This window comes from Nothobranchius furzeri, chromosome 6, assembly GCF_043380555.1.
Source record: "Nothobranchius furzeri strain GRZ-AD chromosome 6, NfurGRZ-RIMD1, whole genome shotgun sequence".
Taxonomy (NCBI): Eukaryota; Metazoa; Chordata; class Actinopteri; order Cyprinodontiformes; family Nothobranchiidae; genus Nothobranchius; species Nothobranchius furzeri.
Window position 1 is genome coordinate 79912294 of NC_091746.1, and position 68496 is coordinate 79980789.

A 68496-nucleotide genomic window follows, 5' to 3' on the forward strand; every position below is an offset into this window, starting at 1 on the left:
TCTGTTCAAAGATGGTTGCTCACAGTGGATTTAAATGGCTTCCTTTACTCCTCTTTCAAACCATCTGTCCTCTCTGTCCAAAATGTGAATGATGGCATCCTCGAAAGAGTGACCTTTGTCCTTTAGATGCAAATGAACTGCTGAGTCCTGTCCCGTGGAGGTGGCTCTTCTATGTTGTGCCATGCGCTTGTGAAGTGGCTGTTTGGTTTCCCCGATGTAGAGGTCGACTCGATTTTCAAAACTTGACTGTCGACGTTTAAAAAAATTAAGTCATGCAACCCCTAATATGGAGTCATCACATCTTACTGGTCATAATTGATATGTTTAAATTGCTACACTACTCTTACAAGTTTGAGTCCATCAACAAATATGTCTGTTGTTAAAAAGCTCATTTGAATCAGGTTCACAAGTTGGTATTAAAAAATACTGGCAAGAAGCTCAAACAAACACATTAAGACCAGATATTTTTCCACATGTTTTATTTGAGATGGTACAGCAATCAAGAATATGTTGACTCACATATTTCTTGATTATCACATTTCATCTATCATATAGTTTTTAAGATTTGTAGATTTTCATTTAGATTTTATGCCTCCAGACTTTCAATTTTTGATTTTATGTTGTTTTAGCCACAGTAGTGGTGGTTGTTGGAGCTGTAGTTGTTGTAGTTGGAGCCACAGTTGTAGTAGCAGCTGTGGTAGTTGTAGTTGGAGCCACAGTTGTAGTAGCAGCTGTGGTAGTTGTAGTTGGAGCCACAGTTGTAGTAGCAGCTGTGGTAGTTGTAGTTGGAGCCACAGTTGTTGTAGTTGGAGCCACAGTTGTTGTAGTTGGAGCTGTAGTTGTTGTAGCTGGAGCTGTAGTTGTTGTAGTAGATGGTTGGTTCAGAGAAGGATCCTCATTGCTGTGATGGTGTTTATGGCCCTGCGACAAAACCAGGAATATTTATAATTATATAAATATAATAATATGCACAATAAATGGTTTCCTAAAAACCTTTGAGTAGCAAAATGTGATGTCACTTTAAAATAGCAAGATACCTCATGAGGGGGGCCTCGATGAGGGGGGCCTCCATTTGGGGGGCCTCGATGTGGGGGACCTCCATTTGGGGGGCCTCGATGAGGGGGGCCTCCATTTGGGGGGCCTCCATGTTGTGGGCGTTTCCCTCGTTGAGCTATCTAATCATTTTAAAAATTTGCAAAAAACTGAAAATTAAATGTGATCTTAATAAACTTCAAAACCTTCTGACAACATTACACTTACAGAATCAGCCAGGGTGAGGCACATGAGGCATCCCAGCAGTAATAATACCTTCAGCATGGTTTCACTGATCACCTGTAGAATTGGAAAATACAACATAAAGCATAAAAGTTATCATAAATTTTTAACTAAATGAACTAAAGAATATTTACGTCTCCACAATCCTTCTCCTAGCTGGTCAAGATGACTGTGATAGCGTTGCCCTGTAGAGCTTTTTATACACAGTCAAATGGGTGGGTCTAAGCTCCTCAGCATGTTGCATTATTGGGACATTGGAAATATTGGGAAATCTTTGGCCACAATGTGTCATGGATGGAAATATGAGGAAACTAGTAGGGTAATTATCGTAGAAACAAATCTGATTTTGAGACACAGAGAAGATTTACACCAGAACACGTCAACTTAAAAATAATAATAATAATTATTATTATTCAAAGCATGGGGTTTTATTTGGAGAAAGAGGGAGCACTCAAAATGTTGTCACTGTTAGGAACATTCAGAAGGTTTAAATATTCTCCATCCAGCATGAACCAAAAGCTAAAAACGTCTCTGAGCATCAGCAGCTGTCCCCAAAATGTAATAATCCATGCCCACACTATAGCATAAACCATTAAGGGGAAAAAAGTGTGTAGACTGTTGTTTTGGAACATCAGTATAGAATCTTATATCGACATTGTATGAAGTAGACACATTTATTTGTATAAATCACATGGTGCTAGTTTACGGAAGCTTATTGCATTCAGCCGCAAAAAAATAAAAAGCTCTGTTTTTCCGGAATAACGAGATAATTTTACAGAAAAAAAAATTTAAGTACAAAATAAAACATTCCCTCTGAAGTGCTAATGGTGCTCTGCGGCATTACTGATGGGCTAATAGTGCAACTCAAATATGTCTCGTTTGCTGAGTTTAATTCACTTGGGCAGGAATGATAGCTCAGCTCTGGAATATCTTTGTCCGGCCGTCTGAGAGAGGATGGGCTGTGTTTCGAAAAATTCTTCTGAACATAGCAGGACGACAGCTTGAACTTGCTATCGGCTCCACACTAGAAACAGGTGGCAGAGATTTTTCAACTTCTCTGCAGACCTCTGTAGCTTTGAGGATTGACCACACACACACACACACACACACACACACACACACACACACACACACACACACATATATATATATATATATATATATATATATATATATATATATACACATATATGTATATGTATGTATGTATATACATCAGTCTGATTGGTCTTTGAATGTTTAATCAGAAGACTTTTTTTCTTTGACTATTCAGGGAACACACACTTCATATTAATTCAGACAGAGTCAAGTATATAGTTATATAAATGACTTTAATTCTATTTTCCTAAACTAAATGATTGTACATGACAAATTACGAATGAAATGATGGTTGTACAGATAACAGATAGTGAATGAAATGATGGAATGTAAGCTAGATTCCATCTAGAAGTATCTGAGAGAGCTTGTGGCGTCTGGGTTGTAAAATCAGTTTGGCTGTATGGTTTGATAAGCTAGAGGTTTGTTTATAAAACCATCTGACGCAGTCGTGCAGAGTCTACGCACCCTTTGTGTGACGGTTGCCCATCGGCGGTCCAGACAAAAGGTAGCCAGAGTGGTGATTTACCGGACGTTGTGGCCACAGGAATCCCAAAGAGATGTAGGTCCCTTTTGAATTCAGATTTCTAGTCCAGCCATGAGGTGCAACCAGGGTCTGCAGGTTAGAACGTCTGTAATCTCTCACAAGCGTTGCAGAGAGGCTTTGACCTTGGGGTCAAAAGAGAGGATGGTCTCAAAACTCTTGTTCACCCAATTGGCCTTGTCAAGTGAACAGCAAAGACTGGCTAGACCAGGAAGTGCTCTAGCTCCAGGTCTATTATCTTCATCTGGACCCTGCTTCAGCTCCCCTCCACCTCAGGCCTGACCCACTCCCTCCTCAGCATCTACGGATCTCCTCTCGAAAGTAAGACTGTTTCAATTTGTATCAATTCCTCTCCCATTACCAGCTCCTCATCACCCTGATCAATTTCTCCTGTCAGATTCTGCCCTTTAACGTCAGAGCTTCCTCGAGAGTGACTCTCCGTTCTCATCTTTGTTTAATAAAAAAAAAATTCTCTTACCTTCGTCTCTGGCTCTGATTCTGGATGTGGGTTAGAAAACTAAACTCCGACATGACAATGTGAAGTGAAAGTTAAAACCTTAATATTAATCTTATGATGTAATGGATTAACTTGTTAAATCAACAATTACTGATCTGGTGTAGTTTAAGGTCTGAAATGAGTCATTGCAGGAAAAACATTCATCGTTGATTAATGCACACATTATTCAAACATGTTGGGATTTAACAAGAGATGATTATTTGACACTTATGCAATTCTCAAGTTTTAAAAAGTCATTTATGATTCAAGGCACATGAACTTTATTCAGAGTGAAAGTGCAAAAATAGTCTCGTCTTCCGCATGACTTGTTCCAGCCAAGATAAGGTAGCTAGGTTTATTATGGCTCCTTTATCCGGTGGCAAGGCCTTGTGAAGTGCTTTTCTTGTTTGGAGGCCAGACGGATGGGATGTTTGTGTCAGCAAATTAAAAGTTAATTTCTGGTCATTTTTGATCAATTTTGATAGCAATTATCACTTTGTCCCAGCTCATGGGAAATGCATCACCCTCATCCAGGAAGGTTGGCTTAGTGGGCGTGCCCCTGAATGGTGAAGAAGAAGAAGAAGAAGAAGAAGAAGAAGAAGAAGAAGAAAATATCATTTCTATAGCGCCTCTCAAGATTAAATTCACGAGGCGCTTCACAAAAACAAAATGTAAAAATATAAAAAAGAATTTTGAAAATTATTAAAAATATATTAAAAATGAGCAAAAAATAGACAATTGTGATTAAAAAATGTAAAGGAAGAGAGAGAGTGAATAGATAAGTGGGAAATCAGTGGATCCAGATCAGGTAACAGCAATGATACCAAAGCACAGGTTCCAGTGACATTCATAGGTAATTTGTCAGGTTGTTGTCTCCACACCACCAGCAGATGTTCCCTCTATAGCCTCCTACAGTTATGTCAGCCAGGTTAAACAAAACCGTGGCATCTGTACTGGTCCCATTGTAACAGAAATATGGATCAGGAGAATTTCCTTGCCTCTGTTCCATGCAAGGCTTTGAGAAATTAGATAACAGCGGGGTCTGTTTTTCTGTATTTGCATAATAGTAAGACACTGGGGTGTGAAATGAGTCAGTTATTCCCACAGACAGGGTAAGTAGTATCAGCAGCATCCTTAGGTGTCTGCTTGTTTTGCCACCACACGTTTACAGTGACTTAAATGAATCCAAGTTGGTCGTTCTGCTATTTTACATGCAGTGGGAGTGATCAGCAAAACCTGAAAAGGCCCTTAGGAGAATGCCAGTGTTTCCTTTTGATGCTATTTATCAGAACCCAATCTCCTGGCTCCACTAAATTGGTTCCCTCAGGAGACACAGATGAAGGTTCATCAGTTTTTTGGTTTTATTGTGTTTCAGAGTACAGAATCGAAACCAGAACATTTCTTCTTTTTTTGAAGTAAGGTAGTGGTACTTTATTTATTTATTTATTTATTTATTTATTTATTTATTTAGCCACTGGTACTTTATTACTTGACACCTTTGCTTGAATGAGTTTCATCACAATACCTGCATGCTAAAATCTATTTGTATCAAAATGTCACCAAAAAGCATTTATTTTTGTTTATGAACTTTATTAGATTTTAGAAACAATATCAAGCTTTGATCCACGGTCCATGTGGAAGGACGTCCCGTTGAAAAAGTCACGAGAATCTGAAATGAGGGGAACAATGAATGCTCATAATGTGAAAGCACATTGAATACATTAGTTACTATTTCACAAATAAAATGTTAGTTTGCACTCACTTTTTGTTTCTTTTGTCACATTTCAGCTGTAATCATTAACCTGTTATAAACTTTTGCAAAATGGCGGCAAAAAGCTGGTTCTCAAGGATTGCTTCAATATTCGTCAAAGGGTTCATCATGCCATTTCCATATCTATATCCCTTAAAAAGAAAAACAGCAAATCATGAGATCAGAATGCACTTAGAAATAAATCTGATTCCCAATGCTTTTAATTTATGGTTCAAATGTAGAAAAGGAAAATAAATGTTACCTCATTGGAGTTGGAACTGGATCGAACAAGTCGCTCTCGCTCCACCTGCAGGTTTAACATTAGACAAATTATACTTTATTACAGTAATGATATTTATAGTTTCTATGCATATGGTTATTAGTAATATATATAATTGACACTTACAGGTTGAGCCATGATAAGGCTCAGGAGGCATCCGAGAATAAGTGCAACCTTCAGCATGATAATGGTGATCTGACCTGTTGAAGCAAAAATAATTCAATCGGATAAATTAGGAAATATAAAACAAATAACATATGAGAAAAACAGAAAATACAGAAGCTAAAGATTCATGTTTGAAGTCGAGCCGTCACACCTTCAGCGGGTTCTCTCAAAGACGAGCAGAGAAGCTGTTGAGTTCCTGTCCGACAGCTCAAGTTCTCTTTTATAAAGTCGCTGGAGCAGAAAAGTTGTGCAATAATTATTTAGAAATATTAAATCATACAGTTTCACACTGTCTACGAATTATAGACAGACTTAGAGGAAACTTAAAATGAAGAAATTGCTTCCAGAATGTTTACAGTCAGGTGATTAAATGGTTGGAAGGAAAAGCGTTTCATAAGACGAGGTGTTTGTTGCTACTTGTCCAAGTCTGAAAAAGCAGCACATCATCACAGCTGTTATTTCAGCCATCGTTCTCCTAACTCCTAAAGCAGATAACTTTATCTCAAACTTACGTGACACATCTGAACACGCATGCGTTACAACGTTCTAGATGCAGCATCTGTTATTTTTCAATTCAATTTTAAAGACTAGATGAAAACTAAACATTCTCAGTTAAAATGAGAAAATTAAATAGTCATTAATTTGATGCTCATAGGCATAAAAACAATGGTGGACATTCTGCATGTAAGTTTCAATGTTCCTTCACAGACACAGCACTGCTGCTTCATGCACAAATTTACTAAACTCAGTGGAGCATGTGTGTGCAACTTTTCCTGAGATAAAAATAGACAAGGCATCACTCAGGAGTCTTCTGACTTCTTTTCATTCATTTGGTCTTGAGAATTGTATTACAATCCAGATCAGTGAAACAGGAGAATGCAGGTGGTTGTTAAAAATTGATGCAAAAGTAATACCCCTTGAACTTTTATATATTTGTACACCTTTCAACTACAATGTTAATGTTTTATTTAGATTTTCTGTGATAAACCAACACGAAGTAGCACATAAATGTGAAGTGGAAGGAAACTGAGACATAGTTTTTAAGTTTTAAACAAATAAAATAAAAAAAAGTGTGGCGTGCATTTGCATTCAGCCCCCTTGCATCAATACCTTTTAGAGCCATTTTCCACTGCAATTCCATCTTTGCACATCTGGATAATCTGTGAACAGCAACTTTCATGTCTTGCCGAAGTTGCTAACCTGAATTTTTCTCTGGACTTTGACTAAGTCATTCTAACACATGAACATTTTTTAATCTATAAACTATTGCACTGCAGCTCCTGCTGTATGTTTAGGGTCATTGTCTTGCTGGAAGCTAAATCTCCGTCCCAATCTCCAACAGGTTTTCTTCTTTTTTTTATTTTTTATTTTTTTACCGTGTCCTGTCTGGCTGTGAAGCAAGCAGAATTGATGTCTGAATGCTGGTGACAAGCCTTACAGATTTACTCTCAGGTGGAGCATCAAAGCGTTTGCTTTTAATGTCACGCCTGATACTTAAAACTTTACTGTTACTGTTGTTGAATGCTTTGTAATTCCGACCAGACACGGAGACAGAGGTTAAAAAGAAAGGAAAAGAAAAGGTGTGGGGGGGGGGGGGGGGGGGTCCACAAAAATAAACAATGAACAAGAGTCTGCTTCTAGACCTGCAGAAAAAGACAAAAAAAAAAGGGCCCCAGAACACAGGAACCCCAAGGAGACTGCAACCAGGAAGCCCCCCCCCCCCCCCCCCCCCCCCGAGAGGCACAGAGGATCGCCCCGGGGGGCCACAACCAGCAGCCGGCAGAGTCCCGGGAGATATCAGCGGCAAGCCCACAGGCCCGCCCGCAGCCTCCCACCCCCTAGCCGGCCGAGCCCGGGACCCAGCGACCCGGGACCCAGGGGCGACCACCCCCGCCGGGGACCCAGCAGAGCCCAGGGACCCAGACCCCACCAGGCAGCCACCGGGATCTATCAGGCAGATGCCTGAAACTTAAACCCCCAGACCCGGTTGCCACGAACACTCAGGCAGACCAAGGCACAACCCCTCACACCAGGTGTGGCAGGGGGAGGGGAGATAAAGATCTATATCGTCAAGAGAGGTTCCAGGAGAGGGGAGGAGTCAAAGGCCCTACCTGACATATACAGTCATACACAAAAACAGTCACACACTCCCTCCCTCATGCTCACACATGCACATACAACCCAAGACTTACAAAAATGCACGCCGGACACCCACTCATGCTCCCCATACACACCCTATTCACTCTGGTCCCGGTACTGCTGCACATGGGGTACAACCATCACCGGTAACCAGAGTTTGACTCTTTCTGCTGGGGTGCTGATGAGCAGGCTCCCCCGCCCAACGCTGAGCACAGCAACCCACCACCCCAGACCCCAACCAGACGGCCAGATCTCCCTCCTAGCCTCCAGCCCCAGGAGGCCTAGCAACAACAGAGGTGGCTAAGACCCCTAGTCTCCCTCCACCTGCTCCAATATAGTGTTGTGTGATCATGAGGTGTATCATGAGGTGCAACAGGTATTCTTCTTTGCCCTTTATTTAGCTCCATCCATCTTCCCATCAACTCTAACCAGCTTCCCTGTCCCTGCTGAAGAAAAGCATCCCCACAGTGTGATGCTATCATCTCCATGTTTCACTGTGTGTGTGTGTGTGTGTGTGTGTGTGTGTGTGTGTGTGTGTGTGTGTGTGTGTGTGTGTGTGTGTGTGTGTGTGTGTGTTCTTGGACAAACTACAAACTGAGGACCATTTTGACCATTTTCCCTACAATTTGAGGACATTTTTCAAAGTGGACATTTTTTGGGTCCTCACTTCTTTTTTAGAAGCTTACTATACCAGTTAGAGGTATAGTATGAATTAAGTTTTAGTTAAGGTCAGGGTTAGGAATAGCTCAGCATTTGTTAGGGTCAGGATTAGGGTATGGGTGAGGCACAGTGGAATCACAAAAATGAATGGAAGTCAATGGCGGGTCCTCACTATGATAGAAGGACAGACGTGTGTGTGTGTGTGTGTGTGTGTGTGTGTGTGTGTGTGTGTGTGTGTGTGTGTGTGTGTGTGTGTGTGTGTGTGTGTGTGTGTGTGTGACCAGAGCATCTTCTTCCACAAGTGTTCCGTACATGACTCCTGGCAGATTGCAATCAGGACTTTATATGTCTTTCTGTCAATAATGGCTTTCCTTTTGCCACTTTTACTTAAAGACCAGATTTGTGGAGTACACCATTTACAGTTGTCATGTGGATAGATTATCTCACCTGAGCTGAGGATTCTGCAGCTCCTCCAGAGTGACCGTGGGCCTCTGGGAAGCTTCTCTGACCAATGTTCTCCTTTTTCAGTGTGCGAATTTAGGTGGGTGGCCTTGTCTTTGTAGGTCTGCAGTTGTAGCATGCTTTATTCCATCTGTGGACGATGGATTTAAGATTTTCTGTTGAAATGTTTAAAGCTTGTGATATTTATTTCTATTTCAACTCTGCTTCAAACTTATCTGCAACTTAATCCCTGATCTGTCTGGTGAGCTCCTTGGTCGTCATGATGCTGTTCGTTTAACAATGTTCTCTACTCAACCAGAGCTCTCGCAGAACAGATGTATTTATATTTATATCAGAGTAAAAGGGTCTGAATACAAATTCATGTTACACCATCAGTCATTTTTATTCCACTTCACAATTATGTGCTATTGCATTGGTCTATCACGGAAAATCTAAAAAAAAAAGTGTTATCATCCAAACTGCATCTTATTTCAGTGACAGTCACAGCGTGTAACACATGCATTTAGCCATACATATTCACCATATGAGGCATCAGGAGAGTTACTGAACAAGCACTACATTCAGCATATTACAGTTACCTCTTAAGAAGTAATTACTAAATTAAGAAATTACTAAAATTTGGTCTTTTTCAAAGTAAAAAGTATACATATTATCCGGATTCTCAAACACTTCAGCAATCCTTTGACTTCAATAAGACAACAGGTGATGCTGACTTGTGCTTTTTTTTTTGTATTTCATGCAACCAGCATCTTCATTAACCCTTTGATGCATGAATTATGAAATCTTCAACCATGATTTTTTAACAATTTTTTTCATTCATCTTTAGGTGTGAATGAAACAAATTTAAACAAATATTTTTTGTAAAATGTTATAATTTACATATAATTTATTACATGTCCACCTTAGTGGACAGCGTGCATTCTGAGCATGAAATATCTTGGCTTGGCTTACTGAAGTCCAAATGGAGGGGCTCAAATGCAATAAAATCGTCAGCAGCTGTGCTTAATAGGAAAAACAAATAAATAACAATTTTGAGTACCTGTCCACTGTAGTGACCATTATGCATCAAAGGGTTAAAATGCCGTTGACAGGATGCACCATGACTGAGTCGTTGCCTAGAATCCCAACATGATGCACACAACACTGTGTGAAATATACACAGCTTCACCATGTGCAAGGTTACATGGAACAATGATACTTGTGTGACAAACGGGAACTTACGCATGGATATATGTGCATGAGGTAAGTGTATGAATGCCAAATAGTAACAGTCTGGCTGTCATACAAACTGTTTATTGTAGGGCACAGTTTGGTTGGAGATGCAAAATGACAGCTGTGCCATGAAAACCCTTCGTCCTTGGCCCAACTGCTAATATTCATCCACTTAACTGATTTCTTTTTGGAGAAAACATATAAATACTCCAGAGCAGCAAGCTGCAAAAATCCTCAGTCAATTAGACTTTTCTTTTGAAACATTGAATCATAAAAATAAACTTGCATTCCACGTTCAGTGTAGTCTCCTTTATTCAATTTTTTCAAACAGCAACTGTTTCTTTTATAATATTAGTGACATTCTACTGTAGAAGCAAATGCAGCAGGTGATGAATTATAGTGTGTTGGAACACAGTTAGAATGTGTTTTACAAAACAGAGCGTCTTTACCTTTATATTTAAAAAGGTAAAAAAAAAACAATTGATGATTTTTATGGCATTTTCTTACTTTTAGAAAAATAAAACACAGTGTGGGCATGGCTTTAGTTGAAACAGTTTTATTTGTCAGCTTTAACAGATAAAGACGAATGCTTTTTTGACCAAATGTTGGATAAAGAAGTCTTCTGATTGAAACTGCAAGCTGTAAGTCTGTGGAGAGAAAAAAGAGCCAGGATTATGATTTCAGCGAGAAACAAGACAGTCGTGAGAAATAAATGTTTAAAGTGGTTTCAAAACAAAAATTTACTCACTAATTCATTGCTGGTCGCATTTCAGATGTTAGATTTTGATGCCAAGTTGTTGGAGAAGGGCTAAAATCTGCTGCAGAGTTTGTGCTGAGGCGGTTGCACCTGCAGCTGTGGTTGTGGGAGTGGCGATCGACTTCAAAAAAGAAATCAATAACAGACTCATCAAACATACAGCAGGCAAGTGGGACAGGAAGTGATCAGTGATTGGTGTTTATATGTAGTTTGATTGTAAGAAAGGAGGCTCACCTCATGTGAGTTAGAATGAAATCTACCCTTGGAGCGGGCAAATCGCTGGTGCTCCATCTGTAAGAGGTTTGATATGATGTGCATTGTACTTTTTAGGATTGTAATATTAGTGATAACAGTAATCCACACTTACGGTTTCAGCCATAATGAGGCTCAGAAGGCATCCAAGAACAAGGGCTACTTTCAGCATGGTTACAGGGTTCTCACCTGTTGAAGCAAAAGGTAACATTTGACTCTTCTCAGATTATAGAATGCAATGATCATATTTTTGTTGTTGTTGTTCTTACCACTTGAACAGAGCGTCTCAGAGATGATCGGGGAGGTTGTGACGGTGCTGCTCTGTGGGCCGAACGTCTCTTTTATAGAGTCAGGAGCTGAGATGTTGGGATAATACTGACTTAAGAAATCTTCAGGATTACAGTTGACATGTTGCAATAATTTAACTGCTCTTATTAGACGTAAAGGGCCAATTAGAAATGATTGTGTGGATTCTGTTTGGGAGTAAGAAATTACGCAGATTTTAAAAAGAGGAAATACCTTGTCTTATGATTACAAGTCAAGGGACTTAGTGGTTTTGCTTGGTTACCGACAAACACTCGACAAAACTCCCTGTCTTCCTGCTCGTGCATGTTTTAGGATAACATTTGATGCCGTTACTCATGCAACTCAGCTAATGTGGGAAATCCATGAAAAAAACACCAGATGGAATTAATGTTTGTGAAACTATTGAATTATCTGTCATGAGATTGATTAATTTTGTGGGGTTTGGGATTAAAGGGCTGGTTCAGTTTCAGGGTAGAGTTTCAAACAATAGCCAAGAATACCTCTTTATAGAAAAAAAACACGTAAAGCTGATGCAAAATATTTCAATGATGAGTTTTTCTTCTGAAATGCTGAAATCGGTCTACAATCTTCTGAGACCAGTGTTGAGATTGTGTGGCAGCCTTGCTTCTCTCACCAGGGCGCTTGTGGCTACATTGTAGCTCACCACTCCGGAGTGTGAATGCGTGCATGGGTAATGCTCTGCACGGTTCGAGGGTGTCACGGCGTGTGGGCGAGGTGAGCGGAGGTGAGGATCCACATGCGGGGAGGAAGACAGGCAGACAGGTAAGAACTTTTAACATTGGTTTATTCGAACACGCTGGACAATGAAACAATGGACCGACACAAGACACAGAACAGAAGGGGCTTAAATACGAGGGCAGGGAGCTAAGGTGATTGGGAAACGAGAGGCAGGTGGGAGCAATTAACGAGACACGAGGCTGAACCTAAACGGAGAGACAGGACAGGGTGTGACAAAGGGCTCCAGAAGACCCGATGTAAAAACAGGTCTTTTTTATACACTCAATATGTGAACATTGAAAAGGGAGAAAGTGCTAGAGCTACATTTCTTTTTAGAGCCCTGCACTGAAGCCCTAGGCCCGCGGGTCTGCCCGGCCCGACGGCCCGAGGGCCGAGCTTCGGGCCAACAACTGTGTAATTACCTCGGGCACGGGCTGGGCGCCTTTTTTTTAATTCAAATTCATAAAAAAAACTGAAACACTTAAACGCAGCAGCACCTGCCTGCTTCTCACGCACCGGCACCCGTTAGCTCAGTTAAGGTCTGTGTGGTTTATAAATGCGCCTATATAAACGAATTCTCCAACTGCTGATTGAAACATGTGCCCCTATTCTAATATGCCATTTTATGTCCACTTTGATATGTCAGAAACCATTTGTTTATTCTCATGAAAACGGCAGCGTTCTGTTTTTCTGTGAATAAATTCGCTCTGCAGTTAAAAAAAATACAGCATTCATGGCTGGTTTGTTTTCTAACTGGAGAGCGCATTTTCAGAGCGGCAGATTAAATTTACAAATGCTTTATTTATTGGGAGCGTTTATTTAATCTGCCGCTCTGAAAATGCGCTCTGCAGTTAGATAATTAGAATTAGGGATGAGCCGGATACTCAAACGAGTATCCGGTATGGATAACGCATTTTTGACGAATACGAGCATGAAACGAGTAAAACGAGTCATTATCTGTAATCGTGCTGAAGGAAAATCTTCATTGGGTAACTGACTGTCTTCACGCTCTGTGATTGGCCAGTCACATAGAGCGCCCGCCCCTCCCTACTTACAAAACTCTCTAGCCGACCGGGAGCGCAGTCCGGCCGGCTCATCCACGCACACACACACACAGTAACGGATCTCGCTGTGATTGCTTCACTGTTTCTCACGTTTCTTCAGTTTTCCCCAGGTTTTCTTCAGCTCTCCTCTTTTTCGGTTGAATATTTAAAGTTACTTTTTTCGTAACTGACATGGTGCATTTGACAAGACAGAGCTGACGTGCTGTTGTCACTACCTCCGCTCCGGTCGGGTTTTTTATTTTTTTGAACTCTCTCTCTCTCTCTCTCTCTCTCTCTCTCTCTCTCTCTCTCTCACACACACACACACACACACACACACACACATTAATCAACATTTCTTTGTTTAACTTTGTGTGGGAAAATGCCAAGAACGTTAAGAAATAAATCAGTTTAATCAAATTAAAATAAAAAATATATATAGAAAGTTGTGTCTGGTTCTAGCATTTCATATTTCCTAGTTCCTACTGCATGAGTTCAGATGTATTAATCCATGCACTCAAATATTAATTTTCTGATTTTATTGAAACACTTGTTCTGTAATAGTTTCTTTACTATTGTGATCAAAAATATTTAATCTCAATTCTGAGGCTGCTCTGTAAATAGTTTTCAAATAAACAATACACATAGCAACATCTGATCAATCCTTATCAATTTCAGACTTAAAATAATACACTGATGTAAACCACGTCCACTTCCGGTTAAACCACGCCCACTTCCGGGTTATGCCACGCCCATTCCGAGTACAGATACAGATACAGATAATTTAATTGGTTGAACAGATACAGATACAGATACAGATAGTGGTGTACTCGCTCATCCCTAATTAGAATGCTGCTTTTTTTTCTAATTGCACAAGAGCGCATTTTCAGAGCAGATTAAATTTACAAACGCATCCAATTAATATAGTGTTCGTAAATTTCATCTGCCGCTCGAAAAATCGGCTGCATTGATGCTGTTTTTATTTCTTTTCTTTTATTTATTTTTTTTTTTTTTACTGCAGAACACTTCTCAGAGATAATTAGAATGCTGAGCATTCTGTCACGCTAAAACATTATGAAAGGTTAAAAAAAAGTCGGGCTCGGGTCGGGCCAGAGAATCCTGAAAACCTTCTCGGACCGGGTCGGGCTGGGGCTCCACCCCCTCGAGCCGGGCCGGACACGGGCTCAGATTTTAGGCCCGTGCAGGGCTCAACTTCTTTTATTAGACGCTGAACCAAACTCAAAAAAGGAAGATGAGTCTTGTTGCTAGCTATTATCACATTGTTCTCTCCTCACTTGTTTTCCACATCACTTGTATTTTCATTGGTCAGTTGCTGACATCGCTTGAAGACTGTCTGAGGCTGGATTTGATCATGAGAATGCTCAATAAGCAGCCAGTGGGCCACAGACCTGTGAATCACACTTGCGTACAGCATTCTTTTCACCGTTGTTTTTCATCACAACTCTGTTCACATTGAAAGATTGTTCTATGGTGGCCAAAAAATGCACAATATTAATAAAGCTTATAGTCTAAGTACAAATTTTCTCATTTTTAAAGCATTTTCTTGAGCCATTAAACGCTAAAATGGCCCTTAAAAAGGAGAGTGAGTAGTTTCTCAGAAATCCAGGAGTCGTTATAAGTGCATTCTCACCTGCTGCAGTGCGGTTTGAATCCAGATGTAGAGTTCCGGAAAGTTTCCACATGGATTCTATTGTTTCTGGACAAAGCATGCAGATTGTCATTAAGTGAACAAATTACATGAGCCACACAGGAAATGAGACGTCATTCAGCAAGTTGAATTGGTATATTTCAAAATAAAACCTGTGTCTGATTTCAAATTTCTAATTGTTTGGTTCTCTTGTGGGAGCAGATATCGGGAGACGTGCTGCACTCGTGCCACACTCAGTGTCCATCAGGAAGCTGTACTGAAACCACTCCACCTCTGTACTGTCCTGGCCTGAATTGGTGCGCCAGTCGATTCCTGTGTGGCAGCCGGTGTGTCCAAATACAGCTGTGGCCGCAATGAGGCTTTTCACCATCAGCATGTTGACGTGCATGACTGTAAAGCCTTTTGGAGTGCCTGACTCAGAAAACTGCAATTCAAATGTGCTAAATGTATATTTGCATCCTTGGGTGAGGCACTCCATTCCCCTTGCCAGCCATTGGTAGTCTGAGGGATTTTAGGCACCTGTGCCAGGGCAACTGGCTGCAATGTAGCTTATCAATATGTGTGCGAATGAGTGAATGGCTGGTGTGTTGTAAAGCGCCTTGGGGAGTTGTAGAGCTCTAGAAGGCGCTGTATAATTACAGGCGATTTGTTTAGTCAATTACAAATGATTTGTCACACATACAGTTAGGATATCTTTTACATCTCCGTTTTAAGGTGCGGCTGGAGACAGAAACTTAGATTTACCTGGATTTCCTGTGCTTATGTGAGACCTACTAACTGTTTGTCTTGGAATAGAGCTTTCCTATTTCAAACAGTGTGTAGCATTGCAATACCTGGTCTGATGGTTACACATCAAGAGCTTTAGAGGTTTAGGTACCGCCCCGGGAAGCCTTTGTTTCTTCTCTTGTTGGCCAGTTTAGTATGGTTGTGATATGGTTGTGTTGGCCTGAATAAATTAATAGTTTGAAAAAAGAAATTAAATAAATAGGTTGTTTTGACTTCCAAATGACCATCATCATAGCCTAGGTCATGCCCATCTACTTCCAGTCCGTGGGTCCCCTACTGCCAAAAGAAATGAATGGGAGTCCACGGGACAACAAAACCTGTTCCGTTTGATATGCGCCACGGATTTAACATATGATGTTTGTGAACACACCCAAAAAATACAGAAACAACTGTAAAAGAAGCTAGTAAGGAAGAAGAGGGTTAACAGGAAGTCGTGTGAAAGCCAGATAAGTTTTCTGATGCTTTTTAACTCATTAACTGCCGTTTCCTGATCAGAAAGCTGATCAGCGGTTTTTTCAGTGTTTTACTGTTTTTTTGAAGAGTCACAGAATGCTGTGCTCCACTATGATGTCAGCGCCAAAACTACCAAAACAACCAAAACAAAGAGTAGACTCACTTGTTATATCAGGAAGAATCCGCATGTTTGGAGCGTTATCTGTTCTTTCATAAACCGTTGTCGAATTGTGATTGGCAGAAGCTTTTTCGGTTCGCTCCTCACTTTTTTCACAGCAGCGGCCCAAAACTCTCCTAACACATGGATTTTCTGCTTCCTGATCACGTGACGTGTGATGTACGTGTAAGATCTTCTTTAAAGCTCTGATGTTTGTTCTCACTGTGCGGGGGCTTGTTCTGATGCCCACACAGTAAAAAATGCAAATGACGACTTAAGTCGTCAATGACAGCGAGCGGTTGGACTCAAAATGGCGACATTTGTCGTCAATGACAGTAAATGAGTTAAAGGAGACCACTGAGTTTATGGATCTCAGGTTCAGGGGGAGCCATGGTTCTGTTGGTGGAGTGCACTGGGGCTTTGGGAGTTTGGCCATCCAGAGCATCAGGATATATATATATATATATATAGAGAGAGAGAGAGAGAGAGAGAGAGAGAGAGAGAGAGAGAGAGAGAGAGAGAGAGAGAGAGAGAGAGAGAGAGAGAGAGAAGCCGCACAACCGAGGAGATAAGGACACATCTCAACTCAGACACCGTGGATGCACTAATATTCCTTCATGGTGTGTTCTGTGTTGTAAAGAAGGGCTGATTGAAAAAAAATTGGGTTAGGGTGTGATCATGTTGGGAGAACTGGTTTAGGGTTGAGTTTTTGAGCCAGTGGAGAACTATTGTGTGGCATGCTGTTAAAGAGCAGCGCAGGGGTGGATCGACATCAGCTGTGAGAAGCAGCGGCTGTCAGGAACTGATCTTAATGATCAGGTCTCAACAAAAACTTGCTGTGTCAGCCTGTAGAAGTTCTGGCTAAACTGGGCCAAGGTGACGTTAAATCATGGTAAATTTAACTTTAAGACAGTTGGGAGGAAACGATGGTTTACTTTCCATGACAGTAAATGCTTTTCTATTTCTGCTCCCTCTTCAGGCACAATGGACTCAGGAGATAAACATCAGCATGTCCCCAAAGGACATTGAAGAAGTTTGTAGTTAGCTGGTTAGTCAAGGAGATTCGTGGCTATCATTAAATCCTAATTCATCCCACAGACACCTGCTGTTATTATTATTATCAAAATGCAAAAATGACCCTTTACAGGGTGAATGGTCTCTCTGCTCCTCATGGGCAAAATGCTCCTCAGACCAGTGACTTGAAGTCTTGTAAAGTCAACTATCCAGCTTCATGGTATTCCATGTTTCCACCTCAGAACAAACTATACCTGGTTGCTGGTTATTTAATCATGTTCATCATGGTAGTGCCTCAAAGGAACCAAGAAAACTTTTATGTGATGAACCTAAAAAGTGAAAAAGAGCATGTGACCAAAATAGGAGTCAAACTAGAGTCGACATCAGGAGTTTTTGAACAATCTGACTTGAGGTGACTATTAGAGATTGCTTTAAAGTCCATTTTGAATAACTGTGGTTTGTTGAAAATGTTGTTATAGAGCCTCAGTAAAATGATACATTGTTAATATATTGACCTGAGATTCACTGGTTTGGCTAGATCTACGTTTTATCATCTTCATTAAAAAGTAAGACTCAGGGGTCTCATGTCCAAACAAGATCTGGAGAAACTCTTTCATGTGTTCATCTAGGCTGGACTATTGCAATGATCTTTTGTCTGGTCTTCACAAAAAAGCTTTAAAGCAACTGCAGCAAATTCAGAATGCTGCTGCTAGAGTCTTAACAAGGACCGTGAGAACCGAGCACATCACTGTTCTTAAATCTCTACACTGGCTACCAGCAAACGACAGAATCCATTTCAAAGTGCTACTACTAGTTTATAAATCACTCAATGGCATGGGACCAGAATACATGTCAAATCTTAAATGAATGAACGAATATTTTATTTGGGACAGTGCATGTTAATGAACAAACATGTAGGGATAGCATGAATGTAAACACGCCAGATTGTAGCCTAGGGCTAATTTCCATCTGTAGTCCCGGGATGGTTGTCACATAAAAGTCCAGTGACGTTAACAAAGAGTTCATTGACAAGGAAATTTAAAAAAAGTTCATAAAAAAAACATCAATAAGACGCAAATATGAGATTCTGGTCACTGAGGACCCACCCAGCAGGGCTCTGAGATCCTTAGGAAGCGGTCAGCTGGTAGAAACCCGGGTCAGAACCAAACAGAGTGAAGCTGCTTTTAGCTACTATGCTGCTGAATCAGCTTCCTCATGACTTCAAATGTGCACCAAATCTTGTACCTTTTAAATCCATATTGAAAACGTTCATGTATTCATCAGCCTTTGAATTAATGTTCTTATGCTGCACCTTCTGCACTGTAACTGCTCACCCTTTAACCTTGCCTTTTTATTTCCTTTCTTGCAATCTAATTTTATTTATATTCTGCTGATGTTGCTCCTGAAAAGCACATTGAATTGCTTCTGTGTATGAAATGTACTGAATGAATAAAGCTGTCTTGCCTTGCCTTGAAAAACGTCATACCTGAAACTCGATGCAAAAGCATTTTATGGGCAGTGCGCCTGCAGAAAAACAAACACAAGTTTTGTCGTTGAACATTTATTCAGAACTGATTTTGCTCTCGTTTGGTGAATACATTTTAGATTTTAGGTAGGTTTCAATATATATTTATTATTATTTGGTTTTGTATGCAATTATCCATTTGTTTACTTTCCCCCAGCTCCAGGGGTGGTGACAATGGTTGCAGTTGAGGTTGTAGTTGCAGCTGCAGTGGTAGTCGTCGCAGCTGTTGTAGTTGTTGTAGTTGTTGCAGCTGTTGTAGTTGTGGCAGCTGTTGTAGTTGTGGCAGCTGTTGTAGTTGTGGCAGCTGGGGTTGTAGTTGTGGCAGCTGGGGTTGTAGTTGTGGCAGCTGGGGTTGTAGTTGTGGCAGCTGGGGTTGTAGTTGTGGCAGCTGGGGTTGTAGTTGTGGCAGCTGGGGTTGTAGTTGTTGCTGTAGTTGTAGTTAATTTTAACCTTTGAATGAGCTGGATGAGTTGCAGAAGGAACTTCTGCCTCGCTGCTGCTGCATTTCCCAAACGAGCCTACCAGGAAATCAGTAATATTGTCAAACATACAGCAGAACAGTGCCTGATGTGTCTAATTGATGTGATTAAAAATGATGGAACGACACTCACCTCATGGGAGTTGGAACCAGAGTTGGAGTCAGAGCGGCCTAATCGCTGAGGCTCCGCCTGCAGACAGTTTACACATATAACATTTTTTTTACAATATCATGAAAAATGCTAAAGAATCTGTTATCACTAAACTGAATCAGAGGAAAGTCAAGCTAGACTTACAGATTGAACCACAGTGAGGCTCAGGAGGCATCCAAGAATAAATGCAACCTTCAGCATGATTTCACCTAATAAAACAAAACATGTATTCTCTTAAAAACAGCTGCTGATAAATAAAACTTTTACAATATAAATCTAATTAAAGTAAAACAGGATTTTTACCGTTTGGCCTTCACAGCTTCAGACTTCCCTACAGGTGGATTGTTGTTTTGTAGCTCTGAATGGTGGGATTTCCTTATATATGCAGTAACTGGAAGCGAAATATTGAGAAATGTCATACATTAAGCAATCTCCCGCCTTTGCACCTGGAGGTGGAGTTTAAAACGGCACTGGTAGAAGATTACATGGATTTGTTTCATAAAATTAATTGCTCAAATAGCCTTGTGAGTTTTATCCAAGGTTTAGATTAATGTGTTCATCCTACCGTTGGGGAGGTGTCACCAATGCCTAGTTTCCACTGTTTGTTTTGACAAAGCTCCAAGTTAAATCTAAAAAACAGACCTTTAAATTGCAAATGACATGACTTGGTGGTGTCATGTTGGGAGGAGTGGAGATGGTAGACCATGTATGGTGGAGAGTTCAGGAGACACCAGAGATGGCACGGATGAAAAATAAAAATGGTTTTAATGGTGGAACGGGAGCGACAGGACAAAACAAGCACATGCACATACAATGATCCGACGAAGACTGGTACAAGGAGGGAGGTATAAATACACAGGGAAAATTGGGAACACATGAGCAGGTTAAAGAGTGGCAGGTGAGAACAATAAGGACTAATCAGGGCAGGAGAGAGACACAGTCAGGAAGGCAGGGGCAGATCGTGACAGTACCCCCACCCCCACCCCACCCCCCAAGGGGTGGATACCAGACGCCCACAAGGCCACATAACACAGGAGACTAGGGAACACCAGAACACTGGACTCGGGGACACGGGAAACACGAGACATGGGAACAGGAACACTTGACTCAGTCCGGGGTTGCAGAGCAGGGGCCTCTCAGTTAGGCGGCACAACTCCGGCTTACGAGGGTCTCTTGAGCTAGGACCAGGAAACTCGGACTTGGGAACACGAACTCTTGACTCGGGACACAGGAGCTCTTTGACTCGGGACACAGGAACTCTTTGACTCGGGACACAGGAACTCTTTGACTCGGGACACAGGAACTCTTTGACTCGGGACACAGGAACTCTTTGACTCGGGACACAGGAACTCTTTGACTTGACACAGAAACACAAAAACTGCAGCAGCCGGGCGTGGGAGCCAGTAGAGACTGCAGGAGCAGGCGTGGAACCCAGCAGAGACTGCAGCAGCAGGTGTGGGACCCAGCAGAGACCGCAGCATGGAGGACCTGCAGGCATAGACCCTGCAGTCGTGGACCAGGAAGAAGGAAGAACAGCAGGAGCGACGCGAGGAAACCAGGAACGGCAGCAGATACTCGACAACAGTGAGCAGGTGCACATCACGACTCGACTGGATCCACATGCGGAGGCTCGGGTGAAGGGAAGCAGACATGGAACAGGAAGACCAGCCCTACCACCCCGTAGAATGTTGGCGTTCGTAGGGAGTTTTACCTCCATCAAAAAGCTCCAGGAAACAGCCGCTTCTGTGAAAAACAGGATGGGGCAAAACATCAGGAGAGGAGAATGACCCCAACCACCCCGAAAACAGATAGGATGCGCCAGGATCTCCCAGAGGGCTCGACCACCCCGAGAAGAGGTAGGATGCGCCGAAAAACAAAACTCCAGGCCGAAATCTCCCTCCGCTGAAACGGGAGAAAAAGATAAAAATAATCCTCCAGAACAGAATGTAACGCTCACCACAGGTCCAGGTTGGTCGGATCATTCTGTCATGTTGGGAGGAGTGGAGATGGTAGACTATGTACGGTGGAGAGTTCAGGAGGCAGGAGAGCAGGCACGGATGAAAAATAAAAATGGTTTTAATGGTGGAATGGGAGCGACAGGACAAAACAAGCACATGCACATACAATGATCCGACGAAGACTGGTACAAGAAGGGAGGTATAACTACACAGGGAAAATTAGGAACACATGGGCAGGTTAACGAGGGGCAGGTGAGAACAATAAGGGCTAATCAGGGCAGGAGAGAGACACAGTCAGGAAGGCAGGGGCAGATCGTGACAGGTGGAACAAGTACAAGACCAGTGGCGGCTGGCCAGTAGAGGGCGATAGGGTGCCGCCCTCCCAGTTTTCCCCAGCGTTTTTAATTTTTATTTTAAAAAATTAAATAAATACAATTAACAATAATCACATATTCTAAGTTAATTGTGTGTTTTGTAACAAAAACAAATCATATATATATATATTGGTCTCTGCCGAGCTGTGGAGGCGACAGAAAGGCTGTGGACTGTGTTTCAATCGCCCAAACAGGACGGCACCAGCCGACCAATTGCTGACAAGAAAGTCAAACGGTAGGAATGGGAATGTATCCAATCAGCGTCGACGTTGTTTCAGAAGCATGATGGGCGATAGAGCTACCGCCAAAGGCTTTCGTTGGAGTTCGGTAGAACTCGGAAGTCTCGACTACTCCAGCACGTTTTTGGTCGTGACGCAGAGCCTACAATCAGGATACCGGATCTCAGCAGCCACTGAATTCAGTTCGGTCTCTTCTCCAGTATCCGTTCGAGAGGAGAACTATGGTGGAAAAACTTAATGTCAAAGAGCTTGGACCAGATCAGCCTGATGTAAAGATAAGCCAGCAGGACAAGGAGAAGGGTAAACTGTACACACGACGCTTCTCCCAAAATTGGTACACCAGGAAGGCTTGGCTAGCTGGATGCAATCACGCTAATGCGTTATTTTGCTTTCTGTGTTTGTTATTCAAAACGGCTGGGATCCACAGTAATGTGGATGTGGAACTTGTGTCTCATTAGGGACTCCATTCATTCTCTGACTGAGGAATGCAGCGCATCAGTGCAGCAGCCAACAAAGAAACGGAGGACGTTTGGACAGGGAGAACAGCAGCAGCTGGGTGCAGAGGTAAGCTGTACATTACATTTCTGTGAACAAGACAATCAGAATCAGAAATCCTTGGTTGTCCCACAAACCGGGACATTTGTTTAATAACATGTACATTGTTTAATGTGCAATAACTGTAAAAACTAATTTCAACACACATACCTATTATACATATTTAATCATGTAAATGTGTATTTCAAGTAAATTTGTACATACATCAATCTGATTCCATTTTACTTGTTACACTTCTGCTGCAGCAAACAAATTTCCCAGCTTTTGGGACAATAAAACATTTCTGATTCTCAATGAGATGTTTTTACATTTGAAGTAAAAACATCTCATTGAGAACCAGAAATGTTTTATTGTCCCAAAAAGTGGGAAATATGACATTTGTAAGAGGATACTGATGACATTATTTCCTATGAAAGTGTTTCGACTTTCCATAAGTCCTAACAGTGTAAATTTCTGGCGTTTTGTCTAAGTAGTGTTTACTAACATTACTGTAACAGTGACCTGCTCATAATTTTTGGTGTTCACTCAAATGTTGAAATTAAACAAAATGTTTTTGTTACTTGCCTCTTGCATTGCCTATTTACCATTTATGGTCATGTTATTTTATGTGCAATTTACAGTAATGCAGTATTTTTCAACCTTGGTCCGCAAGGCAGCGTGCCAATAGTCAGACACACCTGGATTAATCAGTTTGTCCAGTGATGTAAGACAGGAAATAAAAGAGCTGTGCTTAATTCAGGAAATAGTGAAGTTGTGCACAAAGCTCAGAAAGCACAAGCTTGTTTAAAAAGAAATAGCACAGCCCCACCAAAAATATTTTTCACCAGCCGCCACTGTACAAGACCCATTAAGCTTGCTCTTGTGCAACTTCTGTTGCTCATTTCTATTCAGTTTTTATGACATTCATATTCAGCAGGAAGTGAACTACTTTGATCATTTGGATTTTGAACCATTAGATTGGCCGAAAGGTCAGCAGTAACACAGCTGTTCACGTCTGTGAATGTGAAAATAATATACAAAGGAAAATATACAAAGGAATTACAAAATGTCACGCTTGAAAAATGAAATATTTAGTTATGTGATCAGTGTAATTAAAACAGTTACAATGATTCAGAGTAACATTTATCCCTTTGATGCATGAATTATGAAATCTTCAATGATTTTTTTTTCATTCATCTTTAGGTGTGAATGAAACAAATTTCAACAAATATTTTTTGTAACATTTAATAATTTACAAATAATTTATTACATGCCCACCTCAGTGGACAGCGTGCATTCTGAACATGAAATATGTTGGCTTGACTTACTGAAGGCCAAATGGAGGGGCTCAAATGCAATCAAGTCTTCAACAGCTGTGCTTAATAACAAAAAATAAATAAATAACAATTTTGAGTACCTGTCCACTGTAGTGACCATTATGCATCAAAGGGTTAATTCATCATTTTATTGATTTCCAAATTAAACCTTAAATTTTGAAAACAGAAAGAGTCCATGTTTCTTTTTTTTTTCACTTTTTAATTTTATTCATCTAAATCTACATGCAAGAGGGAATCTTCATGCGTGTTTTTAGAAATGTTAAAGTTAGAGTAAACACAATCAAGTAGAACAATATTATATGAATTTAGGAGACAGGAAACAGAACAGTTTACACATGAATAACAGAGCTGAAACAAACACAGAGTGCTTTTATTTTTTCATTTATTCTTGCTCAATTTCAGATTTTATTTTCCTGCTGGAGCAGCTGTAGTTAGTAGTTGTTGTAAAAGTAGAAAGTACTGCAACATCTGTGAATCCCCCATGAACTGAAAAAAAAAAATAAATAAACATTGTGAGACACAAGGCAGAGGAGCCTCAGGAATCATACAGCTACACACGTGGTGTAAAATTTTTTAGTTTTTTTATTTTATTTGCATCTAATAAATTCTTACTCACCTGAGGGTTCCAGCCCCACTGCTTCATAGAAAATAAAAAAAAAACATTGTAAGACACAAAGCAACAGCCCTTCAGGAATTATGCAATACAAGTGACTAGCATGACGAAGAGACATGTGGTGTCAAAAATGTTTTTATATTTGCATCTAATAAATTCTTACTCACCATATTCCTGTTCCACTGTTTCATAGAAAATAAAAAGAACATTGTAAGACACAAGACAAATGACCTTCTGGAATTATACAGTAAAAGTGACATCCTGATTTGAGATTAAGAGACGGAAAGAACATGTACCCTCTCCCCGGAGTTGGATCGGGCAAATCGCTCGTGTTCCAGCTGTGGAAAACACAAGATGTTAAACGGGATCTGCAAGGATTTTGTTTCAGTCATGAAAGCAAACATTCATAATGAAAAACTTCAAACATTTTGAAAGGATGTAAACATAGAGATGATGAATCCCTTTTTACCATGATCTTTATTTCTCTCAGTGACTGTGCAAACTTTAGACATTGTCATTGTATTGAAAATGTATGATAAAATCTATTCTGCATTTTATCCAGTGTTGCTGATCTTTTGCACGGACCATTTCTGGAATTTGTTGCTGGCAAATCATGTATTTTAATAAGTATGAGAAATCATTTGAGAAAAAAAAACTTAAATGTCACCAGTTTGTTATGTTTGCAATAAAACAAACATAAAAGTCATCATGTAAATGATGGTGGTTTTAAAAACTTGCTTATATTTGTTGACACAACCTGATTTTTCAGGAGGTTTATTTATTTATTTATTTATTTTGCCAAATAATCTCTTAACATTTACTATGGTAAAGTCAAACTTACAGGTTTAGCCATAGTGAGGCAAAGGAAGCATCCAAGAACAAGCAGAACCTTCAGCATCATGGCAGTGATCTCAGCTGCAAAGACCAAAAGAAATTGAAGTGAACATTCAGGTTCAAGTAAATAAAATAATATATATAAAATAATATACATACCGTTGAGTCTGTTTGGCTTCAGTGAACTGTCAAGGGTCAAGAGGACCAGGATGTTGTTTTCATGTTGGTTTGAATGCTGGACGTCTCATATATATAGTACTTGCAACCTGACTGTTGGGAAACGGCATGCATTAAAAGATTTTCCATCTTCACCCTTCAGAGTGTTTTGACACAGATACCACGCCTGGAAGGCAAATCAACTTGTTACGCTTCAGTGTGACAAATCATTTTATCCATTGTGGTTGGATGCATTAGCTGATATTTCTGCATAACTTCTCAAGTTTTGGACTAATGGCTTGTGCTCTTACAAGAGTTTCATCCACTGTCATGACTTAATGGCATTTCTATGTATTTTTATTTTTTATTTTTGTTCCCACTTGAAATCATTTTGTGGTTGTTGACAAAAACAAAAGTCAGCAAAATAATTACATAAGAAGGCACACCTGTGAGTCTTACCCAACTAGGTTTCCAAACAGGTCCAGAAAAATATGGGAACAAAGAGACCAGTGGATGTGGTCACGTTGCCAAAAAAACAGAAGATTAAGTATCTGAATCAATAAAAGTTTGTTAGTATTATGTATTTTTCAGTTTCTAAAATTTGCATTTTTAGGGTTTTCTGGAAGTTCTCTAGTGCGGTGAGGGCCTGCGTCCTCCTTTTGGCTAAAGAAAGCGACATTGTTTCAGAGGCGCTAATCACGCTAGCTTAAAATCAATAAAGGCATAAAATGGGGAACTCCTTTAAGGGTCTTCAATACCTGATTCAGGTTTCTAGAGATGCTCCTGAGACAATCCATCTTGTAATAGGTTTTAGTTAGGCCATGTTCTTGTAGTCAGTTTATGTAAAACTGAATATCCTTCCCCTGTCCAACTAGGAAACAAAGGTAACACTTTACAGTAGTAATAATATATTCCTATATGTCCTTAAAGTTAGCACAAAGGGCCAGGGAAGTGTCGGTTTAGTTATTCATTACTTAGTAGCAACATTAATATAAAGCTGTTGTTAAACTTTATTTAATAATTAATCAATGCTTAATAACGCACCAAGTAGCTTTAATAAAGGGACCCTCACTGTAAAGTGTTACCAAACAAATTTGGGCCCACACCACCTCGTTTTCAGCATAAATATAAATAAACAAATCCAGTGCATTGTGAAGCGCATTCATCAGCATTCAAAGCTTGTAAATGGCCTGTTTTTGAAAAAGCCCCCTCCTGAGTCCAAGAACCCCAAGGTGCTCACAACACAACCAGTCATTCACCAATGCATGCACACACACACACACACACACACACACACACACACACACACACACACACACACACACACACACACACACACACACACACACACACACACACACACACACATTCACACACACACACACACACACACACACACACACACACACACACACACACACACACATTCACACCCTGGTAGTGATGAGCTACAATGTAGCCACAGCTGCCCCCACCCCCAACACGCGATCGTTCATGTCGGCTCATTTCCTTTCATGCTTTCTGTCGTTTATTTGTGCCGGATGTGTTTCGCTGCTGCGGAGCGCATCACCTGTTTCGTCCTCCGGTGAGTTCACCTCACTGGTGCGCGCAGCGCGCTCTCCCACAATTTTTTTCAGTTGATAGATCATTTTTAACTGCAATTTAAAGGAAACTCATAAGGTGAAAAAATTTGAAGCCAGGTATTTTTCTTTAGGATTGAGAGGAGATGCAGGACGATAATAGAGACAGGACTGATAAATAGTCAAATAAAAACAAGTTAGTTATTGTACCTGGTGGTTGCAACAAACAGACACCACTGAAAATAATCAGAAGTGAGGAACAGAAAATGAAATGATTCTTTCAAGGTCAAGGTCAGTTTTATTTATAGAGCGCATTTACAGCAGCAAAGCTACACCCAAAGCGCTGTACAAGGTAAAACAAATCAACAATAAAAACCTAAAATAAGATGAGCACACAACAGTCACAATCTATAATAATAACTGTTAAACTATTATGATGCTCAAGTCAACCTGCATTAAAAGCAGATTAAAAAAATGTGTCTTAAGAAGGGATTTAAAATGCTCTAGATTCTGTGTGGTCCTGATGTCGAGAGGTAGCTTGTTCCACAGTTTAGGACCAACCACAGAGAAAGCTCTGTCGCCGCGAGTCTTGTGGCGGGTTTTTGGAACTGTTAAAAGAGCTTGAGAGCTGGACCTCATGGTTCAGGCAGTGCCGTAAACGGACAACAGCTCAGAGATGTAAACTGGGGCCAGGCCATGAAGGGGTTTACAAACAAAAAGTTAAATTTTGAAATGGATCCTGTAAGAGACAGGAAGCCAATGGAGAGAGGCCAGACCTGGAGATATGTGGTCCCGCTTGCTGACTGGCACCAGCAAGCGGGCCGCTGCGTTTTGGACCAGCTGACGGTGTGGGGAGGACTGGTCCAGGCCAGAATACAGGGAGTTGCAGTAATCCAATCGGCAAGACACGAGCAGGTGGGTGACATGTTCGAGGACATTAGCAGGAAGGTATGGCTTCACCTTTGCTATCTGCCTTAAATGATTAAAACCTGATTGGACCACTGCACTCACCTGTCTGTGAAGATTAAAAAAAACGTCTAAAACCACACCAAGGTTTTTAACACAGGGCTTTAGAAAACCAGAACAAGGACCAAGAGGACCAACAGCGTTGTTTAGGACTGCGACACAGTAAAATTTCAGTTTTTTTGGTTGTTGATCTTAAGAAAATTAATGTTTGACACATTTTGAGCACTCCAGTAATGAGCCAATTGACCTGGCATCAATAAGTGGCAAAAAGATCTGAAGGTCATCAGCGAAACAGTGAAAAATTATTTTATACTTCTCAAAAATAGAGCCTAAGGGGAGCATATACAATGTTTAGAGCAGCAGGAACTCTGAGAGTTTGCAGGCGCACCAGTGAGTTTGCGGCCGGGGGTGGGGGGGTGGAGTAAAGATGCAAAATCTACCATTGTTAAAAGAATTGTGTTAACTTAGAAAACATGGGTGCAATTTTAATTACTTGTCAACTTTTTTCTCCAACTTTGACTGCTGCACAAAAAAATAAAAATAAAAAAGACTGCAGCTCGCGTGGGCCCCCTTGTGGCTGTGGGCCCCTGGTCCTGTGCCCAGTTTGTCCGTATTATAATCCGGCCTTGCTCCAACCACCACCATCAACAGCAGCATTCTCTGCCGGGAGCCGGGATCGATCCTGCTGCCCTCTGATTACTGGGCAACCCGTTCCACCTCCTGGGCTACGGCTGCCCAAAGGTATAAATGGCAGTGGCTCCCCAAATCATCAGCATCCTTGCTGAAAAACTAAGTGGCAACATTAACCACCCCTAACATCTTCTTTCACCTGTGGTCTTCTACATAGTAAAAACAGGTTGTACATGTGATGTCAGAGCATTTTTGTCCCGGGCAGTGACATTACAACAAACCTCGTAAATTTACGTCCACAAGCAAATGCTGAAATTGGAGAATTCTTAAATCTCCCCTTTGGTCGGAGGTTTTGGAAAGAATCGTTTTTGGTGTTGTTCATCTTCACTTTCATGAGGATGATGGGCCAGATCATAGAAAAAACATTTTCATTTCGTGGCTTACCTAGCTATGTGTGTACAGGGTGATGCAAAGCGTGGCTAAGACCAAAACTACGTGCAGGGATAGTGTACATGGACATGTAAGCCAAGTATGGCCTGGAGGTCCCACAATCAAAGTGGGTGTCTCTTTTATGGCTGATTCAAAAAATAGCTACAGTGTACTGTAGGAGTTTCTAATCCAAACTGAAAAACAGGTGATGGCTAACCAATCAGACATCGTGGTGGTTGACAAACAGCAGACAAAGGCAGTGCTCATAGATTTAGTCATTTCAAGTCACAGCGGCATTAGTAAATAGAACAGGAGATGCCCAAGCTTTGCTTTAACTTGCTCTAGTGTTGCAGAATCTGAGCCAGGTTTGCTGTAAGCACCACTGTTAAGAGGCTACATGCAAATTCCTAGTAATCTTATCCACACTGCCACTGTTTGCCCTTTTGAAGTTCCTGTTTAACCTTCTAGAATACTCTGCTTTGCATGTTCCACCTTATTGCAGAATTTGCTCTTTGCTTCTGAGGAACTGTGATTACTTTTGCCCCGACTGATTCACCTGAAGGGGAAGCAGGTTCAACCATATCAAGCTATGATTCTTACCTGAAGAACATGTGTGATGTGTGTGGTTTAACACGATACAACCATGCTTTTTGCATGGGTGTGTCCCCAAACATGCATGTATGTCACTTTGGACTCAATCTATTATTTTGATGTGCCAATGTGAGTGTGTGTGGTTTATTTTAAGGCTCACTGAATCATTTTTATTCTCGTGTTTTGTTTTTATTTTCTTTGCAGCTGACCCGGAAACCACACTGGGGGCATCAGTGGTGCGGAACGGCAGCAAGACAGTTTACTTGCATTCTTCGCTGTTATTACACTGTACGTTTAAAGTATTTAGACAGATTTTCAGTTGATGCGATATAAGTACAGTACCCGCATTTTTTTGCGGCGCATCAATCCGCACCGTGGAGAATCTCAGACGCGGCGTGAAACCTTCCCTGTCCTCCTCACTGGACTTGCGAGATCACAAAATTCCTCGAGACGGCAAAGGTCACAGTTTGCTTACGTCACCCACCATTTAACCAATAAGAAGATGGAGATCGCATTTTATATCACTGTTTGATGCTGTGTAAAATGTTCCTCTCCACTGCCAGGATTAAAGCCATGAAAAACACACTGTTGCACTTCTCAAAAGTGGGAATAAAGAAGCCATTAGGTGACATGATTTGAACAAATAGGATATCGTATTGCTGCAATAGTCTTTCGTTTTAAAAATTACCTAACTTTTCAACGGTAATTCAATGTGCTTTTTAAGGAGCAAGAACAGCCAGATTAAAATACACAAATAAATATACATCAGATTAAATGCACAAATTAAATTCAGATTTAAGAATCAGATAAAAGGTTACTAGAGTTGGGCCACATTTGAGGTCACGAGGACGCTGATTCCATCTATGTGCAGCGCATTAGCTAAATGCAACTTCACCCTGTTTGGTTCTGACCCAGAGTATAAGCTGACCGTTTCCTAAGGATCTCAGAGCTCTGCTGGGCGTATAAGGCAGTCCTGGTCCTAGATAACCACTATTCAGCATGTTTTAATTGTTTCCCTGCTTCATTCACCTTTTCAGCAACGCATGAAGCTTTGCTGAAGCCTGTTAATCACCTGTTGAATAAAATCAGGTGCTTTGAAGCAGAGAAACCTGTAAAGCATGCTGGATCGTGACTTTGTAGGACCGGAGTTGCCTCCCCCGCTGCAAGGAGATCTGACATGTATTTTGGTCCCAAGCCATGGAGAGATTTATAAACCAGTAGAAGCACTTTGAAATCAACTCTGTAGTTTACTGGTAGCCAGTGTAGAGAACAGGAGTGATGTGCTCAGTTCTAGTTTACGTTCTTGGTTTTGTTGCAATTTTTTTTACTCCATACTGGATTATTTCACCCAAACCATTTTTCAAGATTAAAGTGAATTTCTAACGGAAATAAAGCTACAGATTTTTAAAAAAGGAAGTCCGCAAAACATTCCACTTAGAATTTTTATTTGCTAGATACATTCAACAATATTTTTTTAACCACATTTGGAACAACCAGTATGATTGTCGTGGAAAACCTCAGATTAAGACAACACTATTTAAAACTGAAGAGAAAGCGCATGTAACACATGTAAAATATAGTGTTGATGTCATGACTCCACTGGTTGGCGGTTTGTTCCATTTAAGACTTTATGTTGCAGCTTTGACGGTAGTAGTCGTTGGCACGGTTGTAGTTGCTGTAGTAGTTGTAGTTGGAACCGTAGTTGTAGTGGCTACCGTAGTTGTAGTTGCAGTAGTAGTCGTAGTTGGAACCGTAGTGGTGGTTGCAGTAGTAGTTGTAGTTGGAACCGTAGTGGTGGTTGTGGCAGCCGTGGTTGTAGTCCGAGTCATCTTAATGAGTTTTATTAAATTGATCAGATTGAGCAAGGAACCAAAACGGTTCCCCATACCCATGCCCATACCAAAACCCTTGAAGAAAAACAGAAATATTGTCAGAGACACAACTGGTGACTCATGAAGTTAGGAGTGTAAAAGGTTCTTTTGTGGGTTGATATCAGAGGACAGGACACTCACCCGCTCTCGTGAGCGAGCAACTCGCTGATGCCCCATCTGGTCCTCCACCAGGTCCTCAACCGGGTCCTCCATCTGGTCCTCCACCAGGTCCTCAACCGGGTCCTCCATCTGGTCCTCCACCTCGTACTCTAGTTGGTGCTCCATCTGGTGCTTCATCTGTAAAAACGCAACAGTTGAAAGTTTTATTCTTTGCAGGAAGCATGAACCAATTTTGTGTTACCACATCAGTTTTACTTGTTAATCTAAGTTGGGTATTTGTCCTTAATCTGGACAGTATTCTAAAAATTGAAAAGTATGCAAAAAGGGGTTAGTAGGACAAATAAATATGAGCAATTAAATAAGCAGTGATTGTAATTATGAAGTGTTTCACTTTTATGCCTAAACTTCATCATTTTTGCCGAAATGTCCTGAAGGATCCAAGCCTTGCAAGGAGTACATTTAATCAAAAGAGACAAAGTTATAGAGACAAAACATGAGATTTTACAAGTTCATGTCTGAAATAAACAAACAAATAAATGTTAAATTAAAGTAATTTAGTGTTTATTATTATTATTATTATTATTAATAATAAATTACAGCTTGTCCAGAACTCTAGCTAAATAAATGTGTCTTTCAGCTGAGGAGGAGTATGTTTTGTGATGAAGTCTGACTTACAGGTTCAGCCACAATGAGGCTTAGGAGGCAGCCAAGAACGAGTGCAACCTTCAGCGACATCTCTCCGTCTGGAATCAAAGAGAAATCATTTGCCTTCGGTAAACTTACTTTTAAACCTAATTGAAAAGTTCTAGCATCCATTCAAAGTCTTTACCTTCAAGTAGTCTCAGCCTCAGGTAACTGCTTCACAATTGGATGTGGAAGTTGTGATGCCGCTGTGAGTGTCGGACGTCTCTTATATATAGTACATGAGCTGAAGTGTTGGGAAACTGCTCGCATTAAGAGATTTTCCACCTTTGGATTTCAGTGTCTGGCTAATGTTTATCAACAGAAACCACACCTGGACAGGAGGATGTAAGTTTGTTGAACTTTATAACAAGCTCTTCATCAAGAACAGTAAATACATTTTTACCCTTCAATCATATTGATGAACTATTGAAAACACACGCATTTGATTAGGTTGGCTCTTTTTCCATCCCTTAGTATGATCAAATCTGTAAACAGATGTAGCTTATTAAGCACAACTGATCCTGTGATTACAAAGAAAGCAACAGCACTGATAAATGAGCATAATTTGGGTCACATAACGATGGGACAGCATTTCAAAGCTGGAGTTGTATTTAGTCGTCGGTAGTCAGATTGTCATCATCATGTTTTGTTACCAGGCAGAGAAAACAAAATTAATTAGACAGACTTAGCCAACAACATGTGAAGTAACTTGTTCTGAACCTATTTCAGAGTGACTAACACGCTGGAACATTTCTGAGAATTGCATTATGGCTCTTTACACAGGAGTGAGACTTGGTTCACACAGCCATCCTAATTTAAATGTAATCATGTTTATAATCAGCATCATTTTAAATGTTCAGCCATTGATTAAATGAATGAAAATATCTCTGAAGCATTTTCACTGCGATGCATGACAGAAAGTAAATGTAATATTTATTCTGGATATTTTAAAATTTTTAACTTTTACCTTTTTTTCCCAGATGTAAATTTTAATTTTTAACTTTTACTTCTGTTTTTTCCTTTTGTTTTTGTTTGTTTTGTTTATGCAATGCTTTAAAAAAATTTAAACCATACAGCACATTTCCATTACTGATGGATTAATCCTAAAAAGAAGCAGAAAGCTTATTTCACATTTCCTTTGATTTTATTATTAAAAATTCTTTACAACCTGTGTATCACTGATGATGATAATAATAATAATAATAATAAGAAGAAGAAGAAGAAGAAGAAGAAGAGGAAGAATTTTCCAGGAAGCAGTCACTGATATCCTTTACTGACACTGAAATATGAAGAAAAATGTTAGTATTAGTAAAGTTTATTTATACCACACATATTAGAAAGAAATATCACAATGATTATCAAAACAAATCATAAAGCAATAAATTGATCACAAACTAAACAACAAAATCATAAAATAAAAATGAAAGATAAAGTCAGAAACCAAAAAACTGTTAAAAATCAGTTTTAGATAAAATAGTAAAGTCACAAAATCATACAATGATCATTAATCAAAATACAAATATATCATGAAATTCATGAAAGATAATAAAAAAAATAGGTAGATGGTAAAATATGCCGTAAATCTTTCCTGGTGCCGTCATGTGCAAATAGTTTTGACACAGCGGCGGTAAACATTGTTCAAGATTTTGTGGGTTTGTTGCACCGATAAGTGAGATTTTAGAGTTTTAGCTCAGTTGTTGTCCTGACTGGTGAAGCGTTCTCTCAGTCTGAAGAAGTTAGATTAAGTACAAAGAGAATAATATTTAGGCTTTTGGTTGAACCAAAAGATGTGGAATGATGAATTTTAAATTTACACATCACCCATTTAATTGACATTATCTGTTAAACTGCTTTTACTCATGTGTAGCTTGGTGGTATGGTGTCTACTGCAGGATCATTCACACACACCCCACACCTGAGTACATATATATGTACATGTCTATACATTGTGGCATATTTTTATACATTTTTGTACATTTTCTGTAAATACAAACTTTGTTTGATTGCTATGTATACAGAGCTATTTTGTCTTCTTCACCTTTTCCTTTTGCTATATGAGACGTGTAACCCTTAACTTTCTGATTTGTAGGATAATACACTTTTATTGCGTGAATTTGTGTATGTGTGAAAGGAGGATGGTGGTGAAGATGACTTCTATCTTGGAAAACCCCTTCCACCCTCTGTATCTCACTGTGGACAAAATGGACGGCATGCTTCAGAGGCAGACTGAGACATCCCAGATGTAAAACAGAACGCTACCGTAGGTCATTCATCCCCTCTGCAGTAAGAATGTGTAACTCCTCAGTTGAACTGGTACTGGCATTATCATGTTACACAATGACAACAACGCAATACTCAGTATGTGTTCAATATTGTGCAATACCAGAAAGGTACATGAATATGTCCGTGTCCCTTATGCTGCGTAGTGTAGAAAACACACGTTTCCTTTTCATGCATTGTTTTTATTGGTTGAAGGTTACAATAATAGCTTACTGTCCTTGTGTGTTTACCTGTAATCTTGTTATTGTTTTTCTTCTTCCTTTTCCCCTAAGTGTATGTGCTGCTGTAAACGAGTGAATTTCTCTACTGTGGGATTAATCGAGTCGATTCTGTTTTATTCTATTCAGTTCTGTTCTGTTATATGTACATTGTAACAATATTGTCTTGAAAGGTGCTATATGAATAATGTATCACTTACTTATTTACTATGTTTGATATTGTACATGAACATTGTCAGGGACCGAGCAGTAAAACTCCAGGACAGTAGTATAAAAAGAATATCTTCTCCATTTATTTCATAAAGAATGAAACAAAGTCAAAACAAAAACCGGGCCCAAAGGAAAAAATGGCCACAAAAATAACCTTAACTAAAAGTAACAAGCAACACTCTCCTAAAACTGAGACAGTGTTGCCAACTGTTTTTGACTGAAAGTAGCTGAAGTTCCCCCCAAAAGTCACTGGATGTCGCCAGATGACGTCACGTGCTACTTTACATATTGATGACGTCATCACGCCACATTAGCGTTCGTTTTCCCCATAGCATCTAATATATATATATATATATATATATATATATATAAGGACTAAAAGGGAGGAAAATAAAAACTATGTTATATGTTACAGTTATTAATTAGTATGATTAAAATGGCCCAAATTGCTTTGATATGTACAATAAATTCCAAAAGTATTAATAAAGTGACATTAAGACAGATATGGTGTGGTGATCCAAACAGTTCTGTTGTAGGATATAACTCAGACCTCCTGCTCTCCTCATTCTCACAGACATTTTCCTAAAAAGCTGTTTTTTTACACCTCATAGTTTCTAAAACTGCTCTGTTGTGTATTCTCTCCATCGTCATAATAACGGCGCACCGAGCAAAAGGGAGCGCGTGTCTCATAGTAGAACCATCCCTGTGTCACTGAAGGAAATTCAGATGAGCCACAGAGCTGCGTGTGTAAACGGGACGGTAGTTGAAACTCCCGATGACTGTATTTGCCAAATGCAGGAAAAGCCAAAGTGTCTGACGGCTGCAGAACCAGAGATCGCAGGTTGACGCCCGCGCCGTCTCTAGTAGAAGCGTGAGCCTGCAGCAATATGAAAGCAGCTGTACTCTGTCTTCAGCAGATCGGCCCGGCCGAAAATGGTTTATGATTGGTCAATCCTGCACATGTGCAGATTATCGTTCTCTCTTCTCCCGGAAGAACGGTTCAGAGTGCAAATGGTTTCTTTGTTGCTAATCTGTGTGGAATATCTACATGAAAGTTCTACAGAAAGTAGCAGCGGGTCCTGAGAAATGTCGCTAAGTTTGTCGCTAGGCGCTTTTTGGGAAAAAAAAAGCCGTTGAGGGGGGTCAAAAAGTCGTTAGGAACAGTGACAAAGTCGCTGAGTTGGCAACACTGGAGACACACAGGGGAATTTATGCACACAGGCTAGCCTACAGACAACGAGGAGGGGAGAGACAGGGGAAACACTAAGACAAACAGTAAATAAACCTAGGAAACTAAATCAACAAAGTATAACTACCACAAAAAAAGTTTAACTAATACATCCTAACAAAATCTGGTAAACTCAATGGAGCTTCAGAACGTCTGGTTTCTGGTTTCTTCATTATCAAGCTCCCTGCTTCCAGGAGCCAGATGGAATGTTCCACTTCCTGCATGGAGTTACACTGGGCGTGTCCCCTCTCTCTGCCAGTTCATCCAATCTCAGAATACAAATGAAAATAGTTAATGATCACATAAACTATATATAAGATAAATTACTAAATGTGTGCACCCATTAGTAAGTATCTTACAATATTGCAACAAAATGAAATAATAAACCAGCATGTAGAAAAAATAAATACTAACACTGAGAAATGGCTGGAGGAACCTCCACAAACATGTATAACTTTATATCTGTCTAGTTGCTCAGAAAATACTTACTGACGCCCCTAAAAGCTGTTGGAGCGCATTCTTCTGACGTAACACCCACACCAACACCACCCTGGAGCAGTTTACCAGATGTCTGTTTCTCTGACACACTGATATGTTGTAGTTGTTATTTTTCATTTGTTATTAATTACAGAAAATGTAGATATTTTCTTTGTATAAATGCAACTTAATGAATACACTTATCTATTTAATTTATAAAGCACCTGACGTCCTGTCATTTGTAAATCACTATGTGACCTTACTTAAGGATTAATATCTTTATTTCCACGTGTTTGGTTTGCTTGCAGGTGAAGGGACAAGCTGTTCAACAGCCTGACGACACCAACATCTTGTCAACACACCTTGCAGTTCGTGATGAAATTTGTTCTGTAGTAAAAGAAAAATCGGAGGATGCGGAAAAAATGTGGTCTGGTTTCCATTCAGCTTTTGCACCATGGATCAAAAATCATCAAGTCCAATCAAAGCATTTACACCAGTTGCGGTCTGACAAGTATCCAGATGCAGAACTCTAGAAAGTTTGAGCATGGAGTCAATTTTTTCAGGACTCAGTATACGGACTGTCATGAAGCTAAAGAAATCATGTCAGCCAGACAGGAAGTGATACACGAACCAGCAAGGTGCATTTGGTCAAATTTAAAATAAAGCCTGTGTGGCAGTATTTCTGCCTACTTTGTTTTAATATTGACAGCGGTATCAGTTCACAGAGAATGATAGTTAACGTTACTTTTACAGATGTATTTTTAAACATATCATGTCACATTTCAATCTTTAAAGTTAAGTTAAAGTCCCATTAGTTGTCAATTTGTTCTCCACATTTGACCCATCCCCTGGGGGTGCGGTGAGCTGCAGAGGCAGATGTGCTTGGGAACCCTTAGGTGATTTAACCCCCCAATCCAACCCCTTAAAGTTAGAATATGGAGCATTTTAATAAAAAGCTATAATGATACCTCACTGGGCATTTAGAGGTGTGCAGAGTGAATGTACAATTACTCCCTTAAAAGCTATATTTAAATAAATAATGAATTCAAATTTTATTTTGTCGGGCACGACACTGGGTTTATGTTTACATCTGGCAGCCACTAGAGGGCACCGTTGCACTAAAAAGTCCACTCAGCAAGGCAAGGTTGGGACTGTGTAAAATGGTACATATTGATGTAAAATAAACTCTTTAGTAGAAATTAGTCCTTATCCTGTACAATTTGTCTCTCAACATGGTGCTGGAACGTGTCAGCAGTGAACCAACATCCCAACGGCTGGAAAATGTGTCCTGTTGTTGCAATACCATCTCTGAACACCAGAGCTCGCCAGAGTGTCCATGTTCCATATTCAACTTTTCATGTGAGTGTCAAGCAGGGAGCCATTGGGTCCCATTTTTAAATTCTTCGGTGTGACCTGACCAGAATTTGGACCCCGATCTCCCAGTCTCAGAGCACACATCCATACCACTAGGCCCCTGAGCTTGTCTTTTAGTGCTGTCGTGAGAGCAGATATCCATAGATGATGAGCACATGAACTGCAGTCATTGTAAATTACACCATAAGGAAACTGGACGGCATCTCAAAAACGAAACGGGTCGTCAACTTTGCTGTCTGTGATTTCAGGCTGCTCAGGCTTCTGCTTGAAGGACAGAGGGTAAATAGTTAATGAGCTGGTTTGGTGAGGCCTGTAATGTTCATGCTCTGGATCTGTCTCTGCAGAAATAAACTCCCTCTGGAGAAAGGATGCTGCTGGTGGACACTGAAAATCCATCGACCTTTTGCACCGCCTTCTCGAACAGTTCCTACACCAAGCCTTTATAGAGGGCGCCAGGAGCTCTAAGCAGCACTTATGCTGGTATTTATCAGCTTACTCATAATATGTTGACATTGGTTATCATTTTTACTTCTGCTGGCCCTGTTAGTGACTCATGTAAGGTCAGCCAGAAAATGTAGCTCCTTAGATTTATTAGTTCATTTTAAAGAAGGGCAAACATTAATGCTCAGGCTGTTTGCTGGACGCCATAACTGAGCTCCTCCACCTCCTTGCTACTCATAGACTCATAAGCAGGATCATCTCCAAATGTTAAAATCTAATTTCCAGTTCATCTTGCAGGCAAGTCTTAGATGAGTGGTGTGTGGAAGAGGCTCATCATCGTATGGTATTTTACAGAGGAACTTGTTCAAATTTTAACAAAGGAGGGGCCCTGGACTTGAAATGAGTGTGAAGGTGCTACATTGTTCATGTTCTTTATGGTGATGCAGAATTAAAGAAAAGATTGCAAAAGGTTTTCATTTTCAAACTTTATTTGGTAGATGCAGTAACAGTGGTGGTCAGAGGCCGACTGGCAATCTGTGAGTTATGGGGAATCCCAGATGGCCAGTGGATGTGCTCTGGGTCACTGTCTGCGCAGACCCCCAACCCCGCTGATGCACACCACCTGGTTACTCCAGGGCTGAACTATCATCCCAGTCCGGCAACGGTGGTAGTTGCAGCTGTGGTTGCAGTCGTTGTTGGAGCTGTGGCCAAAGCTTGTTGAAGCAAGGTTAGAAGAGCCTGCAGGTATTGCGCATTAATCAGACCATTGTTCAGACCGTTGTTTGGACCCATGGCCTTCAAGAAAAAATAGCATCAATGTCAGGAACTCTGCAGAGGAACCTCTGAGAAAGACATTTTGGGTGATTTGGTTGTGAAGGACAGAAAAGACACTTACCCTCTCCACGGAGTTGGAACCAGAGCGTGAGCGGGCGACTCGCTGATGCACCCACTTCAGAAAACAGAATGTAAAGTAAAATAAAATACACTCAATCTAGTATTTCCTGTATAATTGTATACTTGTTAATCTATTTCTGTAATTTGGTTGTGCAAAAACACTTTAAATGTAAAAGCAGAATGCAAGAAATTTGTCAAACTTATAGTAATGATGCCAAAAAGACCATAGAATAACACATTTTGTGCAAAAATAGTATTGCAGAGTCTTTCACATAGAAAGGGATGTGGATTCGCTTTTTTAAATGAAAATGCATTTTAAAGGCTGCCAGAAGGAATGGATACATTCTAAATTATATTTAAAATATACAAAAATAACTGAGCAACGTAACCAAACGTACACTAGGCAAATGTCAGAGGAAGCGATCACCAACAGGTGTTTACACCTGGTTAGGTTGTAAAAAAATAAATAAAAAGAACTCACCTCGCTTAATTTGGGTCCACGTTTAGATTGATATTTATCGTTAGAGCTGACAAAGCGCTCATGATCCATCTGTAACAGGTTTGATATAATATGCATTAAATATTCAGAGTAATAAAATTGGTTATATAATGAAGTCACGCTTACAGTTTCAGCCAAAATGAGGCTCAGGAGGCATCCAAGAACCAGGGCAACCTTCAGCATGATTGTAGTGATCTCACCTGCTGGAGGGAAAAGAAATAAAATGTCTCACCTGAAAAACAAAGCTAACCTCCTGCATCTGTTGGAAATGTTTACCGTCAAGTCTTCTCTGCTTCAGTAAACTGTTCCTCTGATGGAGAGCTTGTTGAATTGTTGGTCTGAATGTTGGATCTCTCTTATTTATAAGACCAGGAGCTGAGCTGTTAAGCAACGGTACCATCAGGTAAATTCCCACCATTGCACTTTTTAGGCGTTGCTAATGATTGAGTAAATAAGATTTCTGATGTCATTATTGCATTATATTGGTCCAAGACAACCAATCCCTAATTGTAGGGATTTAGCAACCTAATCTTTAGTGTTGCTGGGATTACTTAAAGCTATAACACCCGGTGGGTTTTATAATTTTCCTCTGTCATAAGAAGGAAAGCTGACGTTTCTGCACAACGTGTTCAAAGTTAAGGTTTAAAACCTGCTATGTTGTTGCTCAATCATGTTTTCTTTTCAGTATTTCAGTTTTAGATTCAAAGTATTTCATTTTTCAACTAATTCTCTACTGGGTTTTTAAAGCTAAAAGGATGTCTTTAAACTTCAAATTTGTGTTAATATGTTTGTGTTTAAACATGAACTATGTAAGATTCAGGGCTCAGGGTGACCAACCCATGCATGTGGCCATTTAAACTTTATCCCATGTCATGTTCATGGGGGGGGGGGGGGGGGGGGGGGCATTCTTAAAGCTACAATGGCAAATTTGGAAATCAAGTGAGCTTAAATAAATGTTCCTACCTCTTAGCAATGTTCTAACATATAGCTATAAAAACATTGTGGAAATAAGAAAAGATTGCTAAAAATGAAGTGTTTCTCTAGCATTTGTCTAAAAACCTCAACCAATGACATGCTGCAGACCGAAGGCAACCATTGGACAGTCCGGCTGCCGGTCTCGCCAAACTGCAGCACTCCTACACTTCACTGGGTCCTCCACTCACTACACACTCGTGTGTTTACCAACGGAAGACCACAGGTGTGAGAGGTTCTCGGCTCAATAATATCAGAGAAGGAGAAACAGCTAGCTGCTACCGCTTCAACTTTAGGATAAACTACCAGAGTCCCAAAAAGAAAAACGCCATTTGAATTCACAGACAACAAAAGACGTTTGGAACTAGATAACAGTGACTGGTGTGTAGCGCTGTCTCTATTCCTCTTGAAGTGTGGCTTTCCGACTCTGGCAAAAGCATCACAGGGAAGACACCTGAGGGGAGGGGTGAGTGTTTGCTTGTTCTGTAAATTTGCTAAAGCAGCTTTAACTGTTTATTTTGACTGAAACCTGAAATAAATCTGCCCGTTGAACTCATATTTCCAACTGATTTAGGATTTATTTGAAACTGATTTCCTTGTAATGATCATTTTTTTGTGTTTGTCTGCCAGAAATGTTATTTATTCTTCATTTAACTGAAATGTCACACTGAGATTAAAAACCTAATTTTCAAGGAAGTCCTGGCTAAGAGGCAGCAAAAGTAATAAAAGACAATTAAAATAAAAAAAAAAACAATTAAAACAAGACCAAGACAGAATTTAAATATTTGACAGATTTTCTCATCTAATTTTCTTCTCATAAGCTTGAGTTTGTCTTCGAAACCTTAAACTATCATTTTAAAGTCTTTAAAAGGGTTAAAGATGTAAATCCTGTTTTGGAAATTAAAGAAAATGTTTGAAGAGGGAAGTTGCAATGAAACAAATACTATTCATTTGACAAAATTATTTATTTAACATGTTTGTGGGAGTAATAATAAAGTTTCAGTTAGGTTGGGACAAACACATTCATGCAGTTTTGCCTCAGTTGGTGCTTTTATTTTGTAGATGAGATCTAAGGCTCGAACAGGAAAGGGAAGCTGCCGTTAGCCTGGAGGGAGACAAGAAAAAGACAAACCGAGAAGCAGCTGTTAAAGTGGGCAAAATTAGCTTCCACAAATGATGACGTCAAAAAAACTGATATAAGATGTAAATGATGCAAAGTTTATGTTTAAACTTGTACTTCATCAATCCCAGGGCCAGTCGTGTCACCACGAGGATCAGGAGGGATGGTGGTGGACTCTTTCTGTGTCCCCGCGGCCCACGTCTGACAAGAAACACGGAGAAAGTTATTCTCTGATACAAAGTGTTGCACACCACTCACTGTAATCTCAGATTATTGACACAAAGTCAAAACAAAGGAGAGAACTCACTTTTTCTGTTGGAAGCTTTGGCTTAAAGCCCTGCTGAAATAGGAAAATGTCATATTATCAGCAGCATCTTGAGCTTAGAAACTTGAATTCAAGTGCAATCAGACGTTTCTTTCAGCGGTCAGCGCCACCAGCCGTCCACTAATAAAACATTTAACAAGTCTGGACACCAGACATGATTACAGCATGCTCACCTCCTCCACACCGCCGTGGCTCAACATCCGCAGCTGTGTTATTAACATTAAGTCCTTCTATTGAGTCATTGTCCCAGAAGAAGCTGCGCCTAACCCTTCACCTAATCCCACCCCATTTCATCAGTTGCAGATTACCTGCTTCTTCTTCTATTTTTTTTTTGATCATTTTACAGAAAAAATTTCAGCCCAGAAATTTTTTACAGAATTTGAAAGGATCGCTAAACTAACCTGTAGTGGGAGTTGTGGTCTTTGAGTGGTTCTTTCCAGGTTCTGCTGTCCGTTGTTAGGCAGTACAATAGGGTTCCTCCGCTGGGGGTAGACGTAAGGTGGTACAAAGTAAGGGTAACCCTGTAGAAACACATAAAAAAAGTGAAATTTTATTCAAAATATTTTAGGAATCTGCTCAAAAGGTCTGACTCCGTACCTGCTGCCTGGGAAACTGAGGAAATCCAAAAGATGGGTACTGAAAGGGTGGATACATCTATGGAGATGTTAAATTCCTCATTAGCTTATTCAGTCTTGCCACATTTCAAATAATGACACATTCACTGGCTTTATTGTTTCTTACCTGAGGAGTGTTTTGGGTCTGCTGAGGAACATTAGGATTGTTTGGGTCTTGTGGAGGCCCGAGCGGCTCCTGCTGCCCGTTGGGAAGAAGCACTGGAGTCAGCGGGTTGCCCTGATTGGGAAGCAGCAGCTGTGGGCCCTGGGGACCGAATGGACCTGCAACTTGAGGGTTCAGATTCACCACCTGTGGTGTAAGCAGGACCTCAGGAGTCTGCTGCTGCAGAACATACTGAGGGAATAACGAAGATGCCTGTAGATGGAGGAAATGTGAGTTATTTTTTTCAGTGAAATGCGGTGTACACAACCCACCACTATACAGCACGAGTGCTTGTGCACAGCCTGTACCTGCGTTTGTCCAAGAGCTGCAAGAGTTAACCCATTCAGTCTCAGGATCTGATCAATAAAAGGGTTAGGGTTAGGGTTGTGTAAATATGAATGAGATTCAGCAGAGAAACAAATATTCTACTTTGTTTTTACCTCATTGCTGTTGCTTGCAATAAGTCCAATCTGCAACTTTAAGGAACAATCACAAAAACAGTTATTCTATCGGCAAAGGATGCAAACTTTGTGCATAACACAGCTCAAAGTTTAAACTCACAGGCAAAGTGAAGCTTGACTGGAACAAACAGATCAACAGAAAGACCACTTGCAGCTTCATGGTGTCCTGCAGAGAAACATAAAGATTTAATATGAAATATGAATGAAAACCATTTACTGAAACAGAGTGCTCCACCTTAACGTTGCTCCTCTCTTCTTTACCTGCTCGGTTCTGTGTCTCCTCCTCGTCCAGATGCGGTTTAAATCCGCTGGATCCGAGCTGTTATAGTCCACCAACAGCCCACTCAGACAATGTGTGGTCAGAGTGACAGACGTCTCTCATGACAACCGACTCAGACACTTACAACACAAGACTGCTAAGTGTGTCATTAAGTATAAGTCATGTCTCTAAACATCAAGTCATGCTGCATGTTGGGTTGTTAAAGATTCTTAATTAAATCTCCAAATTGTCACTTTTTTTGCTTGCATTCGATTCTTTGCTGTGCATGTGTCAATTTTATGCAAGACCCGACTTGGAAGGTTTCTTGAATGAAGATTAAGCGCATATGTTAACTCTTTAGTGTGTAATTAGGAAAATCATGAACCAACAGGAATGTGAGGATGTCAGGAGAAAAAAGAGGAAAAGCAGACTGAGAAAGCGCAGAATCAGACATTTGTCATAAGTTGGTAATCAGACAGAGGCATGGTGGTGTTTAACGGGCTGCAAAAAATCTAAATTGTTTTCCAATTATAAAGCACGGTAAACTAACTCATTTCAAGAATAGTTATTGTGCATTATTATATTTCCTAATTTAGTTTAAAGTGCATTAGGGTGCTGTGATATTTTTGTGCACATTTTTTATGTTTTGGACAGCATTTGGGTCTCATCTGTACTCAGGATCCTCTCTAGGAAAACATTTTGAAAATCTGGGAAATGTGAGTGTTAAATTCAAGGCACTCGAGGAGAACAGACGCTTCCCTCTTTCGCTCCCTTATCTTTTTTCCCCAAGGCTCTTTGTCCTGTCTGCCCACAGAGCGCTTCTCTGCATTTCTTCTGAAAAACTCTATTTTTTACTAACCATGGATTTGATAAACTGGTCATTCAATGTGATCGACAAGATTTTTTCAACAATGAGAACGGAGCAGGGGGCTCCCACATGTCCACAGGGGACACACCCGGTGGGGCATATTTTGGATTCCTGGAAGGAGTGGAAGATCGTATGCCTCAGCCAGCTGTCCATTGAGGATGTCGAAGACGTGTGGATATTCAGCCTGATGATCGCTGGATTTCTCCTGATTGGTGTGGGAGGATATCTGGTTTTCTGGAAATTTGGGAAGACGGGAGCAATTGGAGGGCGACCCGCACCCACGGAAAGCACCGTCCGTGTGGAGACCTCACAGACTGGGACGTTACTCGAGGTGAATCGTAAGCTGGACAATGTTCTAGCTGCGATACCGGTGTTAGTGCGCAAAATGGATGTCATCTCGGAGAGGGTCACCGGACGTATGGATAGGTTAAAAAACGCAAAATTGGCTTCACTGAAGGACTGGAATGATCAGTTTAAAGACTGAAGGCAGAGAGGAAAATTATCTCAGCCTGACCCAAACAAATTCTTGTTATCTGAATCTGACGCCCTGGTAGCCTTGAGCGGCGAGCAACAAACCCCCACGAAGGAATGCAGACAGATGCTGTGAAAACCCGACCTACAGCAGATGAGCGCCGTAGATGGCTGCTCTCGCTGGGGAAAACAGGATCTCAGCCCCCCCCCCACACACACACACACACACACACACACCTTCCTATTGGAGTCTCATGTTATGTTGTGTTGTCTGAAGTCTGTTGCATATCGGTTGACGTGTTGTTGTTGTTTTTTTGCAGAGCAAAGCTGCCCCCCTGGTAGGAGGGTAACTCTGAAGTGCCTCTTTTCCCCCTCCACCTGAACCAATCCTCATGTAACCCTCTTATAAATGGTAAAATGGTAAATGGCCTGTATTTGATATAGCGCCTTCTAGAGTCCTGGAACCCCCCAAGGCGCTTTACAACACAATCAGTCATTCACCCATTCACACACTGGTGGGGATGAGCTACGATGTAGCCACAGCTGCTCTGGGGCGCACTGACAGAGGTGAGGCTGCCGAGCACTGGTGCCACCGGTCCCTCCGACCACCACCAGCAGGCAACATGGGTTAAGTGTCTTGCCCAAGGACACAACGACAGCGACAGACTGAGCGGGGCTCAAGCCTGCAACCTTCCGATTACGGGGCGAGCGCTTAACTCCTTTTCTCTATTAAGGTAGCGCGACTCGGGTGGTGAATGGCCACAGTCACCAATTCTTGTCATGTGTCTTGCCAATGTATGTCTGATCTCTGAATTGTGTGTACTGAAACTCTAATTTCCATCTTGGATTAACAAAGTATTGATTGATTGATTGATAGATTGATTGATTGATTGATTGATTGATTGATTGATTGATTGATTGGTTAAATTAACAAGGGATTGATGAGGTAGTGATAAGTTGCAAACTTTCAGTCCTGCAAATTCCTGTCTTTTTATCCCAAGGAGGGGCTAGGATTAGATCCGCTTCTCCTCCACATCAAGAGGAGCCTGCTGAGGTGGCTCGGGCATCTGGTTAGGACGCCTCTCTGGTTAGGTTTTCCAGGCACGTCCAAGTGGCAGGAGACCCAAAGGAAGACCCAGGACATGCTGGAGGGACTATGTTTCTCATCTGGCCAGGGAATGCCTTGGGATTTACCCAAAGGAGCTGGTCCAAGTGGCTGGGGAAAGGGAACTCTGGGCCTCTCTGTTTAGGCTGCTCCTGCTGTGACTGGATAAGTGGAAGACAGTGGATGGATGGATGGATGGATGGATGGATGGATGGATGGATGGATGTTCTACTATGTTTCCTTTTTTCTCTTTTGTGGCTCAAGGATAATCTTTCTTTAGAGCAACTACACATGTGCAGCAGCAAAGAACTTGGGGTCTCCCCACAGCGGGATGTAGAAAACTTTCAAGGGAAGGTGACAAGGTGGGTCACATCCATGTGTGAGAACCATCTCTGGTGATAAAGAGGAGCAGTGGTGCTGCTCCGTTCTCCCTGTGGATACTATAACTCACTTTAACTTAAACACTGAGACCAGCAACTTACCAGAGAAAGGTCATTTCCTTTCATAACTGCTGATGAAGCCCTGATGAATCAGTCCATCGCTCACTCCATCCTACCATCACTTACAAACAAGTCAAGACATTTAGACTCCATTTGAGATAGCATTCCATATAGTAGTGAATTGTCCCAGTGCACACTGATGGCCGTAAGTTGAAAAACCCAACAAAACCACATCTACAGAAAGCAAAAATGAGACATAGATTCCCAAACCAAACACCAGCTTCTCCATACCAATGCCTTTAGATCTTGTTCATGAACACCAGAACCAGAATCAGCCGGCATTGGAGACTCATCCATCCCATTGCCCTGGCCAACGGACTTACTGGAAACAACCAAAGCAATTTACTCAGCTCACATCCTCACTCACCCTACAGGAGAGCCTTAAAAGCTTCCTTCTACTGCCCGAAAATATCTCTATTACACTCTTCTCCGTGACTTCTCAAAAGTTCCCCCATGCCTCGGCTACTTCAGGGGTCGTCTTGAAAAGCCAAGTCGTAAAGATTTCCTTCTTCACATCAACGCTGCTGGTGTCAGCCAACAGTTCCCCTGGTTGCAGCTATGAGAGACATCTAAAATGGTCTGGCTCCTTTGAGCTGTATTTACGATAAAACTTCTGAACATTTCTAAAGGGTTAGATAATTACAGTTGTTATTATAATTACAGTTGTTATTTCTTTAGTTTGTACAAATAATTGCCACCATTAAAAAAATCCTCTAGCAATAAGTGATTTTCTGTCAGCGTTGCGCTGAGGTATTCATCCTTTGTCAGTATCGATGTAACATCTGAACTGTTAAACATTAGCACTGAGTTAGCGTACCTACCCCCACCGCCCAGGAGAGGTGGACTTTAGTCATTAGTCATCAGCACCCCGATGTTATGAGCGGCGGTTTTTAGTTATTCTTTGTTTATGAGCGGCGGTTTTTAGTTATTCTTTGTTTCTTTGTGTGAGTTTCTTCCTGCATTCCTCTGTTTACAGTCTGAGTTTGGTTTTGTTTATAGACTTCCTGCCACAGCAGTGTCTTCTGGTTAATTGTCAATAAAGCACGTTTTACCTGTTTGCCTCCTGAGTTTTGAGTCTGGGTAAGAATTTTTAATTAGAAACATTGTGACTATCTTTAAACCTCTTCCATGCTGGACTTAGCGGTTTGTGAGTGAGTTTGAATTGCAGTCACATTGTCTTCAGCAGCAATGAAGACAATTTAGGGTGCAACTGAAGCGTTCCACGTCTTTGTAAAATGTAAAATAGTTATCTACCACACATCCATATCCAAACAAAGCTACATTTGAACTATTTTATAAGGTTATGAAAAGTAAAAAGAAATGATGTGGGTGCTGTCTGGATTTCCTGGTCATAACAGGGCAGCAAGCGCTTCATTATGTATGTTTATGTCTCACAATTGATTGCACGCCACTAAAAACTAAACAATGAGGTGGGGATTATAAAGTCCTGAAAAACAGGATTGGGTAAAAGGAACAGAATTAAGGAAGGATGTAAGAACAAACTGGCACCAAAGGCTCGGTTTTTGTCTGTCTTGGCTGTCAGCTTCAAAATAGAATAGAAGTGCTGCACCATTGTGCAGCTCAAAAAATTATGACTGTCAGGTTGATTGGTCTCTCTAAATTCAAGTTCAAGTTTATTTATACGTTTATATTATATTATATATATATATATTTATAATCAACACAAGAACTCCCTCACAATAGTGAATAACAACTGATCAGTGGTAGAAATAAGGGGCATTCAGAGTAGTTTCTGCTCATTAGCTGATAAAATTGACTCTCCCATATTCCAGTCAGAATTGACAAAGCTCCTCGGATGAGAAGCGAAACATCTTCAATAGACCAAAGAAGTCCAGTTGCCTTTATTTGAACCCTTGTGAATTTATTTGTAAAGCACATTCACATGGACCAAGGGACAAACAAACATCACAAATTAGCACAATCTGATTAAAAATAAATAAATAAATACAATGAAATCAAAACATAGAAAACATTTAAAAGCATTTAAAAGAGATCAAGAAAAAACCCCATAAAGGTTGGGACCAGCACACGAGCAACAACCGCCACTTACCACAGCTCATTGTGAGCAAACGCCAAAGGATAAAAATGTGTTTTCAGACAACTCTTCAAATTTTTGAACGAAGGAGCCTGCTTCACAGTTGCAGGCAACTCATTCCAGAGCTTTAGCCCCAGTACTGAAAATGCACAACTCCCTCTTGATCTGAGTCTGTGCTTGGGCGACGCCAACAATCCCAGCTACACTGACTGAAAGGGCTGCATCCGAATGCATGGGTGAATCAGATCTGACAAATACCGCTGAGCCAACCCATTCAAATTTTTTAAAACAAAAAACACACTCACGTCTAAATTATCCTTAGGTGTGTGTGTGAGCTTATCTGTTGTTTGTCACGTGTGTCTCTACGTTGACTGGCAATCTGTTTAGGGTGTACCCCGCCTGTTTATCCAGAGACAGCTGGAGATAGGCACAGGCCCCCCACGACCCTGTGTAGATAAGTGGGTACAGAAAAAATGAATGGGTGGACTGAGAAGGCTAATATATATATATATATATATATATATATATATATATATATATATAAATCACTATCCTTATCAATCATTAATGTTCTCTGGCACTTTTGAGATTTGAAAAAATCAGAAGGTTATTTTTTTTATTTTGAAGATTTATTTTTAAAATCAGAGCATATCAAGCATTCAAACTGTTTCGGATTAATAAAATATGTTTATTTTAACTTAAAATCCTCACGCATAACAGGAGAACTGTGGACTCATGAGGCAAAAATGTAACTTTTTGTAAGGAATGTGTCCTGTTAGATGTGAACTAAAACCAAATTACATTCCTGAACATGGATACCAACAGTCAAACATGGTGGAGGTAATGTGATGATCTGGGGCTGCATCGCTGGTTCAGGACTTTCATGGTTTGCTGTAATTAATGGGAATTCTACTCTCTGCCAAAAAATCCTGAAAGAGAATGTCCATCCATCATTTTAAGTCCCTTTAAGCTCAATCACATTTAGTCTGGACATCAGGACAGTGAAAGGACACCAGCAGGCCCACATCTGAATGGCTCAAAAAATCAGAAGGAAAGTTTCAGTGTGGCCTAGTCAGTTAAAAGGTTCTTTCATGATACTAAACATGTAAGTCATGCTGGAAAAATCTTCAGTGTGGCTGAATTAGACATGTATGCCCATAGCCTGCTGGAGATAGGCACACACACACACACACACACACACACACACACCAGTGTTTCAGATTCCACAGAGGTGGCTATTGGAATAAACTTTGAAAAAGTCTTTGAGTGGCCCAGCTTCAGGTTATTTTGAATTTATAACATCTGTGAAGCTTCTGACTATTTATATAAGTAGGACATATTTTATTTTGTTAATCCACACAAAACCACTTATTGGGGGTTTTATTTGTCATTCAAGAGAGTTTCAATTTGCTTTGGTGAAAAGATAACAATTTCAATTAAATTTTAGATTTTTTCAAACATACAAAACCCTTTTCTAATGTAACAGGGAGGTGTCTGAGTTTGATTCTGCATTATGTTCATATTTATTAGGTGTTTGAAAATATTTCATGTCTCCTTTAGATGGCAGCAAAGATCTATTGCACTTCACACAGAAATTAAAGCAAATGAAAACATATATCTACTTACAAACGGGTATGAAGGAGGACAAGAGTCAGCTTTATTGTCTGATCACATTTTTTTATTAGAAATGTGAATTTATAAGCTAATTTTAATAAATGTGAAAGTCAAACCACGTCTCATCGTGTCACAAAGACTCTGATCTTTTAACATCTACTTAATTAATGCTGTTGTCACATGGAGACGGTGTTGTTCCTGACTCAGTTGGAGTTGGAATCTGTGGACATAGGAACAGAGTTTGTTAGAGCAAAAGGCTAAAACATTTAGATCTTTGTTTATCATTTAGACTGACTCACCTGAGTGTCCACACCAGCCTTCACAGCCTCTGCAGATTTCATGATCTGGCGCTGAGGATAAAAAATAAAGACATTTTTAAGCCAGTTTCATTTTCTTCTGTTGTCCAGATAGTTCTGTTTAAAATATCTTACCCTGAATCTCCTGAGGGGGTCAGGCTGAACTGGAAGCTGCTGTTGCCCAACTCCACCTGCCATCCCCTAAACAAAGGTAACAAGCCTCATCTTGTTGTTTGTTGTTTGTTATGGAATTTCTGTCCTTTAGTGATTTGGTTATTTATATTTACCATCTGAGCCTGTGGTTGCATGGCTCCCCCTGCCATCCCACCTGCCATTCCACCTGCCATCCCACCTGCCATCCCACCTGCCATCCCACCTGCCATCCCACCTGCCATCCCCTAAACAAAGAAAACAAACTTATTTTAGATGATTTTTTTACCAAAAAAAATCTAAAAAGAAGAGTAGAAATAAGCTGATACCAGAGGTTGCTGCTGCATTGGTCCACCTGCCATAGCCTGGACAAAGACAAAAATATTTTCATGATAGTCATTTTTCTGGAAAAGCTTCCAGGAATTAAAGTGAAGCTGTTAGAGAGGTGAGTGGTTACCATTAGAGGTTGCTGCTGCATTGGTCCACCTGCCATCCCCTAAACAAAATAAAACACCAGATCAGCTGGTTGTGTTGATTTCTGACATGCTAACAGGAACTAACGTGAAAGAGGTGGTTACCATCTGAGGCTGCTGATTCATTTGAGCCATTTGGGGAACACCAAAAACAGGAACCTGGAACTATACAAGAAAAGACGCTTTTGTTTAGGATATAAATGAACGTTGCAAGTTTTATGTTGCCACAGATAAAGTAACACAAACCGGATTGACTGCAGCAGGGAAGACATTAGCAACAGGAGCTCGAAGCGCAAAAGGAGGAAGTCCAGGAACAAACTGTAAAAACACATTGGAGAAGGATGTCATCTCATTTCCTTTGAATAAACTCCAAACAACCCGAGAAACTCACCTGAGCTAACTGGGGCTGGCCAAGAAGACCTACTCCTCCACCGGCGACCAAAGATGGGTTCAGACCACCAGCTATCATCCCATTGAGCATCCCAGCATTCATCGCAGCCAACAGCCTTGCTGTCTGCAAGAACAAGATGTCTTCTCTTACTCTGATCTAATTAAAACCATTGTTCAAACATGAGACATTCACAGGTTGTTTCTCACCTTGCCCGCATTGACCTGCAATGAATGAGGAGACGATGCGTTAAAAGATAGCTCTGTCTAGTGGCGTAGATACATCAGATACAGATGGTACTCACACAGGAGATGGATGCCACAAACGCCGTGAAGAGAAGGAACTTCATTTTGCAGCGCAAAGCCTGTAAAAGGTGTTCTTTCCACAAATGTCAGAAGATCTGTACCTCTGTGCATTTACAGCACCTTTTTATCAGCCCCAGAGATTATTTAGAGCCAATTAGAGATGAGAACAGACTTGTCACCTGTGTGTCATGGGAATGTGTAAATATGACATATTCGTTTTGAACAAAAGATTTGTAAAGATCTGTAAAGCTGACATTTAAAAAAAACACATTCAGGCCTTTCTCATTGTTCTCAAGATGACCTCAAATAAATAAGTGAGTGATTCAGCCCCTGGGGATGAGTCTGTGGAGGTTTGCGGAAGCCGCTCACCCAAAACCAGTAAGAACCTTTTAAATCTTGAGGGCTATGGTTGCAGGAGGCAAACATCTGACCTCATAACCAAGTGCTTTAGTGGATCAGACCGTGAACAACAAATGTTGTGCTCGTGATCAAATGAAACGTGTAACACGGTGCTCATGAAATTACCATAATTACTGCAGAGAAACAGCAAAGAAGGCACATTCTGATTTGATTCGTGTCTTGTATGTTTATTGATGGAGCTGAACTGATCGTGAAATTCAATCCCACCCATTAAAAAACATTATTATTCAGTCATTATCAGATAGCCTGTATTAGCATTTAGTTTTCCTTAGATGAAATAAAAGTACAACAGGGAAAGGCTCGATGTTACATTTATGTGTGATAAATACTTACTACAATTCAATCAGTTTCAACATTTGCTTGCTTATAAATGTAGTGCCTTGTAAATGATGTAATTTCAAGGAAAAGTCATTGTAAAATAATCATGTTGATTTTAGCATTTATATACTTACATCATTCTGTTTAGTGATTGGCTGTTGTCACTCAAGTAGTTGGTTACCAGTAAATAATAATGTTGAGTTAATATAACAGTGCACTTCTATTGTACAAATTTACAAGCAATAAACTGTGGGACATTTGAAAATATATTGAAATGAAGACTCACAGAGATACATTTTTGTTAAAATTAAATTAAATTAAATTAAAAAATGAAATAAAGCTTCCCAGTATACGGTAAAATAGCACCAACCACAACAGGCAGCAGCTGGATAGAGGAAAAGGTAAATGAAGACATCAAAGGTAGCTAATACTATCGCTAAAATTACTGTATGAATAGCTAGTATTCAGTATAGTTTGGACTATTCCTATGGACTTTGACTCAAGTACTGTAGGGTCCTGCTTTAGTTCCAGAAAGACACAAGCTATATATTTTATATAATTTAATGGTATGGTGTGGTGTGGTCAGGTGTGTTAATTATTGTAATAATAATAATAATACACATACACATAATAATACATTTTATTTGTAAGCGCCTTTCAGGACTCTCAAGGTCCCTTTGACAAGGGGTACATAGTACTTCAGCATAATAGAGCAGGGCCACTTTAACAAAGGTTACATGGCACAACAACATCATAAAATCTTAGGTAAAAACAATTTACAACAGTGAAATACAGGTTATCTAGGATCACTGGATGAATCAGGGAAAAAATATAGATAAAATATTAGGCAACAGTCAAACGCTTCGCCCAGGTGCATTCAGTAAATGCAACAATATCAATATAATCACGTTAGGCACTAATTAATGTTTTCCCTGGCCCGTGGGTGCGTTCAGCCACTCACACAGAAATTGCTTACCTGACTAAGTGTGTTTTGAGCAAAGATTTAAAATATTGAACAGAGGTCGCTAAACAAATTGCTGGAGGAAGTTTTACATTGGCTAAGAAGGTTACTTAAATAAACAGGAGTCATGGCATTCAGAGCTTTGTATTTTAAAAGGAGAATTTTAAATTCAATACGATATTGCAATGGTAGCCAGTGAAGCTCTTCAAGAACTGGAGTATTATGTTGAGAGGAAGTTGTTGTGGTGATGATGTGGGCTGCAGCATTTAGTACCAGTTGAAGTCTGTGAACACATTTTTGTGGAAGACCTGCAAGAAGTGCATTGCCGTAGTCAATGCGGGAGGTAACCATCGCATTAACACTGGTCTTCATATAATTTGTAGAAAGAGATGCACAAACCCAACTGATATTCTGAAGATGAAAATAAGCACAGTAGATTACATTGTTCAAATGAGCTGTAAATGAGAGCACAGGCTACTTTTACCTGCAAAGACTATGAAATAATGGAATCATCAATTTTGAATGAAAATTTGCCAAGTTTAGTAACTATGGATTTCGTTCCAATAATGAGTAATTCAGTTTTTTCAACATTTAGTGCTAACATATTATGGGAGGACCAAGATTTAATGTCACAGAGACAGTGTACGAGCATTGAGGTGGGCAGGGATTCTGCAGGAGAAGAAGAAAGGTATAGTTGAGTATTGTCTGCATAACAATGAAAGCTAACATTGTGACTCCGAAAAATATTGCCAAGTGGTAGAATATAGATGATAAACAAGAGAGGGCCCAGGACAGAACCCTGTGGTACGCCACATGAAACTCGTGAGTGGTGTGACTGAGAGAACTTTATTTTGACAAAATGTGAATGATCAGATAGATAGGAGATGAACCAGGATAATGCAGCACCACGAAAGCCAATAGAATGAAGACGCTTTAGGAGGATACAGTGGAGAATTGTGTCAAAAGCTGCTGTTAGGTTGAGAAGAAGAAGTAAACTAAATAGGCCAGAGTCGGCTGCCATTAGGAGATCATGTGTAGTTTTAACCATGGCAGTTTCAGTACTGTGATTTGGGCATAACCTGGCTTCTTGAGAACCGGTGAGATTATTATATTTATCACTACTTTGAATTTTAAAAGGATCACACCAGAGGTGAGTGAAGAATGCAGGATGTTAGTAATAATTGGTAATAGGGAAGGTAAAACCTGCTTGACTAATTTTGTTGGAAGCGGGTCGAGTGTACATGAGGAACACTTCCAGCCTGAAACAATAAGCGTTGTGGTGTGGTGTGGTCTGGTGCAGTTAGGTGTATTGTGGTGCGGTGTGGTCTGGTGTGGTGCGGTGCGGTGTATTGTAGTGTGGTGCTGTTTGGTGTGGTGCGGTTTGGTGTATTGTGGTGTGATCTGGTGTGGTGTGGTGTATTGTAGTGTGGTGCGGTTTGGTGTATTGTGGTGCGGTGCGGTGCGGTTTGGTATATTGTGGTGCGGTTTGGTGCATTGTGGTGTGGTGTGGTGCGGTGTATTGTAGTGTGGTGCTGTTTGGTGTGGTGCGGTTTGGTGTATTGTGGTGTGATCTGGTGTGGTGTGGTGTATTGTAGTGCGGTGCGGTTTGGTGTATTGCAGTGTAGTGTGGTGTGGTGAATTGTGGTGCGGTGCGGTACAATTATCTTATCGTATCTTAAATTTTTTCAGCATAATCTCTGACTCAAAAAATATTTGAATCTATATTTTCCATTTCCATTTGCCTGAAGCAAATACAAATAAACTGACTTAGTATGTCTAGGCTGCTCTTTTTCTCTATAGGTTTGGAGCCATTAAATTCATTCCCTGGGTAGCCGGCTCATTTTTTCTCAGATTCATGCTGTCTGGGAACAGTTTCTTTGCCGCTGACTGAGCAGCTCACAGCATACCAGGTAAACAACATGTGGGAAGTCTGGTCTGGACATTTAATTACGCACTGTCATGTCTTTCACATTTAGACATTTTTTCTTGTTTGAAGTTTTATGTTGAAAGAAATTATATTTCTTGGTGTGATTCATAAAGATGATTTAATTCCTACATAATACATAATTGAATTGTTTTTTATTTTTGCCAGAAGCTTTCAGCAGCAAGAAGATACTCCATGAATCGAGCTGTGATGTAAAAGTTTGACATGTTTTTCAAATTAAGAACCCCAAATTACCATGCTGCAACCTGGCACTGAACTATAAACAGATGTTTGAGTATTTTCTATCAGTCTCTCTGTCACACAAAAATAACAGTAATCTTAGACGTTGCTCTAAATACTATTAATGTAATGTTTTGCTTAGATGTCTATTTGGCCGCAGGTGATGCCTGTGTTCAAATAAAGAAACCAACAATGTCTTGGCAGTTAAAATAACTCATTGATTTATTGGTTTTTGGACTGAATGACAATATTAAAGTCTGGAATGCTATGACGCAGGGTCTGTGAGTAGGATGTTAGAATAAATCATCTTTCTCAACCGCAGGGTATCATTTAATTTCAGTTGCTTTCCTCTGTGTCCATCCCAGAACATTCTTCCTCCTCTTCAGCAGCCACAGCTTTCATTGTTGGAGACGGTGTCCTCCTGAGACGCGCAGTCACTGAACGCTGAAACCTCAGTCCTCTCCCACCATTCCCACCTCCCAGTTGCTGCTGGTTATTTGGCCCGGCTACAGGAATCAGCTGCAGTTGGCCAGGATTCAACATGCCAAGTTGAGGGTCCACTCCAGCGTTGTTCTGTGGAACGACAGGAACCAGAATCACACTCCCACCCCCAGCTGGCTGAGCCACCGGCCCCTGTGGATTTCCATTGGCTCCAGCGCCTGCTTGTCCCACCAGAAGAGTCCCACCTTGTTGGAGAGCGGTGATGGGAATCAGCTGCTGTTGCACCGGAGCCTGACCTGCAGGGTTCCCCACTGGCTGGATAAAAAGTGACCCGCCTATTTGGACTAAGCGTGCCACGATGGCTCCCCCAGCCAACGGAACTCCATTTTGAGCCCCAGCATTGGCAGCATTACCAGCAGTTGCAGCGCCTCCTCCTCCATTGTTTTTGGCTGCCCCCTTCAGAAGCGCCTCAGCACTCCCTGAAGACACACCACCCTCTACCACAAAAGCTAGAGTCTGAAAGATGACCCACAGTATGCAGTACATGTTGTATATCAGCGGACGATCTACAGGTGACCAGCTGCTTCCTCCTCAATATATACAGAGCCAAAATCAATGATCCTCCAGAAAGGTCCAATCAGAATCCACCTCTGAAAACAACAAGTTACTATAATCATCATGACTTGGCTGCACTTGTTTCTTTTCTCTGTCTTTTTTTTTTTTTGCTTTGTTGCCTCTCACACGGCTATTATTTAGGATTAAGCGGCAAACCAAAACCACATATGAGTGACGTGCAGAGGACAAGTCACAAAAGTACACAGGAACTTATAAAACACCACAGCCTGATGAGTAATGTTGGAGTTCTTCAAGATTTTAATTGTCATTCTAAAAGAAAACATGAAATCAGAAGACCTTAGCTTCATAGTTAAGAAAAACAATTAGTGATTTACGACAGAGGTATTACATACAGGCTTGAAATTGATCAAAATGTAAACATTCATAGATTAAAGGCTTATATATAATTATATTTACTCACCACTAAATTACTCTAAATAATAAAAAACCCTAAAATCTATATGTTTGGAATTCATTTGAAAACAGATGCAGAATATAAACAGATAAGTACACGAGTTTATAAGATACACAATTCTATCAGTTGAACTGAAGTCACAGCTCCCTAATTTAAAAGCACACGTGTATTCTAACAGATAAATGATAACTAACTTTGTCTTTTACAGGTGGAGGTACAGTAAATATATTTAATCTAAACTCAAGTCTGATAGAAAATCAAAAAAAAAATTCTTGAGGGCTTCTCTTTTAAGTTTCCAAATCTCTGTGATGGCGAGGAGGGAGAAGATGAAGCTCAAAATAGCAGGTTGATGTCCATGTCATCTGTGGAAAGACATGTCAGATAGAATATTTTATATGCATTCATCATGTGATCATGTTGAATTTTAACATAAATGCTAAGTATTTTTAGGTCGATAAGACGTGGCGTTGCTCTCACCGTCTTTGATACCAAAGCAGGAGGTCCACTCTTTAAATGACACCTGCTTGTCCTTGTCAGCATCACATTCCTGGAAGAAACGGGAAGTGCAGTGCTCCATTGGCACCAGAGGGACCCTGAGCGGGGCCAGCTCTGAGTGGGACAAGAATCTGCATAGAATGAGCAGTGAGTGGATGTTTATTACTGAGACGTCATCACAGGGTACACGAAGTATACTAAGACATAATGTTAAATATAAATACTTTGCTTAAGAACAAGGTACATATGTATACAAAGCTAAAAATAATTCCCCAAAAAAATGTTTAAGCTCATGGGACACAATTTCTCTCCAAGGTATCTAAATTATTTGAGGGATTTTATGGTATAATAATCAGATCCTTAACAAAATAATAATGTACTTTTTATCAATTGAAGAAACATAGCTGAATTTTGTCAACAAAATATAAAATATGTTTTTTGAAGTGTTATTTTAATGGTCATGAAAAAGACACAGGGTAGTTTTTCAATTTCAAGGTTGAATATTTTTCATTTCATTTCACATATAGTTTTATCAAACTTGATAAATTCTGTTAACACCTCCTTTACATTCTTTATCAATCATTGTTCATGTGTATGAAGATTTTTCTAATGGCGTTCCACAGGGCTCTCTGTTGGGCCCACTTGTGCTCAGAATTTATGGCCCACCTTCTGTGTTTAAACAAAGGTTTATTTATTATTTTATTTTTGGGCATCAACTTTTTATTATAATTTACGAATAAGACAAACAAGAGGTTGCAACCAACAGCAGGAGTGTTGTTGAAAAGATTACCTGATGGCTAAACAGAAGCTGCTTTAAATGAATCAGATAAATTATTCTCTAACATTGATTGTCAAACAACAAAATTTACAACAAGTCAAGCTTTATGTTAAATTGTGACTGTTTCATAGAGGGCAATAAAAATGAGCTTAAGTTAATAATCTCATATTTAAACAGTTTTTGTGTTTTTCTTTAGCAGGTAAAATTGCAAAGAGAGTATTTTGGAAATTATTGCCGAAATCAGATTTTGATGCAGTTCACTTTGTTAAAATGTACCTGTCAGAGGGATGCTGGTCCAGCTGAGCAAACTGCCAGTGCACTGGATAGATGTACATGTTGTAGTTCTTCTCAAAGTCCTGTGCAAGAAGCTCCAGGGGGTGATCTCCAGCATGAAGTCGCCTCTCATTCTCAAAGATTTTCTTGACCTAAACAAAAATAAAAATCTAATTTTCTCTTTAAAAAATGTCTTTTACAACATTTACAAGTCATTAACATGTGCAGTTCTATTTAAAACCAGCTTAATTCATTCATTTTTACATTCTGCGTTTGTTTCCAATTTCATCTCATTTGTAGAAAAAAAGTCAAATTCTGATGCATCTGCTGTTGCTTAAAACCTTACAAATATATTTAACATTCATTCATTCATTCTTTGACGCTTGAGGATAAAACATCAGTTATTGTTTAAATTACTAATTCCTAAATAAGGATTCCCTGTTAAAGAGGCCATATTAAAACTTTCATACATCAATGTCTATTTTTTTATGTAAAGTATGGGTTTTAAAGTCAAATTTAAAAAAGGATTATTTGTCACAGAGGTGTTTTCATGTCTTCCTTCAAACATTTTCTCAAACGTTGACCTCAGAAAAATTAATTCAGTTTCTTGAGGAATACACTAAGGTGGTACTTCACTCTTTAATTTGAACCTGTTGACCATCTTTAGCTTGTTCTTCATTAAGATAAAAATTAGAATAATATGTTGCTTTTGTGATTTAATATGCAATAAACTACATTTTTGTACAAAATGGTAATTAAACATTCCAAAGACAAGTGTGCATTTTGCTCAGCAACAATAACATGATGTTCTTGTATCTTACTTTAAATCTCTGCTTCGCAGTGAGGAAGCCTGGTGATGCCGAGTCATGCTCGTACAGCTGCAGCAGCACATTTTTCAGCCAGTCCCTCATTCGGAGAGGAAACTGGACCAGTTCGTTGCTCACACAAAGAGGGATCACTGAAGGAGAGAGCAGAGTTAAACCTTCCATCCATCCTTTAAAAGTAGTTTTTTTTAAAGCTGGTACAGTTTGTGTGAATTACATTTGCAGGGACCGGTGTAGTCCAGATGAAGTCTGTGGCCCTTCTTTGTGCCCTCCAAGTTGCATTTGATCGCAAAGAGCTCACATGACGTGTCATATGTTTTGTTGTCTGTCCCGCAAACCTGAAAATAAAATAAAACGTTTATTGTTTGAACCTTTTCAGGTGAAATTTGATCTCATATTGCAAGAACCTGCCTGATCAAATTCATTCGTCCTGCCTGGGCACTCTGAAGGTTGCTGACACACACAGCCTGGTTTACCATCTGTGTCGAGTTTACATGTTTTTCCACGTTTGCAGCGGAAATTTTCACATGGATCTAAAAGTCAGAACAAAACACAAGTTTCCCAATTGTGTATTTAGTTAGAATTACAAAATATAGAATGGGTTGCCCTATTTGAGCTACACACTACATCACATCATTCCTCCACCATTAGAGCTGGTGGTGGGATCTCATTCAACCTCGTATTCACTCACTAAGCCTGCAGGGCTGTTTGGTTGGGACCGTGAAGCCATGTGGGCACTATTCATGCAGAAATTGGTGCAAAATGACCCAGTCAGCAAATTCCTCTCACTCAGACATTGTTAGTATAGAGTTAGTCCTTATGAACACTCCTGACCAGAGAGAATGAAGGGTTTTTATGGCTCTAAAGTAACGTTAAAATGTAATGATTTAGAAAAAACACTCCACTGTTCAGAAAACATGTGAGCATCAAATATTCATTGTTTTCAGTTTGCAAGGTTTGAAAATGTTATTTACTCATTTTCAGGTTCTTAGATATGATTTAAACGTCTAACATTTCAATTTGTATGTAAATGTTTGTATTTCTTTCTTCTTTTATGTATTTTCTTGCAAACAAATCATCATTAAACTGGGAAACAATTGAGCCTGTACTGAGATAAGTAAATCAAATATAGTTTTACAGAGTAGATTCTGTTTTGTGATTATCGAATCATAATATGTTATTTCTGCTGAATGTTTGTATTTTTTTTTCAGTCAAAACTTTGATTTGTAGCTTGTAGTTGAAGACCCATAATATCTCTTCACTGCTGCCTTTCTACAGAGGTTTTCAACAAAAAGCTCCCGTATTAAAACATTATTTACGTAGCTTTGAAGCTGAGCCTTCTTCTACTTCTAATTTCTTCTGCTGCTTACTCAACTCAAGTTAAAATATGAAAATAATTTCTAACCAGACTGGGTTTTTAGAAGATGGATGTCTCCGCCAAGTAAGGACCTGGACCTGGGATAGAGTTCTGCTGAAGCTCTAATCTGCACTGGATTCACACCGACTAAAGGACCCTGAAAATGAAAAAGAAACATGATTTTTGTGGATTTATGGAAACAATTTCAGTTTATTTTAGAATGTCAGCTCACTGTAATCATAACAGATTTGTTAGAAATTTGGCCACTTGGAGGCGCTGCTGATAATCGCAGCAGTTAAAGGGCAAGACCAGTATTAACTGGGAGTTTGGTTTCTGCTGACATGTTCACATATTCTCTGTTTTTGAGACTTAACAACATCCCTAATTCCAGAAATGTCTATGGTTCATTCACATGATTTATATCAGATTTTTGTCCACAGACTTGTGGTGTTCCACAGGGATGTGTTCTCGGGACGCTGTTCTTGTTTATCTGCTGCTTTTGGAAGAAGTGTTTGCAAGTTGTAAATGTAGCACCATTAATTCTGTCACTTATTTCTTCTTGATTTCTGACAAGTTTTGTGAAGGTACTTATCATGATCCTTTATCTAAGGCCAACCAGCTTTATATTCTATTTAAACATACATGACACCTTAATGAGCTTCAAGGACTAGCACAATTTATTTTAACTCCAAATTATTATTCATCAAATAGTAGTTTAAAGCTTTTTTTCATTTATCTTAATCAGATTTTCAACTTTAATTGACGTTCCCAAAGGATTTGCATATCTGGGCAGTGAAAAGCTCATAAAAATTGTATAACTTTGCCTGCTTGCTTGGCTTGCTGAGGAAAATATTTGTTTCTTGATTTGTTGCTTTTTCATTTGGTGTGGTAGAAAACAATAAAGCATAAAATTTGATGCATGACAACCAAAATCGTAGTTTTGGGATGTGAAGCCAAAAGTACAAAGATAAAACAGTTCATCAGATGGTTAGTGAATTCTGTTGTGACTCACTGAAAGACTGATCCAATGTAAAAGTGCATTACCCATTTTCCCGCGCGTCCTCTCTTTGCTTTTTGGGCTATGTTCTCTGTTCCGGCGTCCTCTGGCTCCTGGCGGTCCTGTTGATCCGGTTCTTGCGTAGAACGTGTTTCATTTCTCTGAGGAGAGTCTTTCTTGGCTCTTTGGTTTTTCTTTGGTTTTCTTGTATTTCTCTTGGTGGAAGTTCCACTCTCATTTTTACTTTTCTCCTCCTTTTGAGACATTTGTAAACCTGATTTGAGGCTCTTTGACACTAGAGGATCATCATTTGCCTCCAGTTCTTCATTACTGACACTTTTTTTTTCAGTCAGTGAATCTTTGTCCTGATCAGGGGCTCCTACAGTGTTTCCTGTCTCTGAGGTTTGCATGGCCTCAGTCTTTTCATCATCATCCTCATTTTTAGCATCTAGAAGATCCTGACTCTGATCAGACGGAGTGTCATCAGCAGCTGGTTCAGTCTGTAGAGGTTGTAGAAGTTCACCATCAGCAGCATAATCAGGATCTGCAGGAAGTTCTGATTCTGTGCTGCCCTCTGTTTCCTCTAACATTCCAACATTCTTATTCCCATCATTGTCAGTGGGATTCTCCATCATTCCAGCTTCTGCTTCCTCATCCTCCACCTCACTTTCTTTTGCTTCTTCCTCTTCTTCTGTCTCTTTCTTTAGGAGATCTACCAGTTCTTCCTCACTCAACAGGACTGCACTGCTTTTCTTTTTGTTTTCAGTCACCTCGTCATCTTCATTTTCAGTGTTGGTGTTGTCCTCCGAGATCATTTCTCCATCTTGCTGCTCGTGGTTGCTAGCTTCAAACGCGGCCAAAGTGGGCAACAACTGTGCCTTGTAGGCCTCCTTTGTGATTAAATCCTTAAACAAGAAGATACATGTTTTACTTGTGATTTTTAATTATCTGAAACTATTTTTATAATAATAATAATAATATCAGACATGTGTTTAGTGTTAGGCACCTTTCCTTTGGCTGAGTGAGAAGTCTCCAGAGGTCTGTGGTGTTTGCCATGAGGTTTACTTTTGACCTAGATATAAAATAAACGATTAACAGCATCAGTTTTTGTAGCTGCCTTTGCTTGTTTAAATGTGTATACAATAAAGTGAGAAAAATCACATTCACTACTTACAGAAAGAGCAAATGTTGCTGCCAGTAAGAAAACAAAGAAGAAGCAGGCCCTCATATCTAAAAATAAAACAAATAATGTAAAAAAAAATACCCAAAAGAAACTTCATTTAAACACTCTAAATCTTATTATTATGGAAATTAATTCCTAATTTGTGAACTGGGTGCATGTTTTTGAAATAAAGCAGACTGATGCATTTGAATGCAGCCGACACTTTTGTGTCAAGCAGAGCTCCACTGGCCTCCGGCGTTGCCATGGTGATAAGCCTCTGAGATGCGCCTCGCTCTCTAAAGTCACATTCAGGACTAAAGTAAACACCGGAAGCTACCAGACTGGAAAAAGTTGACTAAGTCCACAATCCGACTCTACAGAGACATCACCGGATCCGTCTGGTGGAATAACGGCTTCACGCTTCGCCAAAACGGGCCTGACAAAGACAGCAGGGCTGTACGTTTGGAAATTAAACAAACACGTTTCATTCCTTGTCAGATTTTGATTCCTCACACTCAAATGCAAGGGTATTGATTTGCAGTGTGAGAAATTACTGACCCCTGATTACAAATCATTTCTCAATTTAGTTGAACTTAACATGATTTTTGAAGAATTTTAACAACATTTTGTTGTTGATCCGTTTGTGTACAGTTGTGAATGTGCAGTGTTTTAATGTGTCTAAGTATGCAAAAACAACTGTAAACCAATTCTCATCTAAGCAAAACAAAATCGAATGAGTCATAAACAAAAGAATTAATAGCAAACCTTTATAAAGCACCATCACAAAGTTGGTTCACTGCAAAAATTGATTTTCAAAAAAGTAAAAGGAAAGCCTTGCTTTTAGACATTTGATCTTATTTTTCTGTCTAAAAGGGAAAAAAGCCTTATTTGCAAAAACAGAGCTACTTGATATCAGGTAAATGTTCTTAAATATGATCAGATGTTTGTGTTTTGGGTAGAATAAAATCTCTCAACGGAGTTAACAAAATTTGCTGGAATTCTTAAAACAAATGTTTTTGTTTTACTCAAAACCAGATAAGTTTATCATATTTAATAAAATTTACCTTGTTTTGATTAGTTCTGTTTTGCAGATCAGATGTATTTTCTTTTTAGGCAAAACATAAGCTAACATTTCTTTTAAAATAGGTTTTTCTTACTTTCTTAAAATCAATATCTGAAGTGTAGCATCTGTATAACTTACCCTTCAGGTTCATCCGGGGACGTTTTAGCAGACTAAAAATGTTTTTTGTGCTTTTAAGCTGCACAGCTGAATGTTTAAACATGTATCAGACCTTACCTGCTGCTTGCATTAGAAGATTGACAATCCCTCTGAATCACCAGCATGGGCCTGAGTCAGACCTGTGAAAATGTCCTTTTGTATTCAAGACAGCACTAATGCAAACTGGCATCCGGCACACACACACTGGTGTGGGGGTGTTTTCAGGATCCGGGGTGCCACTGATCTGGGGAGGGTCTGTGGGGTGCAGAGATAAAGGGAGAGCCACAAAGGCACATTGAATTTCAGTTGGGTGGACTGCCTGGGAATGGGAATGTTTCCCCATGAAAATAAGAAAACATTCAAACACAAAGTTTAAAACAAAAGTATTTACCTTTCGCAGATAATATCATGAATTCATCAACATGTAATCGTTTCACGTGGAATGAAATTTTGAAATTGGTTTTATGTGGCTGTTGCTCAGTCATTTGTAATTTTGACCACTAGATGTCACTGCATCATGAGGGTAAACCAAACGCAAGGAGTCAGTGACTCTCACTGCCCCTCTCTCATCACAGGAGCTACAAGTATAATAATCTTGTGTGTGGAAATCATGCCTCAGGTCAGCGTGTGTTTACATGAAACGGGGTGTGTGTTCTGGGAGGGAGAAAGGTCTGTTTACACAAATAGTGACAGTTTAAGACCCACATATAGCTGTGTGTGTCTGGGTCACTTCAGGCTGAAAAAACTCATAGCAGCAAATACGAGTTAAAAAAAACTTGAGTATATCTGCTGAGAAATCAGGGGATAACATGAGAGCGTTTCAGCAGAACAGTTCCTGTTCCTCCTTGAACCGTCACCTTATCGTGGTGGAGGAGTTTGAGTGCCCTAATGATCCTAGGAGCTATGTTGTCTGGGGCACTTAGTGCCCCTGGTAGGGTCTCCCATGACAAATTGGTCTTAGGTGAAGGGTGAGACAAAGAACGGTTCGAAGGATCTTTCATGGCGGTTAAAACGAAGAGTCGGAGTACCCGGCCCGGAGGGTTACCGGGGTCCCACCCTGGAGCCAGGCCTGGGGTTGGGGCCCGTGAGCGAGCGCCTGGTGGCCGGGCTTTCGCCCATGGGGCCCGGCCGGGCCCAGCCCGAACCGGATACATGGTCTCGTCCAACTGTGGACCCACCACCCGCAGGAGGAACATGAAGGGTCCGGTGCAATGCGAATCGGGTGGCAGACCAAGGCGGGAGCCTTGGCGGTCCAATCCCCGGACAAGAAAACTAGTTTTTGGGACATGGAACGTCACCTCGCTGGCGGGGAAGGAGCAGGAGCTTGTGGCAGAGGTTGAGCGGTACCGGCTAGATATAGTCGGACTCACCTCGACACATTGCATTGGCTCTGGAACCCGAGACCTGGAGAGGGGTTGGACACTCTACTTTGCTGGAGTTGCTCCGGGTGAGAGGCGGAGGGCTGGGGTTGGCTTTTTGTTAGCCCCGAGACTCTCTGCCTGTGTGTTGGGGTTTACCCCGGGGGACAAGAGGGTAGCTTCCTTGCGCCTTCGGGTCGGGGAACGGGTCCTGACTGTTGTTTGTGCTTATGGGCCAAATATCAGTTCAGAGTACCCACCCTTTTTGGAGTCCCTGGGACGAGTGCTAGATAGTGCTCCATCAGGGGACTCCATTGTCCTGCTGGGGGACTTCAATGCTCACGTGGGCAATGACAGCTTGACCTGGAGGGGTGTGATTGGGAGGAACGGCCCACCTAATCTGAACTCGAGCGGTGTTTTGTTATTGGACTTCTGTGCAAGCCGCAGTTTGGCCATAACGAACACCATGTTCGAACATAAGGATGCCCACCGGTACACTTGGTACCAGGGCAGCCTAGGTCACAGGTCGATGATAGATTTTGTAGTCGTATCATCTGACCTGCGGCCGTATGTTTTGGACACCCGAGTGAAGAGAGGGGCGGAGCTGTCAACTGATCACCACCTGGTGGTGAGTTGGATCAGATGGCAAGGGAACATGCCGCGTAGACCTGGCAGACCCAAATGCATAGTGAGGGTCTGCTGGGAACGCCTGGCAGAAGAACCTGTCAAGACGGTCTTCAACTCCCACCTCCGGCAGAGCTTTGACCACGTCCCGAGAGCAGTGGGGGACATTGAGTCCGAGTGGGCCTTGTTCCACTCTGCGATTGTCGAGGCGGCTGTTGCTAGCTGTGGTCGTAAGGTGGCCGGTGCCAGTCGTGGTGGCAACCCCCGTACCCGCTGGTGGACACCAGAGGTTCGGGGAGCCGTCAGGCTGAAGAAGGAGGCCTACAGGGCGTGGCTGGTCTGTGGGTCTCCGGAGGCAGCAGACAGGTACCGGATAGCCAAGCGGGGTGCAGCAGTGGCAGTTGCCGAGGCAAAATCTCGGGCGTGGGAGGAGTTTGGTGAGGCCATGGAGAAAGACTATCGATCGGCTCCAAAGAGGTTCTGGCAAACTGTCCGGCGCCTCAGGAGAGGAAGGCAGCAACTCGCTCACACTGTTTACAGTGGGGATGGGGAGCTGCTGACGTCAACTGAGGCTATAGTCGGACGGTGGAAGGAATACTTTGAGGAGCTCCTCAATCCCACCAATGCGCATTCCGAGGAGGAACCAGAGCTGGGAGGCCTGGGGATGGACTGTCCGATCTCGGGGGCAGAAGTTGCTGAGGTAGTCAAACAACTACACAGCGGCGGAGCCCCGGGGGCGGATGAGGTTCGTCCTGGGTATCTCAAGGCTATGGATGTTGTAGGGCTGTCATGGTTGACACGTCTCTACAACATTGCGTGGTCATCGGGGGCAGTTCCTAGGGAGTGGCAGACCGGGGTGGTGGTCCCCATCTTTAAGAAGGGTGACCTGAGGGTGTGTTCCAACTATAGGGGGATCACACTCCTCAGCCTCCCTGGAAAGGTCTACGCCAAGGTACTGGAGAGGAGGGTCCGATCGATAGTTGAATCTCAGATAGAGGAGGAGCAATGTGGTTTTCGTCCTGGCCGTGGAACTGTGGACCAGCTCTATACCCTTGCAAGGGTGATGGAGGGGGCATGGGAGTTTGCCCAACCAATCCACATGTGCTTTGTGGATTTGGAGAAGGCTTATGACCGTGTCCCCAGGGGCACCCTGTGGGGGACGCTCCAGGAGTATGGGGTGGGTGGCTTTCTGTTAAGGGCCATTCAGTCCCTTTACCAGAGGAGCGTGAGTTTGGTCCGCATAGCCGGTAGTAAGTCGGACCTGTTCCCAGTGAGGGTTGGACTCCGCCAGGGCTGCCCTTTGTCACCGTTTCTGTTCATCACTTTTATGGACAGAATTTCTAGACGCAGCCGTGGTGTGGAGTGTGTCGAGTTTGGTGGCAGGAGAATCTCGTCTCTGCTTTTTGCGGATGATGTGGTCCTCCTAGCTTCATCCAGCTCTGACCTTCAGCTCTTGCTGGGTAGGTTCGCGGCCGAATGTGAAGCGGCTGGGATGAGGATCAGCACCTCCAAATCTGAGACCATGGTTCTCGACCGGAAAAGGGTGGCTTGCCACCTCCGGGTCGGGGGAGAGGTCCTACCTCAAGTGGAGGAGTTTAAGTATCTCGGGGTCTTGTTCACTAGTGAGGGTAGGAGGGATCGGGAGATCGACAGGCGGATTGGTTCGGCGTCTGCAGTGATGCGGACGCTGAGCCGATCTGTCGTGGGGAAGAGGGAGCTGAGCCAGAAAGCCAGGCTCTCGATTTACCGGTCGATCTACGTCCCAATCCTCACCTATGGTCATGAGCTTTGGGTAATGACCGAAAGAACGAGATTGCGGATACAAGCGGCCGAAATGAGTTTCCTCCGTAGGGTGGCCGGGCTCAGCCTTAGAGATAGGGTGAGGAGCTCGCACATTCGGGAGGGACTCGGAGTAGAACCGCTGCTCCTCCGGATCGAAAGGAGCCAGTTGAGGTGGTTTGGGCATCTGGTCAGGATGCCTCCTGGACGCC

General features: G+C 40.9%; 6 protein-coding genes and 3 long non-coding RNA genes across 14 annotated transcripts in view; all 9 read right to left on the bottom strand.

Annotated features, from left to right (window-relative positions):
- Positions 1-462: 462 nt before the first annotated feature.
- LOC129164210 (integumentary mucin C.1) lies at positions 463-1448 on the bottom strand. 2 transcript variants are annotated; one of them, XM_070552646.1, is made up of 4 exons: positions 1410-1448; positions 1261-1332; positions 1038-1175; positions 463-921 (listed from the first exon to the last, which is right to left on the bottom strand). In XM_070552646.1, the coding sequence occupies exons 2-4, from the start codon at positions 1315-1317 to the stop codon at positions 616-618; spliced, it is 501 nt and encodes a 166-aa protein (XP_070408747.1). In that variant the 5' UTR covers positions 1318-1332; positions 1410-1448; the 3' UTR covers positions 463-615. The 2 variants fall into 2 exon arrangements, with proteins under 2 accessions (XP_070408747.1, XP_054599485.1); XM_054743510.2 differs by having other exon boundaries at positions 1261-1436.
- Positions 1449-5063: 3615 nt separating this feature from the next.
- LOC107375359 (uncharacterized) lies at positions 5064-5941 on the bottom strand. Its single transcript, XR_008563811.2, has 4 exons — positions 5757-5941; positions 5567-5640; positions 5423-5467; positions 5064-5312 (listed from the first exon to the last, which is right to left on the bottom strand). It is a non-coding gene; the product is annotated as an uncharacterized lncRNA (long non-coding RNA).
- A 4433-nt stretch (positions 5942-10374) lies between these two features.
- LOC107375243 (uncharacterized) lies at positions 10375-11457 on the bottom strand. The gene is made up of 5 exons (XR_001571674.2): positions 11357-11457; positions 11203-11276; positions 11070-11126; positions 10827-10956; positions 10375-10725 (listed from the first exon to the last, which is right to left on the bottom strand). It is a non-coding gene; the product is annotated as an uncharacterized lncRNA (long non-coding RNA).
- A 7384-nt stretch (positions 11458-18841) lies between these two features.
- Positions 18842-19775, bottom strand: LOC107375244 (spore coat protein SP65). Its single transcript, XM_054744807.2, has 4 exons — positions 19711-19775; positions 19552-19616; positions 19390-19446; positions 18842-19296 (listed from the first exon to the last, which is right to left on the bottom strand). Exons 2-4 carry the CDS (start codon positions 19606-19608, stop codon positions 18922-18924), a joined length of 489 nt encoding a protein of 162 aa, XP_054600782.1. The 5' UTR covers positions 19609-19616; positions 19711-19775; the 3' UTR covers positions 18842-18921.
- Positions 19776-24031: 4256 nt separating this feature from the next.
- LOC107375245 (uncharacterized) lies at positions 24032-25546 on the bottom strand. Its single transcript, XR_001571676.3, has 6 exons — positions 25456-25546; positions 25304-25377; positions 24759-24800; positions 24630-24644; positions 24466-24486; positions 24032-24335 (listed from the first exon to the last, which is right to left on the bottom strand). It is a non-coding gene; the product is annotated as an uncharacterized lncRNA (long non-coding RNA).
- Positions 25547-31076: 5530 nt separating this feature from the next.
- Positions 31077-32531, bottom strand: LOC107375360 (transmembrane channel-like protein). The gene is made up of 4 exons (XM_015943832.3): positions 32469-32531; positions 32315-32382; positions 31661-31816; positions 31077-31555 (listed from the first exon to the last, which is right to left on the bottom strand). The coding sequence occupies exons 2-4, from the start codon at positions 32372-32374 to the stop codon at positions 31277-31279; spliced, it is 495 nt and encodes a 164-aa protein (XP_015799318.1). The 5' UTR covers positions 32375-32382; positions 32469-32531; the 3' UTR covers positions 31077-31276.
- Positions 32532-41862: 9331 nt separating this feature from the next.
- Positions 41863-43962, bottom strand: odam (odontogenic, ameloblast associated). 3 transcript variants are annotated; one of them, XM_015943665.2, is made up of 10 exons: positions 43861-43962; positions 43700-43765; positions 43579-43614; positions 43447-43494; positions 43103-43351; positions 42959-43015; positions 42763-42882; positions 42344-42376; positions 42154-42237; positions 41863-42021 (listed from the first exon to the last, which is right to left on the bottom strand). In XM_015943665.2, exons 2-10 carry the CDS (start codon positions 43757-43759, stop codon positions 41986-41988), a joined length of 723 nt encoding a protein of 240 aa, XP_015799151.1. In that variant the 5' UTR covers positions 43760-43765; positions 43861-43962; the 3' UTR covers positions 41863-41985. The 3 variants fall into 3 exon arrangements, with proteins under 3 accessions (XP_015799151.1, XP_054599486.1, XP_015799152.1); XM_054743511.2 differs by having other exon boundaries at positions 42344-42373; positions 43861-43959; XM_015943666.3 differs by having other exon boundaries at positions 43835-43873.
- A 6562-nt stretch (positions 43963-50524) lies between these two features.
- Positions 50525-52186, bottom strand: scpp9 (secretory calcium-binding phosphoprotein 9). The gene is made up of 11 exons (XM_015943833.3): positions 52084-52186; positions 51989-52003; positions 51783-51905; positions 51638-51709; positions 51497-51556; positions 51376-51414; positions 51248-51283; positions 51056-51166; positions 50904-50969; positions 50772-50822; positions 50525-50692 (listed from the first exon to the last, which is right to left on the bottom strand). The coding sequence occupies exons 1-11, from the start codon at positions 52126-52128 to the stop codon at positions 50633-50635; spliced, it is 678 nt and encodes a 225-aa protein (XP_015799319.1). The 5' UTR covers positions 52129-52186; the 3' UTR covers positions 50525-50632.
- A 5052-nt stretch (positions 52187-57238) lies between these two features.
- Positions 57239-68496, bottom strand: part of sparcl1 (SPARC-like 1) — a 20114-nt gene continuing 8856 nt past the window's right edge. For all 3 annotated transcript variants that reach the window (XM_070552835.1, XM_015943668.3, XM_054744809.2), the window contains 11 exons: positions 64602-64778; positions 63317-63372; positions 63149-63214; positions 62190-63047; positions 61194-61302; positions 60200-60321; positions 60006-60126; positions 59786-59922; positions 58968-59116; positions 57896-58044; positions 57239-57780 (listed from right to left, as the gene is read on the bottom strand). In XM_070552835.1, coding sequence (XP_070408936.1) covers positions 57752-57780; positions 57896-58044; positions 58968-59116; positions 59786-59922; positions 60006-60126; positions 60200-60321; positions 61194-61302; positions 62190-63047; positions 63149-63214; positions 63317-63372; positions 64602-64614 — 1809 coding nt within the window. In that variant the 5' untranslated portion in view covers positions 64615-64778 and the 3' untranslated portion in view covers positions 57239-57751. The remainder of the gene's footprint in view (positions 57781-57895; positions 58045-58967; positions 59117-59785; positions 59923-60005; positions 60127-60199; positions 60322-61193; positions 61303-62189; positions 63048-63148; positions 63215-63316; positions 63373-64601; positions 64779-68496) is intronic.

Excerpts from the sequence above, each read along its gene's own strand:
- LOC129164210 (XM_054743510.2), bottom strand. The coding sequence starts at position 1,356 with ATGTTGTATTTTCCAATTCTACAGGTGATCAGTGAAACCATGCTGAAG. Across the intron at positions 1,176-1,260 it reads GCCTCACCCTGGCTGATTCT|ATAGCTCAACGAGGGAAACG; the intron begins GTAAGTGTAATG and ends TAAAATGATTAG. Across the intron at positions 922-1,037 it reads ATCGAGGCCCCCCTCATGAG|GGCCATAAACACCATCACAG; the intron begins GTATCTTGCTAT and ends GTTTTGTCGCAG.
- LOC107375244 (XM_054744807.2), bottom strand. The coding sequence starts at position 19,608 with ATGCTGAAGGTTGCATTTATTCTTGGATGCCTCCTGAGCCTCACTGTG. Across the intron at positions 19,447-19,551 it reads GCCTCACTGTGGTTCAATCT|GCGGAGCCTCAGCGATTAGG; the intron begins GTAAGTCTAGCT and ends AACTGTCTGCAG. Across the intron at positions 19,297-19,389 it reads CTGGTTCCAACTCCCATGAG|GCTCGTTTGGGAAATGCAGC; the intron begins GTGAGTGTCGTT and ends ATTTCCTGGTAG.
- LOC107375360 (XM_015943832.3), bottom strand. The coding sequence starts at position 32,374 with ATGTCGCTGAAGGTTGCACTCGTTCTTGGCTGCCTCCTAAGCCTCATT. Across the intron at positions 31,817-32,314 it reads GCCTCATTGTGGCTGAACCT|ATGAAGCACCAGATGGAGCA; the intron begins GTAAGTCAGACT and ends GCGTTTTTACAG. Across the intron at positions 31,556-31,660 it reads TTGCTCGCTCACGAGAGCGG|GGTTTTGGTATGGGCATGGG; the intron begins GTGAGTGTCCTG and ends TTTTTCTTCAAG.
- odam (XM_015943665.2), bottom strand. The coding sequence starts at position 43,759 with ATGAAGCTGCAAGTGGTCTTTCTGTTGATCTGTTTGTTCCAGTCAAGC. Across the intron at positions 43,352-43,446 it reads CAGCTCTTGGACAAACGCAG|GCATCTTCGTTATTCCCTCA; the intron begins GTACAGGCTGTG and ends CTCCATCTACAG. Across the intron at positions 42,883-42,958 it reads CTCAGTTTCCCAGGCAGCAG|GGTTACCCTTACTTTGTACC; the intron begins GTACGGAGTCAG and ends GTGTTTCTACAG.
- scpp9 (XM_015943833.3), bottom strand. The coding sequence starts at position 52,128 with ATGAAGTTCCTTCTCTTCACGGCGTTTGTGGCATCCATCTCCTGT. Across the intron at positions 51,284-51,375 it reads TGCAGCAGCAACCTCTAATG|GCTATGGCAGGTGGACCAAT; the intron begins GTAACCACTCAC and ends GTCTTTGTCCAG. Across the intron at positions 50,693-50,771 it reads AGGCTGGTGTGGACACTCAG|ATTCCAACTCCAACTGAGTC; the intron begins GTGAGTCAGTCT and ends CTATGTCCACAG.